Genomic DNA, 72,089 nt, shown 5'->3' with positions numbered 1-72,089 from the left:
GTAGGGAGCCAGCCTATGCTTCCATTGTGGGTCCCTTGCCCTGTACTGGAGGGAGCATAGCACCCACATGTACATCCTGGAGTGCCTGTATGTCACTGTCAATCTATTGGGTGCAGCCTGAAAGAGTGAAACAGGAAACTCACCTGTGCCACATGATCCAGACTGTGCCCCATAGGAGGAATCAGCTTGTGACCAGGTAAAGCAGTGTTAAGAAATCATTAATTCAATGGGGCCTGGGACAAAGGATTACCTGCATTAATTCATACAATTGAGCACACATGAGGGGGTGAAAGCCTATTTCATAGGGAATAGAGGAAGAATTCTAATTCATATAAAATGGGGAATCCTTAACGCAACAAGCAAGCACAAGCACAAGAAGCAGTCTCCACTCAGGCTCAGATAAGACTGAGAGTACCCTGCACTTCACATTCACCTCTGGTTGAGTTTCTTGTTAGGTGGGGAAAGTCTGAAGGACACCATCAGTGTATTAAGAGCCAATTTGCAGATTGTGAAAGACGATTTTTGTGTTTTTGTATAGGTTGGTTTTTTTGCTCCTGGCACTCAAGGAGATCTCTGCCATATCACTACCTGGACACAATATAAGGACAGATACCTCAGGGATTAGATCTCAGAGTTAACACTTTGAAATATTAAATTTTACAGTGTACAATAAAAGATTACATGACAAACAAACAGGAAATAATGGTCCATTAAAAAAGCAAGATGAAATCCAGAAGCCATCAACAAAGAGAGAAGACTTTGGACTTACTGACAGAGACTTTAAAAAAAATGATTCTCAATATGCTCAAGGAGATAAAGAAAAACAGAGAAAGAACTAAAGGATATAAGAAAAACACTGAATGAACAATATGGGAATCTCAGTGAAGAGATAAAAATGTTTAAAGGAACCACACAGAATTATTAAAGTTGAAAACGATAATTGACATGAAAAATTCCTGAAAGGTGTTCAAGAGAAGATTTTAGCTGGCAGAAGAATCAGTGATCTCAAAGGTAAGACAATTAAAATGATTCAGGCTGAAAGATAAAGAAAAAAGAATTTAAAAATGTGAATGGGACCTAAGAGACCTCTTGGACACTGTGATGATTTGGAACTATAGGTACCCCAGAAAAACGTGTTCTTAAAGTTCATTTATTCCTGTGGGTGTGACTCCATTGTAAGTAGAACCTTTTGATGAGGATGCTTCATATAAGGTGTGACCCACCTCAATCAGGATGTGTCTTAATCCTATTATTGTACTTCTTCATAAAAGAATGAAATTCCGACAAAGAGAAAGCCACAGAAGGAGTAACCAGAAGCTGAAATCAATGAAACCCAGAAGAGAAGGGAGAGACCAGGAGATGCCAACACGTGCCTTGCCATGTTAAAAACTAAGGACGGGAGGCGGGGCAAGATGGCAGACTGGTGAGCTGTATGTTTTAGTTACTCCTCCAGGAAAGTAGGTAGAAAGCCAGGAACTGCGTGGACTGGACACCACAGAGCAATCTGACTTTGGGCATACTTCATACAACACTCATGAAAACGTGGAACTGCTGAGATCAGCGAAATCTGTAAGTTTTTGCGGCCAGGGGACCCGCACCCCTCCCTGCCAGGCTCAGTCCCGGGGGAGGAGGGGCTGTCAGCTCCGGGAAGGAGAAGGGAGAACTGCAGTGGCTGCCCTTATCAGAAACTCATTCCACTGATTCAAACTCCAACCATAGATAGACTGAGACCAGACACCAGAGAATCTGAGAGCAGCCAGCCCAGCAGAGAGGAGACAGACATAGAAAAAAAACAACACGAAAAACTCCAAAATAAAAGCGGAGGATTTTTGGAGTTCTGGTGAACACAGAAAGGGGAAGGGCCCTGAGGCGCATATGCAAATCCCGAAGAAAAGCTGATCTCTCTGCCCTGTGGACCTTCCTTAATGGCCCTGGTTGCTTTGTCTCTTAGCATTTCAATAACCCATTAGATCTCTGAAGAGGGCCCATTTTTTTTTTTTTTTAATCCTTTTTTCTTTTTCTAAAACAATTACTCTAAGAAGCCCAATACAGAAAGCTTCAAAGACTTGCTATTTGGGCAGGTCAAGTCAAGAGCAGAACTAGGAGAGCTCTGAGACAAAATGCAATAATCCAGTGGCTGAGAAAATTCACTAAACACCACAACTTCCCAAGAAAAGGGGGGTGTCCGCTCACAGCCATCATCCTGGTGGACAGGAAACACTCCTGCCCATCGCCAGCCCCATAGCCCAGAACTGCCCCAGACAACCCAGTGTGACGGAAGTGCTTCAAATAACAGGCACACACCACAAAACTGGGCGTGGACATTAGCCTTCCCTGCAACCTCAGCTGATTGTCCCAGAGTTGGGAAGGTAGAGCAGTGTGAATTAACAAAGCCCCATTCAGCCATCATTTCAGCAGACTGGGAGCCTCCCTACACAGCCCAGCAGCCCAGAACTGCCCTTGGGGGACGGCACTCACCTGTGACATAGCACAGCCATCCCTCAACAGAGGACCCGGGGTGCACGGCCTGGAAGAGGGGCCCACTTGCAAGTCTCAGGAGCCATACGCCAATACCAAGGACTTGTGGGTCAGTGGCAGAGACAAACTGTGGCAGGACTGAACTGAAGGATTAGACTATTGCAGCAGCTTTAAAACTCTAGGATCACCAGGGAGATTTGATTGTTAGAGCCACCCCCCTCCCTGACTGCCCAGAAAAACGCCCCATATACAGGGCAGGCAACACCAACTACACACGCAAGCTTGGTACACCAATTGGACCCCACAAGACTCACTCCCCCACTCACCAAAAAGGCTAAGCAGGGGAGAACTGGCTTGTGGAGAACAGGTGGTTTGTGGACGCCACCTGCTGGTTAGTTAGAGAAAGTGTACTCCACGAAGCTGTAGATCTGATAAATTAGAGATAAGGACTTCAATTGGTCTACAAATCCAAAAAGAACCCTATCAAGTTCAGCAAATGCCACGAGGCCAAAAACAACAGAAAATTATAAAGCATATGAAAAAACCAGACGATATGGATAACCCAAGCCCAAGCACCCAAATCAAAAGACCAGAAGAGACACAGCACCTAGAGCAGCTACTCAAAGAACTAAAGATGAACAATGAGACCATAGTACGGGAGATAAAGGAAATCAAGAAGACCCTAGAAGAGCATAAAGAAGACATTGCAAGACTAAATAAAAAAATGGATGATTTTATGGAAATTAAAGAAACTGTTGACCAAATTAAAAAGATTCTGGACACTCATAGTACAAGACTAGAGGAAGTTGAACAACGAATCAGTGACCTCAAAGATGACAGAATGGAAAATGAAAGCATAAAAGAAAGAATGGGGAAAAAAATTGCAAAAATCGAAACGGACCTCAGGGATATGATAGATAATATGAAACGTCCAAATATAAGACTCATTGGTGTCCCAGAAGGGGCAGAAAAGGGTAAAGGTCTAGGAAGAGTATTCAAAGAAATTGTTGGGGAAAACTTCCCAAATCTTCTAAACAACATAAATACACAAATCATAAATGCTCAGCGAACTCCAAATAGAATAAATCCAAATAAACCCACTCCGAGACATATACTGATCACACTATCAAACACAGAAGAGAAGGAGCAAGTTCTGAAAGCAGCAAGAGAAAAGCAATTCACCACATACAAAAGAAACAGCATAAGACTAAGTAGTGACTACTCAGCAGCCACCATGGAGGCAAGGAGGCAGTGGCATGATATATTTAAAATTCTGAGTGAGAAAAATTTCCAGCCAAGAATACTTTATCCAGCAAAGCTCTCCTTCAAATTCGAGGGAGAGTTTAATTTTTCACAGACAAACAAATGCTGAGAGAATTTGCTAACAAGAGACCTGCCCTACTGGAGATACTCAAGGGAGCCCTACAGACAGAGAAACAAAGAAAGGACAGAGAGACTTGGAGAAAGGTTCAGTGCTAAAGAGATTCGGTATGGGTACAATAAAGGATATTAATAGACAGAGGGGAAAAATATGACAAACATAAACCAAAGGATAAGATGGCTGATTCAAGAAATGCCTTCACGGTTATAACATTGAATGTAAATGGATTAAACTCCCCAATTAAAAGATATAGATTCGCAGAATGGATTAAAAAAAATGAACCATCAATATGTTGCATACAAGAGACTCATCTTAGACACAGGGACACAAAGAAACTGAAAGTGAAAGGATGGAAAAAAATATTTCATGCAAGCTACAGCCAAAAGAAAGCAGGTGTAGCAATATTAATCTCAGATAAAATAGACTTCAAATGCAGGGATGTTTTGAGAGACAAAGAAGGCCACTACGTACTAATAAAAGGGGCAATTCAGCAAGAAGAAATAACAATCGTAAATGTCTATGCACCCAATCAAGGTGCCACAAAATACATGAGAGAAACGCTGGCAAAACTAAAGGAAGCAATTGATGTTTCCACAATAATTGTGGGAGACTTCAACACATCACTCTCTCCTATAGATAGATCAACCAGACAGAAGACCAAGAAGGAAATTGAAAACCTAAACAATCTGATAAATGAATTAGATTTAACAGACATATACAGGACATTACATCCCAAATCACCAGGATACACATACTTTTCTAGTGCTCATGGAACTTTCTCCAGAATAGATCATATGCTGGGACATAAAACAAGCCTCAATAAATTTAAAAAGATTGAAATTATTCAAAGCACATTCTCTGACCACAATGGAATACAATTAGAAGTCAATAACCATCAAAGACTTAGAAAATTCACAAATACCTGGAGGTTAAACAACACACTTCTAAACAATCAATGGGTTAAAGAAGAAATAGCAAGAGAAATTGCTAAATATATAGAGACGAATGAAAATGAGAACACAACATACCAAAACCTATGGGATGCAGCAAAAGCAGTGCTAAGGGGGAAATTTATAGCACTAAACGCATATATTAAAAAGGAAGAAAGAGCCAAAATCAAAGAACTAATGGATCAACTGCAGAAGCTAGAAAATGAACAGCAAACCAATCCTAAACCAAGTACAAGAAAAGAAATAACAAGGATTAAAGCCAAAATAAATGACATAGAGAACAAAAAAACAATAGAGAGGATAAATATCACCAAAAGTTGGTTCTTTGAGAAGATCAACAAGATTGACAAGCCCCTAGCTAGACTGACAAAATCAAAAAGAGAGAAGACACATATAAACAAAATAATGAATGAAAAAGGTGACATAACTGCAGATCCTGAAGAAATTAAAAAAATTATAAGAGGATACTATGAACAACTGTATGGCAACAAACTGGATAATGTAGAGGAAATGGACAATTTCCTGGAAACATATGAACAACCTAGACTGACCAGAGAAGAAATAGAAGACCTCAACCAACCCATCACAAGCAAAGAGATCCAATCAGTCATCAAAAATCTTCCCACAAATAAATGCCCAGGGCCAGATGGCTTCACAGGGGAATTCTACCAAACTTTCCAGAAAGAACTGACACCAATCTTACTCAAACTCTTTCAAAACATTGAAGAAAATGGAACACTACCTAACTCATTTTATGAAGCTAACATCAATCTAATACCAAACCAGGCAAAGATGTTACAAAAAAAGGAAAACTACCGGCCAATCTCCCTAATGAATATAGATGCAAAAATCCTCAACAAAATACTTGCAAATCGAATCCAAAGACACATTAAAAAAATCATACACCATGACCAAGTGGGGTTCATTCCAGGCATGCAAGGATGGTTCAACATAAGAAAATCAATCAATGTATTACAACACATTAACAAGTCAAAAGGGAAAAATCAATTGATCATCTCAATAGATGCTGAAAAAGCATTTGACAAAATCCAACATCCCTTTTTGATAAAAACACTTCAAAAGGTAGGAATTGAAGGAGACTTCCTCAACATGATAAAGAGCATATATGAAAAACCCACAGCCAGCATAGTACTCAATGGAGAGAGACTGAAAGCCTTCCCTCTAAGATCAGGAACAAGACAAGGATGCCCGCTATCACCACTGTCATTCAACATTGTGCTGGAAGTGCTAGCCAGGGCAATCCGGCAAGACAAAGAAATAAAAGGCATCCAAATTGGAAAAGAAGAAGTAAAACTGTCATTGTTTGCAGATGATATGATCTTATATCTAGAAAACCCTGAGAAATCGACGATACAGCTACTAGAGCTAATAAATTTAGCAAAGTAGCGGGATACAAGATTAATGCACATAAGTCAGTAATGTTTCTATATGCTAGAAATGAACAAACTGAAGAGACACTCAAGAAAAAGATACCATTTTCAATAGCAACTAAAAAAATCAAGTACCTAGGAATAAACTTAACCAAAGATGTAAAAGACCTATACAAATAAAACTACATAACTCTACTAAAAGAAATAGAAGGGGACCTTAAAAGATGGAAAAATATTCCATGTTCATGGATAGGAAGGCTAAATGTCATTAAGACATCAATTCTACCCAAACTCATCTACAGATTCAATGCAATCCCAATCAAAATTCCAACAACCTACTTTGCAGACTTGGAAAAGCTAGTTATCAAATTTATTTGGAAAGGGAAGATGCCTCGAATTGCTAAAGACACTCTAAAAAAGAAAAACGAAGTGGGAGGACTTACACTCCCTGACTTTGAAGCTTATTATAAAGCCACAGTTGCCAAAACAGCATGGTACCGGCACAAAGATAGACATATAGATCAATGGAATCGAATTGAGAACTCGGAGATAGACCCTCAGATCTATGGCCGACTGATCTTTGATAAGGCCCCCAAAGTCACTGAACTGAGTCATAATGGTCTTTTCAACAAATGGGGCTGGGAGAGTTGGATATCCATATCCAAAAGAATGAAAGAGGACCCCTACCTCACCCCCTACACAAAAATTAACTCAAAATGGACCAAAGATCTCAATATAAAAGAAAGTACCATAAAACTCCTAGAAGATAATGTAGGAAAACATCTTCAAGACCTTGTATTAGGCGGCCACTTCCTAGACTTTACACCCAAAGCACAAGCAACAAAAGAAAAAATAGATAAATGGGAACTCCTCAAGCTTAGAAGTTTCTGCACCTCAAAGGAATTTCTCAAAAAGGTAAAGAGGCAGCCAACTCAATGGGAAAAAATTTTTGGAAACCATGTATCTGACAAAAGACTGATATCTTGCATATATAAAGAAATCCTACAACTCAACGACAATAGTACAGTCGGCCCAATTATAAAATGGGCAAAAGATATGAAAAGACAGTTCTCTGAAGAGGAAATACAAATGGCCAAGAAACACATGAAAAAATGTTCAGCTTCACTAGCTATTAGAGAGATGCAAATTAAGACCACAATGAGATACCATCTAACACCGGTTAGAATGGCTGCCATTAAACAAACAGGAAACTACAAATGCTGGAGGGGATGTGGAGAAATTGGAACTCTTATTCACTGTTGGTGGAACTGTATAATGGTTCAGCCACTCTGGAAGTCAGTCTGGCAGTTCCTTAGAAAACTAGATATAGAGTTACCATTCGACCCAGCGATTGCACTTCTCGGTATATACCCGGAAGATCAGAAAGCAGTGACACGAACAGATATCTGCACTCCAATGTTCATAGCAGCATTATTCACAATTGCCAAAAGATGGAAACAACCCAAATGTCCTTCAACAGATGAGTGGATAAATAAAATGTGGTATATACACACGATGGAATACTACGCGGCAGTAAGAAGGAACGATCTCGTCAAACATATCACAACATGGATGAACCTTGAAGACATAATGCTAAGCGAAATAAGCCAGGCACAAAAAGAGAAATATTATATGCTACCACTAATGTGAACTTTGAAAAATATAAAACAAATGGCTTATAATGTAGAATGTAGGGGAACTAGCAATAGTGAGCAATTAAGGAAGGGGGAACAATAATCCAAGAAAAACAGATAAGCTATTTAACGTTCTGGGGATGCCCAGGAATGACTATGGTCTGTTAATTTCTGATGGATATAGTAGGAGCAAGTTCACAGAAATGTTGCTATATTAGGTAACTTTCTTGGGGTAAAGTAGGAACATGTTGGAAGTTAAGCAGTTATCTTAGGTTAGTTGTGTTTTTCTTACTCCCTTGTTATGGTCTCTTTAAAATGTTCTTTTATTGTATGTTTGTTTTCTTTTTAACTTTTTTTTCATACAGTTGATTTAAAAAAGAAGGGAAAGTTAAAAAAAAAAAAACACGGAAAAAAAAAGATGCAGTGCCCCCTTGAGGAGCCTGTGGAGAATGCAGGGGTATTCGCCTACCCCACCTCCATGGTTGCTAACATGACCACAGACATAGGGGACTGGTGGTTTGATGGGTTGAGCCCTCTACCACAGGTTTTACCCTTGGGAAGACGGTTGCTGCAAAGGAGAGTCTAGGCCTCCCTATGGTTGTGCCTAAGAGCCTCCTCCCGAATGCCTCTTTGTTGCTCAGATGTGGCCCTGTCTCTCTAGCTAAGCCAACTTGAAAGGTGAAATCACTGCCCTCCCCCCTACGTGGGATCAGACACCCAGGGGAGTGAATCTCCCTGGCAACGTGGAATATGACTCCCGGGGAGGAATGTAGACCTGGCATCGTGGGACGGAGAACATGTTCTTGACCAAAAGGGGGATGTGAAAGGAAATGAAATAAGCTTCAGTGGCAGAGAGAATCCAAAAGGAGCCGAGAGGTCACTCTGGTGGGCACTCTTACGCACACTTTAGACAACCCTTTTTAGGTTCTAAAGAATTGGGGTAGCTGGTGGTGGATACCTGAAACTATCAAACTACAACCCAGAACCCATGAATCTCGAAGACAGTTGTATAAAAATGTAGCTTATGAGGGGTGACAAGGGGATTGGGAAAGCCATAAGGACCACACTCCACTTTGTCTAGTTTATGGATGGATGAGTAGAAAAATAGGGGAAGAAAACAAACAGACAAAGGTACCCAGTGTTCTTTTGTACTTCAATTGCTCTTTTTCACTCTAATTATTATTCTTGTTATTCTTGTGTGTGTGCTAATGAAGGTGGCAGGGATTGATTTAGGTGATGAATGTACAACTATGTAATGGTACTGTAAACAATCGAAAGTACGATTTGTTTTGTATGACTGCGTGGTATATGAATATATCTCAATAAAATGAAGATTAAAAAAAAAAAAAAAGACATAATGCTGAGCAAAATAAGCCAGGCACAAAAGGAGACATATTGTATGTTACCACTAATGTGAATTCTGTGAAAAATGTACAATGTTTTATACTGTAGAATGTAGGGGACCTAGAGATACCAATTAGTGGAGGGGGAATGATAATCTAATAAGAACAGATAAACTATGGAGGGTAATCTCAATGTTATGGGAATGCTCAGGAATGATTATGGTTTGTAAACTTTCTTGGATATAGTAAGATCATGATGGAAGCCATAGAGTTATTTTAGGTTTTTTTTTCTCTTATTCCTTTGTTTTCTTAGGGGTTGTTAATTTTCTTGGGGTATGGTAGGAACATGTTGGAAGCAATGTAGTTATTTTAGATTATTTGTTTTTCTTACTCCTCTGTTTGGACATGGTTTATTAATTTTCTTGGGGTATGGTAGGAACATATTGGAAGCAAAGTAATTATTTTAGGTTATTTGTTTTCCTTAATCCATTGCTTTGTTTGAAATGTTGTGGGGTTTTTTTGGTTGTTGTTTGCCTGTTTGTTTTTAATTTTTTGATAAACAAAGTTAAAAAATTGAAAAAAAATCAGTAGAAAAATGGGAGTAAAAACTAAATGACAAATAGGGTGGGATGGGGGGATGGTTTGGGTATTCTCTTTTCACTTTTATTTTTTATTCTTATTCTGATTCTTTCTGATGTAAGGAAAATGTTCAGAAATAGATTGAGGTGATGAACGCATAACTATATGATCATACTGTGAACAGTTGATTGTATACCATGGATGACTGCATGGTTTGTGAATATATTTCAATAAAACTGAATTTTAAAAAAACAAACAAACAAAAAAACAAAACAAAAAAACTAAGGACGAAGATTGCTGGCAGCCAGCCCCAGAATGCCACAATCTTCAGAGAGAAAGCATCTCTGATGATGTTGCATTAATGATGCCTTGATTTGGACATTTCCCTGCCCTCAAAACCATGAGTGAATAAATTCCCATTGTTTAAGCCAGAACATTTCATGGTTTTTGCTTGAGCATCCCATGAAACTAAAACAGACACCATCATGCATACAAATATACAATTACAGAGTACCCAGCAGGAGAAGAAAGAAAGAAGAGGGCAGAAGTAATATTCAAAGAAATAATGGCAGAAAACTTCCCAAATTTAATGAAAGGCATATATATGCACATTCAAGAAGCCCAAACAAACCCCTAAAAGGATAAACTCAAAGATAACCATTCCAAGACACATACTATTTAAAGAGTCAAATGTCAAGGACACGGAGAGAGATCTGTAAGACAAAAGGAACATGTTATATACAAGGTGGCCAATAAGATTAAGTTCTGATTTCTTACCAGAAATGACAGAGGCAATAAGGCACTGGGTTGAAATATTTAAAGTGCTGAAAGAAAAAAAATGCCAACTAAGAACGTTTTTTAATTGTGAAATTTAACACACACACACACACACACACACACACACACACACACATATCAGTGATAACTTTCAAAGTATCACAAGTTGTTAGAGAGCAAATTTCAAGGATGTCATGGGTCACATTTTCACAATTTCAGCCATTTCCATTATTGTAAAATAAAACATACATAGAGAAAGTTGTCAATTCTCAATGCACAGCTCAACAAGCAGTTATACACGTAATTTCAAAAGTTGTTATGGGTTAGAGTTTCACCATCTCTGTCCCTTCCCTATTATGCAATTCAAGGTATATACACAAAGGTGAAAGCCATCAAGGCACAATTCAATGAGCAGCTATAGAGCAAATCCCAAAGAATGCTCTAGGCTTCAGTCCCACCATGTCATTTACCTCCTTCTAGCCATACCAACACCACAGCATCCAAAAATACATATATAATTATATAAAGTTTCGGTATTCATAGACCTTTGTTAAATCTTATCTTGTTTGTTGCTACTCCTTCCTCTCAACCTTTTTCTCCCTCTTCAGGGGTGACTAGGCTGTGAACACCCTAACTTGTTCATATTAAAAGGGGTGTCTACAGTATGGGGAAAGGGCTGCATCTGATTGTTGATCTTAAAGAGGCTGTTGCCTCTAGGTTTTAGGACTTGTTTGGTATAGGAACACTCTGGTGGATTTAAGTTTTTGAAGGATAAGATGTAGTGAGTGAATCTTTTATAGAATCTCAGGTAGGGACCTTGGTATTTGGGAATTACTTTTGGTAAGGGCATGGCATATTGTGGCTATTTAGGATGTTTAGCTGGAGCTTGCATAAGAGAAACATCCAGGATAGACTCTTTTTTTTTTTATTAAATTCAGTTTTATTGAAATACATTCACACACCATACAGTCATCCATGGTATACAATCCACTGTCCACAGTATGATAACATAGCTATGCATTCATCACCACAATCTATCTCTGAACATTTTCCTTACATCAGAAAGAACCAGAACAAGAATAAAAAATAAAAGTGAAAAAAGAACACCCAAATCATATCCCCCATCCCACCCCATCTGTCCTTTAGTTTTTATCCCCATTTTTCTACTCATCCATACACTAGATAAAGGGGGTGTGATACACAGGGTCTTCACAATCACACTGTCACCCCCTGTAATCTACATTATTATATAATTGTCTTCAGGAGTCCAGACTGCTGGGTTGGAGTTTGGTAGTTTCAGGTACTTACTTCTAGCTATTCCAATACATTAAAACCTAAGACGTGTTATCTATATAGTGCATAAGAATGTCCACCAGAGTGACCTCTCAACTCCATTTGAAATCTCTCAGCCACTGAAACTATTCTGTCTCATTTTACATCCCCCTTTTGGTCAAGAAGATACTCTCAGTCTCACGATGCCGGGTCCACATTCATCCCCTGGAGTCATATTCTGCATTGCCAGGGAGATTTACAACCCTGGGAGTCGGGTCCTATGTAGAGGGGAGGGCAGCGAGTTCACCTGTCGAGATGGCTCAGTTAGTGAGAGAGAGGGCCACATCTGAGCAACAAAGAGGTACTCAGGGGGAGACTCTTAGGCACAATTATATGCAAGTTTAGCCTCTCCTTTGCAGTAACGAGCTTCATAAGGGCATGTCCCATGATCAAGGTCTTAGCACATCAAACCTCCAGTCCCATGTTTGTGACAACATCAACACCGGTCCAGGTGAGGAAGTCCAACACATCCACACCTCCCCCAGATCCTCGGGGCTGGGGAGGGGGAGGCTGTAAATATATTTTTTATTATCTGCCCAAATTACTGTGGGATGTGTCACTATTTCACTCCAGCCTATACTAACCTACCGTATCTCACTTCCTATTCAATGTTCCATGCAATTGTGGTGTTTGAACAAATCGACTGTAGAGTTGTACCATTTAGAAAATTTAGATCCTGTACCAAATAGGTATCTCTTCCCCTTGGTCTCATATGGAAGTTGAAGTTTTAAAACACAGTCAGTTTCAACCTTTACCCTTTGGCCTGGCTTGCCCTGGTCTTAACCAGACCTGCTTCATTCATATCACTAATTGAAGTCTGGGCTCTTTTTCAGCTTTTTTTTTTTTTTCACAGTGGCTGTATGCACTAATACTGACATTCATATCTGCCGAGCTCTAGCTCTGAGTTTCAGGTGTCTCAGAGATACGCATTGTTCCAGAGACCAATCAGGTTATACGCTAAGGGATCAGCATCTCAAAGTTTAGAGATAGGCCTTACAATTCAGGGATAGAGTTAACTGCTGTAAGAGCTTACAATCTAGGGACTATTACAATAATTATGTCCATGTTAGGCTATGTTCTATGATTCAATTCTGAGTTTACACATTGTAGTTACTCCATATTGGTGAGGCATTAAAGTGTTTGCCTTTATTTCTGGTGTACTTCACTCAAATACTGTGTACAGGATCCATTCACCTCGTTGTGTGTCTCACAGCTTCACTCCTTCTTGTAGTTGCTCAATGTTCCACTGTATGTGTACACCACAGTACACCATTCCATTCTTCAGTCAATGTACCCTTAGGTCATCTGCACCCTTTGCAAATCATGATTACTGCCTCCATGAACACCAGTTTGCAAATGTTCATTCATGTCTCTGCTCTCAGATCTTCAAATGACATACCCCATAATGAGGTTGCAGGACCTTTTGGTCCCCACATACTTAACTTTTTGTGGAACAACCATACTGACCTTCAGAAAGGCTACACCATTCTTCCTGTTCATCAACAGTAGATAGGTACATTCCTCTCACCATGTTTTCTCCAACACTTTTACTCCTATATATAATTTTCCTACAATTTTATAGAGTTATATTCACATACCATACATTTATCCACAGTGTACAATCAGTTGTTCATGGTATCATCATAAAGTTGTACATTTATCACCACAATCAGCACTTGAACATATTGATTACAACAAGAAAAAATTTGTTTTTAGCAATAAGAATAAAAGTGATAAAAAGAAAAATAACATGTCATACAATACAATATACTAGTAAGGACAGCAAATAACACCACTGCCAAGAATCCCATATTCCTTCCCTATATACCCCTCTCATATACATTTAGCATTGGCATATTGCCTTTGCTACATTTAATGGAGGTATATTACAATGTCAGGATAGACTCTTGACTCTATTTGGAATCTCTCAGCCATTGTGACTTCAGCTAGTTACCTTTTTGCCCCTTTTGGCCAAGTAGGCATTTCAATTCCTCACTGCCAGGCCCAGGATCACTCCTGGAAGTCATGTTCCATGTTGCTAAGGAGATTCATTTCCCTGGGAGTCATGTTGCTCATTGGGGGAAGGTTATTTTCTGAATTAGGTTTAGAGAAAGTCCACATCTGAGAAACAAAAGAGGTTCCCTAGAGGTGCCTCTTAGGCATAATTATAGAAAGGCTCAGCCTCCTATTTACAACCCTAAATGTCATAACAGCAAGCCTCAAGTTGAAGGCATTAGTAGTGGGTTCCTAACTTCACTTAATCTATATTCTATCCCAAGATAAATGGTCAGTTTCTTACATTATTTTCACTTTGCTGTACAATCTTCATCACTCTCAACTTTAAACAATTATCATAACATAATACATCCCAGAGCTCTTTTATCCCTCATATTAGTGTCGAGTTGGTAAGATATTCCTATTAAATATAGTCTTTTAATATGTAATGGGTAGTTTTTCCATACCACTCTGTTGTTAACCCTCTGCACCAGTGTCATACCTTATAAGTATATTATACTAACACTTACTTAGGTTTCTGATGTTACTCTGTGGTTTACATGCCTTTAAACAACCATTTACAAACATGTTCACCTTCAATGCATCACTGATACCTATAATCCTATTAACAAACCATAGTCACACCTGACCATTCCCATACCATTAAAAGCACCCTCATTGTCATATCTGTACAGATTATATTATGGTTCCCCCTTCACTAGCTTCTGACTATCTCTAGGTCCCCTATATTCTGCATTAAAAGACACTGAGTTTACACTTTATAGAGTTCACATTAGTGGTAACATACAATATCTCTCCTTTTGTGTCTGGCTTGTTTCACTCAGCATTATGTCTTCAAGTTTCATCCATGTTGTCATATGTTTCAGGACCTCATTCCTTATTACTGCAGCATAGTATTCCATTGTATGTACCTACCACATTTTTTTATCCACTTATCTGTTGAAGGACACTTGGATTGTTTCCAACTCTCGGCAATTGTGAACAAAGCCACTATGAACACTTGTGGCAAATATCTGTTTGTGTCACTGTTTTCAGATCTTTTGGATATATACCAAGAAGTGCAATTGCTGGATTGTAGAGTAACTTGATATCTAGTTTTCTGAGGAACCACCAAAGTGTCTTCCAGAATGGCTGTACCATTATACAGTCCCACCAGCAATGAATAAAAGTTCCAGTTTGCCCACATCCTCTTCCACATTTTTAGTTTCCTATTTGTTTAATGCCAGTCATTCTTGGTGTGAGATGATATCCTATTGTGATCTTGATTTGCATCTCCCTAATGGCTAGTGAAGATGAACATTTTTTCATGTTTTTTAGCCATTTGCATTTCTTCTTCAGAAAAATGTCTTTTCATATCTTTTACCAATTTTATAAATGGGCTGTGTGCCAGTTTGAATGTTATATGTGCCCCCCAAAAAGCCATATTCTTTGATGCAATCTTGTGGTGGCAGATGTATTGGTGTTGACAAGATTGGAATCCTTTGAGTATGTCCATGGTAATGTGCCCCACCCAACTGTGGGTGATAACTATGGATAATTTCCATGGAGGTGTGGTCCCACCCAATCAGCATGGGCCTTGATTGTTTACTAGAGCACTATATAAGCTAAGACAGGAGTGAGCTTGCTATAGCCAAGAGGGACACTTTGAATAATGCACAGAAGCTGAGAGTAGCTGCAGATGAGAGACAGTTTGAAGATGGCTGTTGAAAGCAAACTCTTGCTCTGGAGAAACTAAGAGAGGACAAATGCCCCAAGAGCAACTGAGAGTGACATTCTGAAGAGGAGCTGTGGCCTAGAGAGGAATATCCTGGGAGAAAACTATTTTGAAACAAGAACTTGAGCAGATGCCAGCTACATACCTTCCCAGCTAACTGAGGCTTTTTGGATGCAATTGGCCAACCTCCAGTGAAGGTGCCTTTTGTTGATGGACACTTTATAACCTTAAGACTGTAACTGTGTAACCAAATAAACTCCCTTTTATAAAAAGCCAGTCCATTTCTAGTGTTTTGTGAAAAGGCAGCATTAGAAAACTGGAACAGGCTGTACTATTGTCATTGAGTTGTAGGATTTCTTTATATATGCATGTTGTCAGTCTCTTATCAAATACATGGTTTGCAAATACTTTCTCCCATTGAGTTGGCTGCCTCTTTACTTTTTTTGACAAATTCCTTTGAGGTACAGAAGCTTTTAATTTTGAGGAGTTCCCATTTATCTAATTTTTCTTTTGTTGCTTGTGCTTTGGGTGTAAGGTCTAAGAAGTGACCTCCTAATACTAGGTCATGAAGATGTTTCCCTACATTATCTTCTAGGAGTTTTATGGTACTGTCTCTTATATTGAGGTCTCTGACACATATTGAGTTAATTTTTGTATAGGGTGTGAGGTAGGGGCTCTCTATCTTTCTTTTGGATATGGATATCCAGTTCTCCTAGCCCCATTTGTTGAAGAGGCCATTATGTCACAATTTAGTGGATTTTGTGGCCTTATAAAAAATCAGTTGACAATAGATCTGGGGGTCTATTTCTAAATTCTCAATTCAATTCCATTGACCAGTAGTCTATCTTTGTGCCAATATCATGATATTTTGAGAAGTGTGGCTTTATAATAAGTTTCAAAGTCAGGAAGTATAAGTCCTCTGTATTGGGGTTCTCTAGGGAAACAGAATCAATGAGAGATATCTAAATGTCTCATGCAACTGTGGGTATGTATGAGTCCAAATTCCATAGGGCAGGCAGCAAACTGACAACTCCAATGAAGATATTCGATGAACTCAGGAAATGAACTGACAACTTTGATGAGCTCCTCAGGAAATGTTTTGCTGGACAACTGAATAAGAAGAATAAGGTCCTCTATCTGTCCCACTTAAAAGTCTGCAACTGATTGGGTTAAATCCAGCTGACTTCATTCTCTCATTGTAGAAGACATACCCTTCACTGATGTCAGCAGTCACAGCTGCAGCCAAGTGACTGATGATTTAACAAACCACCATTCTGGTTTATTAAGCAGCCACAAATGTCCGTGCAGTAACAGGACAGTGCTTGTTTGACCAGATACCTGGGTACCATCACCTGGCCAAGTTGACATATGAACCTAACCATCACATCCTCACACTTATTTTTTTAGAATGTTTTTAGCAATTCAAGGCATCTTTCCCTTCCAAATAAATTTCACAACTAGCTTTTCCAAGTCTGAAAAGAAGGTTGTTGGAATTTTAATTGGAATTGCATTGAATCTGTAGATCAGTTTGTGTAGGATTGACATCTTAATGATGTTTAGCCTTCCTACCCATGAACATGGAATATCTTTCCATCTCTTTAGGTCCCCTTTTATTTATTTTAGTAAAGCTATGTAATCTTCTGTGTAGAGGTCTTTTACATCCTTGGTTAAGTTTATTCCTAACTTGATTTTTTTAGTTGCTATTGAGAATGGAATCTTTTTCTTGAATGTCTTTTCAATTAGGTCATTTCTAGTATATAGGAACGTTACTGACTTATGTGCATTAATCTTGTATCCTGCCAATTTGCAGAATTTGTTTATTAGCTCAGGTAACTGTGTCATTGATTTCTCAGGGTTTTCCAAATATAAGATCATACCATCTGCAAATAATGACAGTTTTACTTCTTCCTTTCCAGTTAGGATGCCTTTTATTTCTTTGTCTTGCTGGATTGCTCTGGTTAGCACTTCTAGCACAATGTTGAATAACAGTGGTGACAGCAGGCATCCATGTCTCATTCCTGATCTTAGGGGGAAGGCTGTCAGTCTCTCACCATTGAGTATAATACTGGCATTGAGTATAATGCTGGCTGTGGGTTTCTCATATATGTCTTTTATTGTATTGAGGAAGTTTCCATCATTTCCTACCTTTGGGAGTGTTTTTATCATAAAAGGATGCTGAATTTTCTCAAATGCTTTTTCAGCATCTATTGAGATGATCATTTGATCTTCCCCTTTTGATTTGTTAATGTGTTATATATATTGATTGATTTTCTTATGTTGAATCACACTTGCATGCCTGGGATGAACCCCACTTGTTCCTGGTGTATGATTTTTTAATGTGTCTTTGGATTCTGTTTGCAAGTATTTTGCTGAGAATTTTTGCATTTATATTCATTAAGGAGATTGGCCTGTAGTTTTCTTTTCTTGTAGCATCTTTATCTGGTTTTTGTATTAGAGTGATGTTGGCTTCATAAAATGAGTTAGATACTGTTTCCTTTTCTTCAATTTTTTGAAAGTTTAATTTGGAATGGTGTCAGTTCATTTTAGAAAGTTTAGTAGAAATTCCCTGTGAAGCCTTCTGACCCTGGGGTTTTATTTGTAGGAAACTTTTTGATGACTGATTGGATTTCTTTGCTTGTTATTGGTTTGTTGAGGTCTTCTATTTCTTCTCTGGTCAGTATAGGTTGTTCATGTGTTTCCAGGAAATTACCCATTTCCTCTAAATTCTCTAGTTTGTTGGCATAGAGTTATTCATAGTACCCTCATGTTTTTTTTTTTTTTTTTTTAATTTCTTCAGGATCCATGGTAATGTCCTCCTTCTCATTTATTATTTTGTTTATTTGGGTCTTCTCTCTTTTTGACTTTGTCAGTCTAGCTAATGGTTTGTCAATCTTGTTGGTCTTCTCAAAGAACAAACTTTTGGTTTTATTTACTCTCTCTATTGTTGTTTTTGTTGTTGTTGACCATATCATTTATTTCTCCTTTAATCCTTGTTATTTCTTTTCTTCTACTTGCTTTAGGACTAGTTTACTGATCATTTCCTAGCTTCTTCAGTTGTTTGATTTTAACTCTTTCTTCCTTCTTAATGTATGCATTTAGAGCTATAAATTCCCCCCTCAATATTGCCTTCACTGCATCTCATAAGTTTTAATATGTTGTGCTCTTGTTTTCACTTATATCTAGATATTTAGAAATTTCTCTTGCAATTTCTTTTTTGACCCATTGATTATTTAGGAGTGTGTCATTTAAACTCCAGATATTTGTTTTAGATCTTGGATGGTTATTGACTTCTAGTTGCATTCCATTGTGGTTAGAGAATGTGCTTTGAATAATTCCATCATTTTAAATTTATTGAGGCTTGTTTTATGCCCCAGAATATGAGCTATCTTGGAAAAAGTTCCATGAGCAGTAAAGAAGAACGTATATCTTGGAAATTTGGGATGTAATGCTCTAGATATGCCTATTAAGTCTAATTCATTTATCACATTGTTTAGGATATCAGTTTCCTTATTGGTCCTCTGTATTGTTGATCTGTCTATGGAAGAGAGTAGTGTATTTGAGTCTCCCACAATTATTGTAAAAACATCTATTGCTTTCTTCAGTTTTGTCAATGTTTGTCTCATGTACTTTGGAGCACCTTGATTGGTTGCATACACAGTTATGATTGTTATTTCTTCTTGATGACTTGTCCCTTTTATTAGTATATAGTGTCCTTCTTTGTCTATGACATCCTTGCATTTAAAGTCTATTTTATCTGAAATTAGTATTGCTACCTGTTCCAGTTTGCTAATGTGACCATTATGCAAAATATCAGAAATGGATAGGCTTTCATAAAGGGAATTTATTTGGTTACAAAGTTATAGTCCTAAGGCCATAATAGCATTGAAACTAAAGCATCAACAATAGTGCATCTTCACTGAAGAAAAGCAATGGCATCTGGAAAACTGTCAGCTGGGAATGCACATGGCTGGCATCTGCTCTGGGGTTCTGGTTTCAAAATAGCTTTCTCCCAGGAGGTTTCTCTCTAAGCATCTGGGGGTGTTCTCTTAGTTTCTCCCAGGCAAACTCTGGGCTAGCAAAAGTCTGCTTTCAACAGCCATCTCCAAAATGTCTCTCTCAACTGTAGCACTTAACACCTGTCTGAGCTCTTTTAGGGCTCCAGTAAACTAATCAAGACCCATGCTGAATGGGTGGGGCACACTTCCATGGAAATATTCTAATCAAAATTATCACCTACAGTTGGATGAGCCACATCTACTGGAAACAAACTAATCCAAATATCCCACAAGATTGGATTAAAGAATATGGCTTTTCTTGGGGTACATAATATATACAAACCAGCACACTAAGCCTTCTTTATTTTGGTTGTAGCTTGCGTGGAATACTTTTTTTACAACCTTTCACTTTCAATTTCTTTGTGTTGCTGGTCTAAGATGAGTCTCTTGTAAACAACATATTGATGGTTCATATTTTTAATCCATTCTGCCAATCTGTATCTTTTAATTGGGGAGTTTAATCCATTTATATTCAATGTTATTACTGTGAAGGTAGTTCTTGAATCAGCCATCTTATCCTTTGGTTTTTATTTGTCAGATGTATTTTACCCACTTCTCTCTTTATTTCCTTTAAGTAACCCTTATTAAACTTCTCAGTTCTGTGCCCTTCTCCAGACCTCTCTTTCCTTTCTTTTTGCTCAGCTGGTGACATCCCTTTGGTATTTCTTGTAGGGCAGGTGTCTTGTTAACAAATTCTTTCAGCATTTGTTTGTGAAAATTTTAAGCTCTTCCTCAATTTTGAAGCAGAGCTTTGCTGGATAAAGAATACTTGGCTGGCAATTTTTCCCTTTCAGAACTTTAAATATTTCATAGCACTGCTTTCTTGCTCCATGGTGCCTGCTGAGTAGTCAGTACTTTGTCTTATGTTGTTTCCCTTGTACATGGTGAATCACTTCTCTCTTTCTGCTTTCAGAACTTTCTCCTTTTCTTCAGCATTTGACAATCTGGTCAGGGTATGTCTCAGAGTTTGCTTATTTAGATTTATTCTGTTGGAAGTTCACTGGGCATCTTTGATTTTCATATTTATGTCATTTAGAAGGGTTGGGAAGTTTTCCCTAAAAATGTCTTTGAATACTCTTCCTAGTCCTTTACTTTTCTCTTCCCCTTCAGGAACACCAATTATTCTTATGTTTATGCACTTCTGTTGTCCATCATTTCCCTGAGATACATTTCAAATTTTTTGATTTTTTTCACATTTGTTCTTTTGTGCTTTCAATTTCCATCACTGTATCTTTGAGATTACTAATTCATTCCTCTACCTCTTCAAGTATGGTGTTATGAGTCTCAAGAATGTTTTTTAACTTGATCAACTGTATCTTACTTCCATAAGATCCACTATTTTTTATTTACTCTTACAAATTCTTCTTTATGCTCTTCTGTCTTCTTCATGTGCTTTATATCCTGAGCCATGATATTGATGTTTGTGTGTACTTCTTTGATTAATTGCTCCAATTTCTCATTTCTCCTCTGGCTTTTTAATATTTTGGGTTATCCACATTTTCTGGTTTCTTCATATGCTTTATAATTTTTCTGTTGTTTTTGACCTCATGGCATTTACTTATTTTGATAGGGTTCTTTAAGGATATGCAGGATTCTTTGAACATTTTTCTATAATTTGACAGAGCTACAGCTTGGTGGAGTGCACTTTCCCTGACCTACCAGCAGATGCTTCTCCTGGGCCACCTCTTAACGTTCAAGCCAGTTCTCCCCAACTTTGTCTATGCACTGAGTGGGGGTTCAAACCATGTGGAGGTCTAATCAGTGCAACAATTTTCCATGTGTACTGGGAACTGACACCCTTGTGAGTGGGGGGTGTGCCCTGTGCAGTTTACCAGGGAGTCTGCTCCAGGACACAGTGGTCCCAGCCATTCTGGGGCTGCAGGTGGAATACTCTGGAGCTGCAGAGCTGCACATCTCACCTTTCAGGTCAAATTCCCCACAGTCCCTCTCTGCCATGGGCCCATGAATCCCTGGGATTGGGGGAGGGCTCCTGGCACTCCCATGTGGCACCCTTGCCTCTGGGCTATGCACACCACAGGCTTCCATGGAGGAAGGTTGGACGCTATCACAAGTGTGTTGGATCCTGAATTCTCACAGGGTGACTTCCAGCCATGGGGCTTTGAAGGTTTGTCTCCCAGCTAGATGAAAGGATAGCTGCATGGGGCATGAGAATCTGCCATTTCTGCATTTGTCTTCCTGCTCCAATCTCTAGTGCCTAGCATGGGGGTCTTGGCTGTGGTTCTGTGAAAGGTTATCACCCATGCAAAGTAGTAAGGAGGGTGCCTGGAGAGTAGAAGGCTACTCTCACCACACCATCCACTGGCTCCAGACACCCATTCCCTGGCAGTGTTATGGGCTGAATACTCATCCATCTTGAATGCAGTCTTTCAGTTTCTCCAAGCACACATTCACCATGGAGGTGGAAGATCCTGCCCAGCTGGTAGAACCATGGAATTGCTGTTCTGGAGCACTTTCTGTCTTATATCTAGTGTTTTTCATGTCTCTGTCAATCTGCCATCTTGTGTATCCTCAACTAAGAATTTTATACCTGGCCGGAGTTTCTTTAGAAATTAAGTGAGACCTGGGGGGCAAGATGGTGGAATTGGGAGGTGTGGAATTTAGTTACTCCTCTAGGACAGTTGGTAAACAGCCAGGAACTGTATGAAACAACATTTTCAGGGTGTTCAGTGACCAATCATGCATGGTACGCTAGTCTGGAATGGATGGAATGGCTGAGATTGCAGCAGAACATGTAAGTTTTCCCAGCCAGGGGGCTGGTGCCCCTCATCCCCAGGCATGGTGGACTGTCTCCTAGCTGGCTTCTTGTGGGTGAAAGAAACAATCAGTATGGGGAGCAAGAAGGGGTGCTCAACCCAGCCTCAATTGCAGAATTAATTAACAACTCCAAAAGAGTTGAGGGCATTTGGGGTGCTGGAGAAGGGCTGGGCTCTGGGAAGGGGAGGGCACATAGAAATGGGCACCTATTCAGCAGCTCCCAAAAGAGTTGTTTTTTTTTTTTTTTTTTAACATTTTTTTCCTTTTCTCTTCTTGCTGACTCCTTATCATTTTACACTTCAATAGCGCCTTGTCAAGGGTGGAATTAAAGCTGTTGGAGGGTAAATATTCAGGTGAAAGAGATAAGAGCCTAAAGCAAGTATCTTTAAATACACTTATACTGAGACTGACAAAATTTGGGGGCTGGGGAAAGGGCTTAAAATGGATGACTTTTTTTTCTTTTTCTTTAAATAACTATTCTAAGTAGCTCTTTACAGAAAGCCTCAAATATTTGCAACTGGCCTCTGGACCCAGGCCATGGAGAGCTGAGATAGGTCTGAAGACAAAGCAATGAACCTAGTCAGGGAGACAATTCCCTAAAGGGCATAACTTCCTCAAGAAAAGGGAGGTATGGCTCAGCTCAAGTGGTGGCCCTCCTTCAAAAAAACTCAGACCCCAGGGGCTGGAAAACACAAACAAGCTTTGGTCAGCCACACCCATCATAGGGACAGAGACACCCTTGGTAGGGATGGAGCCTGCAGAGAATTAAAGACACTTGTGGCACTTCCTTACATTGGTGGGGAGCTGCAGGCTGACAAGCACCACCTGCTGGACAGGATAGGAAAAGAACAGAGTCTAGAGGCTACAGAGGACTGTCTCATTTTCAGGGAAATTCCATACACTCCCCGAGACCTGGACCTCCCTGGACTGGGAAAACCTGATTGGGGTCGACCATATCTGAGGAGACTGTCTCACAAAAATGTAACATATAGGCAGGGCAAGAAACAAAAAAACAAGAGGTGAAAAATTCTCATCAACTAAACAGAAGCTAAGTTAGAGGTCTACAATAAGTTGAACTGAACATGCAAGGATAGAGAACAAAGCCAACAAATGAGAAAACCCTAGGTAAAAGAGTGAAAACAAGCTCAAGAATAAACTATTTAAGAAAATCAGATGCTTAGACAGCTTAAAATAATAAGCTATACTAGGAAACATGAAAATATAGCCCAGCCATATTTAAGTTCCTTAGACTTAAAGCAAAGGATACTAGATAGTGGATCAAAGCAGCATAAAGAAATAAACTTCTGGCAAAGGTAGCCATACGGGTAATTATGAATGCCAGTGCTATTTGATTGTATTTTTTGGTTTCTAACCCACTTTTTACTTCTTACAGGTTCCAAAATGCAAATGCGTAAAAAATAATGCTAACTCTATGGCATTGGGCATAAAATGAATAAAGATATAATTTGTAACAAGTACAACCAAAAGATGGGGGAAGGAATGGTATGGGAACAGTGTATGTATATGCTATTGAAGTTAAGTTGGTATCAAATCAAACATGATTCTTATAGATCTATGATGTCAAATTTTAACCTCATGATAACCACAAGGAAAATATATGAAAAAAAATGTATCGGGATAGAAATGTGAAAGGACTCCAAATTGTGCAAAACACAAAAAATCACATAAATATGAAACAAGGCATTAATGGAAGAATTGAGGGACAAAAAGGTATGACTCACAAAGGCTAAATAGCAAAATATCAGAAGAAAGTTCTGCATTACCAGGAGTGACTTTAAGTGTAAATGGATGAAACTCTTCAAACAGCAGAAACTCATAGAATGGATAAAGAGGCATGACCCAAGTATATGCTGTTAACAAGAGATTCAGATTAAATTAAAAAACACAAGGTTGAAAATGAAAGGATGGAAGAAAATATACCATGCAAATTGTAAACAGAATAGAGCTAGGTAGCCGTATTAATATCAGATAAAATAGACTTTAAATCAAAAACTGTTAAAAAGGATGTGGAAGATCACTATATACTGAGAAAGGGGGCAATTTCACAAGAAGACACAACTGTATAAAGTCTCGATCAGTTCAAAAATATTGAAATTATACAACATATCTTCTCTGACCACAATGGAATGAGACTAGAAATCAATAACAGGGAAAATTGGAAAATTCACAAATATGTGGCAATTGAACAATGCACTCTTAAACAACCAATGTGTCAAAGAAGAAATCATGGGGGAAATTATAAAATATCTTGGGGTGAATGAAAATGAAAATACAACACACTAAAACTTATGGGATGCACTAAAGGCACAGCACCAGCTGACACCTTCATTTAGCCTCTTCGGGATCCTAAACAAAGAACCCAACCAATCCCACGTGGACCTCTGACCTAAAGAACTGTGAGATAATAAATGGGCATTGTTTTAAGCTGCTAAATTGTGGTGATTTGTTGTGCAACAATAGAAAAGTAATACAGGACATAAACACTTAAGTTGTTTGGACGTAACTACTTAGTAAACAGAATTTTTAGGTATTTCTTTGAACCAATGAGTGCCATAGATTACTGAGACATTAGGAGTGCCCTGAACTAAGAAAATTTGGGAACTCTCTTGTTGAGCTGAATCAGAGCATACCCTTGTGGCTAAAAATGGGGTCAATCCCACCTAAACTGAATGGCTGTTATCCAACTGGGGAGAATGGAGAGAAAGACCACAAACATATCAATAAAGAACAGAAAGAAACCAAAAACACAATAGCAGAACTGAAACTAATGGAGGAAATAAAAACAGAATGACATGATCAAAAGTAGAATGAGTGAACAGAAGTAAAAAAAATGAGTAAAAGAGAACTGAGACCAGGTAGTTAACATACGGACAATACCTTTTCCTGAAGGAGAGGCCATAATAAATGGATTGCAAACAGTAAGACACCTAATAGAAGAAAACTTCTGAACCCAGAAAGGCCCATGTTGGCAGCTGAAAGAACTCGTGTTGTGCAAGGAATCCAGTAATTTTGAATTGTAAGTATATAAATGTATATAAAAAGTATACACACAAACACATAAAGATCCAAGCAGAAAAGAAAGCAGAGTCAACAAAATATTTTAGTAAGTATAAAGAAAAATTACTATTAAGTATATAGGGAGAAAAATAAAACTGCTCTCAAAGGAATAAAGATCAGATTGGCCTCAATCATCAATTCAGCGACTGAACTCATTGTTACAGATTATATTGTGCCTCCCAAAAGATGTTGAAGTGCTAAATCCCAGTACCTTAAAATGTTAACTTATTTGGAAATAGGGCTGTTACAGATGGAATTAGGCAAGCTAAAATGATGTCATACTGCAGTACAATGGGCTCTTAAGTAAATGACTGGTGTATTTATACTAGGAACTTGGGACATAGAGAAACAGAGGAGAATGCCATGTGACAACTAAAGCAGATTGTCATGAATTGCTGGCAAGCCACTGCTGAAACTCAAAAGAGGCACAGAACCAATTCTTCCCCTCAGGCTTCATCAGACTCCTAGCCTCCAGAACTGAGACAATAATTTTAAGCCAGTTTGTGGTATATTGTTATAGCAACCCGACAAAACTAAGACATCTCTCCTGCCAGCCTTCATGACCATGCTCTCACTCACTCGGCATTCAGCTACATTGGCCTCCTTTTATGCCACGTTGTCTCCTACTTCAGAACCTTTGGACTTGCTCTTTCCCAGGCTGAGACAATTCTTCCACCCCTAACTGCTATTCCTTTGTTTATTTAACTCCTACTTTTCCTTCAGATCCCAGCTTAAAATTCACTTTTGAGGAAAAATTTTACCTCTCTGCCTAAAAAAAGTGTTATGTGGTGGCTATATACTAAATAGTATGCTGGTGAGAAACAAAGGAGATTAAAAAAGATCTTTAGTTAATCTAGTTTGCTATTTGTGGATCTCTAGTCCTTGTAATAGTGGCTTTTACTCCAAGTGAGATGGGAAGTCATTAGAGGGTAATGGGGAATGACCTACCTATTGTTTTAAGTCTTACTCTTGCTGAAATACCAAGAATAGGTTGTAGGGTTACAAAGGTGGAAGGGAGACCACTTAGGAACCACCAATAATCCAGTTACTGGTAGCCCAGATGAACATGGTCAGATTTAAGAGTATTTTGAAAGTAGAGCCAACAGGACTTGGATTTGATTTGTGTTGTGAAAGGAGTCAAGTATAATTACAAGTTTTGTTTTCAGTTTTTTTGGCCTGAGCCAAAAAAGGACATAGTCATGAGCTAAAATTGTAGACTGTGAGTAAAAGAAGTAGGTTTGAGGGAAGATCAGGATTTCAGTTTTGGACCTAAGTTTCAGATATTTATTTAGATATCTAATAAGGATATCAAATAGGTAGTTGGTTATATTGCAGAAATCCAGAGATAGGGAGAGGTCTGGGAATAAAGATAAACATTTATTTACACAGCATGAGAGTGTAAACAGGGAAGCAAACCAAGGACTGCAACCTGGGGCACTTTTAAAGTTGAGACTGGGGAGAATAAATTAGCAACAAGAACGAACAATGAAGCAGAAATGTGGTAACCTAACATGAAATGAAAGCATATCAAGGAAGAAGCAGCCAGGACAACCGGCGGGCTCTTCAATAAATATCATTACAAAAATAGAGAGACTGTATTTAATTAGAAGAGCTTAATAGCACATAACAGCTGGACAAAACGTATAGTCCTAAATTTGATACTGTTTTGGAAAAACCAGCTGTTAACAGATATTCTGGAGTCAACTGGGAATATCTGATTTTGGCTTGACTATTAGGCTAGATGATGAAAATATGCTGAAAAAGTGAAAATTGTTGACTTAGAAGCAGGTTTCAGAATAGTACTACAGTAAGACCTTATTTTTGATAAAAATATATATGTGTATGTACATATGGGGCACAGAAAAATAAAAAAGTATATACACTAAGGTAGTAATAGTGGCGATGTCTGGATAATAGGAATGTGAAGCTTTAAAATTTTAATATTTTAGCTTGCTGTGGTTTCTAATTTCCTAAATGCACATGTGCTGCTTTTATAATAATAAAATGTTCAAAATTTTATCTAAGGAGGCAAGGATCATGAAATTATATTCTGCTTGTAAGTAAATTAAGATGAGGACTGACAATTAACCATTGGATCTAGCAACATGTCAGTGGTGGCCTTGACAAAATGTTTTGGTGGAGAAGGGGGAACAAAATCTGACTAGAACAGTCTGTCAGCTCCTTAAAATATTAAAAATTAGAGTACCCAGCAACGACCAGCAATCACCCTCCTAGGTATACAACCCCCAAACTTGAAAACAAGGTTACACAAAAACTTGTATATGAATATCCATACATCATTAATCCTAGTAGTTAAAAAGTGGAAATAACCCCAAATATCCATAAGTGATGAATAAACAATGGAATATTATTCAGCAATAAAAAAAGAATGCAGTACTGATTTATGCTTTGGCACCATGGATGAACCATGAAAATTTTATGCTCAATCAAAGAAGCCAGTCCAAAACAAGTAACAAAAATATTTTATGATTCCACTTATATGGAATGCCCAGAATAGGCAAATCCATAGAGACATAAAGTATATTAGTGACTACCTAGAGCTGGAGGAAGAGGGGAATAAGGAGTGACTGCTAATTAGTACAGGGTTTGTTTTGGCAGGTGATAAAAATATTCTAAAATTAGATAGTATTGATGGTTGCACAAGTCTATGAACATAAAAACACTGAGCTGTACACATTAAAAGGGTGAATTTCATGGCATTTTGTGAATAAAATCTCAATAAACCTGTTATTTTTTAAAAAGTAAGAGAATCTAGTTAATCTCTGCATGTGTGTCACTCCCTTTCAGTTATTTTCTGATTTACTGTTTTCTATCTTGTTGCCAATGTTTTGACCTCTGAAATTATCTCTTACTTCCAGGAACTTGTTAAATCATTTTTTTATATTCATATCTTTCTCCCCCTTTTTAATCCCTATCCCTATACCACTACAAAACTCTCCCAAATCAAAGACTAACCAGATAAAAAAACATTTAACTCCATTAAGATGAACTACACTTTACAATTTTTAAAAAGTGCTAGACATGGCCACTGTTCAGATCTACTTCTCATGCTCTAAGTGTGTACACATTTTTTTAAAGAGGCATTTGCCTAGGAATAATGACAATGTATCACTTCAAGAAACAAGACATCATATAGATTGAATTCCAAAACCCACTTTGGATTATATGAAAACATTTTGCAAAAATTACAAAACAAGTGTTCCTCACCCTTAAGAAACGTTTGAACATTTAAATAACATTGCTGGAATACACTTCCTCTCATGAAATTAAAAAAAATACAATATATGGTGAGTAGAAGGAATCTTCATTTTGTGGGTAAAGAAACCAAGTGAGTACACATACAAGCTCACCGGTGAAGCTAAGTTTAGAGCTGATACCCTCTCTTGGATTTTAGAATTTCAACAGTACGCAATGCTTATCTATTTTTGAAGTAACACCTGAGCAATTCAGCTAAAGCTACAAACAGCAATAACATAAACCTTGCACATATATTTCAACTTAGACAATTCTAGTTAAAATAATAGAAAAATATAAAATGTTCCCTTCCAAAATAAGGTATCTCAGTCAAAGTTTCAGATACCCCATGTAGATTATTCACAAGAATCTCATGTGTATCAACCTTTTCTGTATCCCTTAAATAAAATTTTATAATCCACTGCTGAAAAACAAGTTTCATATTTAAAGACATTTTCAGAATGCACTTATAATTAACTTATTAATACAAAAGTATACGAAAAAAACAGTTTCACTGAAGTCTTCAGCTACATTTTATTATTTTTGGTGCATCTTCTTACGCATTTCTTCAAGAGCTGCTTCTTTCTCTCTCAGCACCTGCTTAAGTCTTCTTATTTTTTCATCCCGAGTGGTTTCTTCTAACTCTGGTGGTGTCATGGGGAAAACATCTTCAGTATAATAATTTTTATTAAAGGAATCACTTTGTTCAAAAGCTGCATTTGAACTCAACGTGCCTTTCTGCTGGTTGTCATGAGCACAGTGTTCTACCTCAGTTTTCTTTTCCTCTCTGGTTTTGTTGTGGCTTGTGAGAATGTTATGCTGTGACACATCTGATGTTGGTAAAATACTGCTAAGGAGTTGGGAGCTGGTGACATTAATTTCCCCATTTACGACCGTGTTAAAAGCACTCTCGGTTTTTCTCTTCTTTGTGTAATTCATCTTCTTAATGGCTTTTGCTTTTCTTTTCTTATCAAAACCCTGTTGCAATGTTGAGTAGGAGTCCAAAAGAAAAAAACAAAATATTAATGCAACATATATTCTGTGCTCTCAAATTTAACAAAGTTTGCAAGCACAAATAATTAGCAATTCAGTTTAATTAAAAAAATTTGAATTTAATTTTCCAACTAAAGCAGGAAAGACATGTTTACCAGTGTACTGTATTTAGTGATATTTACTGGGAATAAATTGCTTAATTCACATTTTCCAGCTCAAGTCAAGAAACTGAAGCAGTATTGACCTACCACCAAAATATAACATCACTTTTGTAGAGTATGAGAAATAAAATTTTTTCTTTTGTTTTGCAAGGTAGGCACATATGGAGGATTTTCACAGGGGAACTAACAACTGATTGGTCTCTGAAGTCCAAGATATTAAAACAATATAGTAATATATTCATAAGCAGAACGAGTAGGCAAAGTTAAAGGGAAGTTTCTTTTCATCATTATTGACCACACAAGCTACTTAAAATGTTTGTATTATGAATAATACTGTAATGAACAACTGCATGCTTTTATTTTCCTTACACTTGAATTATTTCCTTTGGATAGTCTTCAAAGTAGGATAACAAGCCATTTTCTTATAATTTTGTGATGGAAAAAAATAACCAGTAGGTAAACAGCACCTTTAATTAACTGGAGATGCATTTTACCTTTGCATATATGGTTCTTGTTAACACTGTTTTGGTGTAATACATATATTTCCACATCTGGTGAAAACCATCATTCATACTAATGTACAAGGCTAAAAAAATGAAATGAAGAAAATAAATATTTACATAATTTTGTAATAAATACAAAGGATACTTTAAAATCTGTTACCTGTTTTCTCTCTTCTTCCTGGACCATAAACCCTATCTCTTTATAAGTATCACTCTTCACCAAACTGCTAAAGGAATCATCAAGACCTTCTCCAGAGCCCAAATGGTCAGGAATTCGAGTAAGGTGCACTCTTAAATCTTTAGTAAGACCAAATATCTTTTTTAATTCAGCATCATTCTTCAGACATGGTGCTTTATTACTTCTTCCTTGATACTCTTTCTTGTCATATCTTTCTTGAGTACCTTTTTTTAATGTTGATGCCATCTCATTCTGGATCTGGAATTAGGAAAAGAAAACATACAAACAATCCTGCAAATTACTCAAGCTTTTTTATCAGACCAGCATCTAAGTGATTACTTCATCTTACATTAAGAAAACATCATGCTTTAAAATCCTAAAAGGTTGTATTGCATTACCCTTGTCTTACCACCCATAGTCTAAAAACTGAATTTAACAGTTAAATTCAAAAATTTTAAATGCTTCCCTGCAATTCCCATTTATTTCAATTTCTTGCACCAGAAAAGTAACAAATAGTTAATTCTCAAACAACTGAAAGGAGAACACAGACTAATAAAAAGCTAAAAATAATCTACATGACATTATTTGGAAATTGTGGCCTTCTGGAAAACTCTTATGCCTTCAATCAATCTTGTACTTAGCAATTACAATTCACCTCCTTACATCTCTGGAGTTCAATGAATTTTGTACTACAGGAGAGAAATTCTGACATTATTAAGCAAACCTCCAGGTAAGCAAGGAAAAAGTGAGTACAAATATTTAGTAAGCACAGACACATATATCTTAAGTAGATCAGAAAGGTAGCTATGTGGGTAACTGGCTGAGGAGTCAGAAAGGGCTAAAAATAAGAAACCTAATAAAAAACAAAAACAACAATCAAATGACTGAAAAGGCACTGACTAGCCCTGTTCCACCCTTTCCACCTTCTACCTAAAAAAACCACTGATTATCTCCCCACAACCAAAAGACAAAACAAAAACAAAAAACAGCCCTCTTGTTTGCATATCATTGATCTCTTCTTAACTAAAAGCTCTTAAATATGCTTGTGTATGTGGGTATATACATGTGTATGTGTATATATACATACACACAATTGCACTAAGCTTTGAATATACATTATTCTTTTCTAAATCTGCTTGCTCTGATTTTTTGTTTTATTACAGATTTGGCATGACAAGTGATTCAAGAGAAAGATACTGCTTTGAGTTTCCCAATTATACTCTTTCTCAAACATTTCCTCAGATCAAACCTTTGTCTTAATTAAGCATTCATGTGTGTATGTTATGTGCATGATGGGGTGGGGGTGAAGGGAAGAGGAAGTACCATAGATAACTAACTTTGAGAATTAAGAAAGAAAAATGTTCTATACAGATATTTAAAAAAAATACCCTGACATGGGAAAATTACCTTTGGTTCTTGGTCTCTGAATAAACACTGTTGTGAAGTAACAGTTGTTGCATCAAGAGAGGAACTTATTTGCTCTATGCTCTGGATGATATTTCCTTTTCTGGGGGCATTTTGTCCTGTACTAAATCCATCTGTTTCGACTGGCTTTGTGAATAAAGTCTTACTCTGTTTTAAGTAGTTAATGGATTGGTTCATATTATGTGGGTTTGGGGTAGAAAGTGATAGTTTCTCCAATTTTTTATTCTTCTCTGCCCTTAGATGGGCCATAGAAGCAAGTTGGGTGTTCGGAAGTGATTTTGTCTCCATCTGGGAAGATTTACTTTTTGCCAAAACAATATTTACAACCTTTCCAGATATTTCTGTGACTGGACTTGAACTCACTATCTGTGATGTGTCTTTTCTTGGAGGAATACCAGGGGAAACAGAATTCTGTTGGTCAATTTGTGAAGGCTGAATATCTGACCCCTTTTTAGCCAATAGATAGACTTTTCCATTAAACATGACCAAAGCATTATCTTTAATAGGCATACTTTTGGATTGTGTCCCACTAGGACTGACAGTACTCAATGGTGGCACATTTATAGTATTATCTCCCAAACTTTTCCTATCTACAAAAGTTTTTAAAATCTTTGAAGCCACATTATTTGAAGACTTAACAGGAACAAGAGATGGAGTGCAAGGCTGTAGATTTTCTTGAAAAATCCATTTCACTGGAGCAGCTGGAGAATGCTGGCCACTTTTTAATTGTGTCTCTGTAGCAGCATTCATTGGAATTTGTGTGGTATTTAATATCACTGGCTTTGCTACTTCTGTAACAGGTTTCGGATAGATATTTTGAAAGTTCTTGGTAACTATATTTTTCACTGTATTTACAGGAGATACATAAATAACGGTTGGTATTTGGGAGGCCTCAGCTGTTCCTGAGGTACTTGTGGCTGCAGTTGCAAGTATCTTTTGCTGAACTGAAGGAGGCAACGACGATGCTGGTACAGATTTCACTTCAGCATGGGCTGGAATCTGTAAATGATGCCCAGAAGGCAAAACTGGAGACTTCACAGTCATTGGAACACTCTGGGTATTTACTAAAATACAAGATGAATCATTTTGTGTTGAGGAGGGAGGAAGAGCAAATGTTTGCATGGTAAGTCCATCGATTTTCACACCATGACTCTGAATTTTAGAAACAGATGAGGTAAAATTTTCAGTTCCCACAGAAGTAACTCTAACTTTTTCTGCTGTATCTACTGTTCTTGTAAGAAAATACTTTGAAGAACTGGCTGGCTGAAAGACAGGCAACTGAACTGATGCACTTGTGGAAGAGCTGGAAATCTGAGTCTGAAAAGTAACATGAACTGGGCTTCCTGTTTTCCCTTTCAAAGCATCAGACATGATTGAAGATTGAACTAGTGGTATAAGATTTCCAGAGGAATTAGGAATTGGAAGTAATTGCAGAAGATTTTTTCCATCCGAGCCAATCGTCTGAACTACTTGGTACATGCAGCCTGAAACACTTAAAAGAACATTATAATATAAGTAAATAAATACAACATACTAAATGGTATATACATTTTATTTAAAAACAAATACTTGCAAATACTATTTTTAAAATATTTAAAAATTACAACAGAAGTATTTAATTTCTCATTTTGAGTTTTCCAAATGATTCTGAAGTAGAAGTTATTATTCAAAGATACAGTCGGCTTTGATTCAGATCTTCTCACATGATTAGGCAATGGTATGAGATATTAACATTTATTCTTAAATGAAAAGTTGACTTTTCTAAGGTTTATCCTGTATAAAATTATACCTACTAGAATATGCCCCTCTTAAATGTTAGCATCCACCTTTCTCCTTTTTCTTAAAAATTTCCTCGTCCTCCTCCTCTATTTTGAGTGACGAGAATTCTCATTTCACCTCCACTTATGCTTTCTACTCCCTCACTCTTTTTTCCCTTCTAATCTGTTCTGTCATCTTTCCATTTGATGACTCATGAATTCTACTGTCAGTCATTCTTCTTTGGCTTAAGACATCTTTTATGGTGATACTTCATAGTGCCACATTTTTGTATTTATAGACTAAACTGAGTTACTCATGTAGGAACCATTTTCTTTTTTGATTATTGACTGTTTCAGCACATCTGAGGTAAGATAAAGAGAAATGTATGATACTTACTTATATTTATTCTAATTGCCTATAAAGTCCATATATACAATAGCAACACCATTCAGCCGGTTTTCAATGAACGTAGAAAAGACTGGAAGTCAGTAATTTTTTTTTTTTTTAATCTAGCCAATTCCAATCCTACTTACGAGCTAATAGTACAGGTTGTCTGACTTTATGGGAAACCAATATATTCTAACCTGTTTGTAAAATCAATTATTTGGGGATTCCTTAAATGCAGATACCGCAAGTTGTTTTTACCTAAAACTCCTTTCAGTTCCTGGAAAATACTAAGCTGTCCTGGGACCCAGGATCATCATACATGCTCTCTCTCTACCTAGATGCTCTTCCCTGACCCAATTCTTCACATGGCTCTAGTCTCAGCATAAATGATATATCTCAGAAATATATTCTCTGACTACCTTAATTACCTCTGCCACTCCTTAGTAAATAATCTATAATATTGCACCTGTTCATTTGTTTCATGGTACATATCAAAAGTTATCACCATCTATTGTTTTTTTCCACTGGTCTATAAATTGCCTCTTACGCTAAACTCTGTGCAACATGAGTGCACAGTAATAGTCTTAATTAACTAAGATCAAATGAGGAAAAAAATTCAAGGGCAAAAAATAAATTAAGATTCTTGGCAATACAAAGCTGTATTTCAATACATATAGATATGTTTTTTTAAACTCACAGGAATTAATAAAAATCAATGCCAAAAATCCTATACATCCTAGCAGTGGTGGAACTCAGTTTTACCCTTTTCCAACCCAAATGACATCATAATATTATTAAAAAATTTTAAAACAGCCTTCTGGCCACTTGATAGCATTTCAAAATGTTATAATGACTTTTAATAAATTAAACATTAATCTCTAAAGAGAACATGAACACTAAGAAAAGTATAAAAAATTCTTGCTCTCACGGCTTAAAGAGGAAAAAAAAGCGCCCTCACCATCCCATGCCCCTGTCTCCTAAAGCACATATGAAATGGGATCAGAACTTATTCAACATTAATTAGACAAAAATTTATTGAGTGTCTGTTATGGTTCAGGTACCAGGCGGCTCAGTTTGGGGGTGGGGAGGGGTCAGTAAGCTACAGCCCATGCGGCAAATCTCACCTGCTGCCTGTTTTTGTGTGTCCCATGAGCTAAGAATGGTTTTTATATTTTAAATGACCAGGGGAAAAAACCAAAAGTCTATTTTGTGATGTGAAAATTATATAAAATTCAAATTTCAGTATCCATAAATAAAGTTTTACTAGAACACAGTCACACTCATGTCTACATATTGTAGGTGGATGCTTTCCTCTTACAATGGCAGAGTTGAGTAATTGCAGCAGAAGTCATATAGCTCACCGCCTAAAACATTTACTATCTGGCCCTTTACAGAAAAAGTTTGCTGGCAATTATAATTGAGATAAATGATATATTCAGATAAGTACAAAAATGATTGTTCCTTTTCTTAAAATATTCTCTTCCCAAGGCTTCCAGGATATGACATTCTCCTAATCTCCCCTAGAGACTTCTCAGTCTTCTTTGCCAACTCACCCTACTTGAATCAACCTTTAAATGCTGGCATTCACCAGAGCTTGGACTAAACTCTTCTCTTCCTACAATTACTGTTTCCCTAGAAGATTTCTTTTATATGCATGTCTTTAGTTACCACTTATATATTAACCATTCCAATATTTATATTTGTATTTCCTTTAAGATCCAAGCTTGTGTATCCAACTTCCCTCCTGACACTTCCACTCAGAATCTCAAAGGCACCAAAACTCAACATGGCCAGAAGATCTCTGCCCATCCCCACTTCCCAAATACTCCTTCTCTTCCAGTGTTTTCTTCTTTAGTAAATGGCATCACCATCTATATTAGATGGCTAATTCAAAGCAGGTAATCCCTGCTTTCTCACCTCCTATATTCAATCCATCACAAAATCCTATCAATACTACCTCCTAAATTCCCCCAATCTGTTCAATTCTTCCCCATCAACCCTTACCACTCTAATCCAACGAATATCATCTCTGGTTTAGACAGTTAAATAGCTTCATAACTGGTCTTCTTTCAGTCATATTCTCTCCCTTTCAACTCATTCAGCATGCTAGAGCCAGTCTTATCACTTCCCTGCTTAAAACATTTCAGTGGTTTCCCATTATTTTTAGAGCAGTAAAAGAAAATCAATATAAACTAAAGGTAAAGAGGGTATCAAGAAAATTGAGCAATTCTATTAAAGGTTTCTGAAAGGCCAAGTTGGATAAGGATTTAAAAGCATACACTGGAATTATTGGCATGTAGGTCATTTATGACTTTAATAAGAGCAGTCTGATGGAGAAAGAAGCCAGATTTCAGTTGCTGAGTGAACATGAAGAAGGGAAATGAGAATAGTAAGTATAAACAACTCTTTTATGAACCTGACTGTAAAGGGGGAAGAGAGACTGGCAAGTAGCCAGAGGGAGAAATTGGGTCTATAAGAGACCTTTCCTTTTTATTTTAAGACGATATGAACCAGAGGATATATAAATGCTCATGTGAACTAGTCAAGAAGAGACTGATAATAAAGAAGAAAAAGGGATAATCAATAATGTAAGGTTTGAGAAGGAAGAAGAAAATGGGATTCAGATGATAGGTACAGAGAATGAATCTTAAAGAAAGGTGGAGAAGCATCCTTCCATTGGAGCAGGAGGAGAGATTAGATGCATTTGCAGGTAGGTTCACAGCTTTGATGTCAGAAGGCTGAAGTAATTCTGATCTAACAGCTTTAATTTCTTCTATGAAAAAGGACATGGTAACATCTGCTAAAAATAAGAACAAAAATGAGGGAGCGATTTGAGGAACATAAAAGATTCAAAACAGTTTCTGTGAGAGAATAAGCTGACCACAGAAAACAGTAGTGTTGCCAGGCAGTGTTGATGGCCCAGGGAGAGGCAGTTTTTACGAATTGACTGTGCCCTTACAAGACTTTCCTTGCCCCACCAGGAACAGGCAAAGAGAAAGCAGATAGTTGAGTTCATATCCAGGGTTGGAGTAGCTTCAGATGAGTGCAAGAAAAACCACAGAGGATGAAAGGTATTGAAGGTATTGACAAAGGTTATTAAAATGATGAAACATACAATCTAAGGTGGGTGGAAAGGAAATCAAAACATAAATGGTTAAAGTGTAGGGAGAAAATGAAGAGATTATTTGACTGGAGGGCTGACTGGAGGGCCAGATAAAATTAAAGAACAGTCATGGTGGGAGTTCTTAAACAAGTAAGATAGAAATATGGAAAGTGGTGTTCAAAAAGCATGCTGCCTAAATGAATAAATCTATAGACGCAACAATTTCATCTGATAAAGTCTAAGGAATGACTACAGAAGTGGATGAGACAAATGAAGAAATGCTTATTGGAGAAAAACATCTTTATATGAAAGATCAGAGTAAGAAATAGGCTATCCACATGGATAGATGTTGAAGTCATGGAGGATTGGGGAGAAGATTATGAGCTATGTGCCAAGTCTGCAGTGACAGGAAGTTGGTAGATGGTAGCAACTAACACAGTTAGGAACTGATATGACAGAAAATTGTCTTGAAGACCACTCTTTTCTGCAGCCTTATTTTCTTTCCTATTATTCTACTAAAATCTCATTTGTAAAGCTTACCAAATATGTCCTCACAGTTTAATTTGTCTCTTCTATCCTCATCCCCTAGGTGCTCTCTGCTACAAGTGACACAGGTAGCTAATTACCTATCCATCTCAAACCTCTCCCCATTGTAGTTTGCACTCTGGATAATTTATGCTTTTTGTTCCCTTTCTTATACATATTCTGCATTTTAAGCATCCAAATGTGAGTATTCCCCCAAGTACTGCTCTTGATCGTTTTTCCCCTTCAAGACATTTTCTCTTAAAGATTGCACCCATTTTTACAGCTTCAATTATTTCCTCTATCTCTTTTGCAATGTTATATTTGCTTCCTTTCCCCTAATACTTACCTAAGTTCCATATCTGTGATGCCATACCAAATATTTTCACTTTTAATATCATCACTTTAAACTCAATAAGTTAAAATTACTCTGCACTGAAAACTAATATACACTATCCTAACAACCATAGTCATGTGGCAGCACTATTTTCCCAGTCACCCAGGTTTTAAATCATCCAGTCATCTCTGATTTATCTTTATCACTCTTCTTATTCATCTTTGATTCACCAACAACATATTCCTTACAAAAGGTAAACATTCAAAGAATGCATACTGAATGAATCACCAGTCTATAAAGTTTTCTTCCATTTTACAGATCTTATTTATCTTCTCTTTCTTCACCACTGCCATTTATTTCTATCATCCTAGACCACACCCTCCTCACCTTGTACCTCATCATCTCATTCCCATATTTTTCTTCGATATTTAAACTCGTTTCTCTGACTGCAGCCACCATGGACTATTACAGATATCTCCGGAAGATTAAAATATTGTTTTCATCCTGTTATCTCCTTGCTAGAAAGGTTTCAGTAATTCACCACTGCCAGTTTGGCTTAACATGAAACACAATATAGTCCTTACAATCTCTACAACAGTTCTATCCACAACTTTTCAACATAAAATCTGCTCTTGCCAGAGAGGTCTCCTTGCTATTCAAGAATACACCATGTACGTTTACTCTAAGAATGTAATTTTTTCTTCTCTAACAATTTAAAACATAATTACTTGTGATTCAGATCCCAACTGCTACATGAAATGTCTGCCAATAACTTAAACTCATTAATTTCTTTCAACTTGGAGTTCCTAAAGCACTCTCACTGGTGCCACTAATGCTAGGAGCTATATAATGTCATTTGCCTTTGTTCTATTAGCTAATTTTTTAAAAATGAGTAAAGTATTGTTTCTTCTGTGAGATGACATTTAAGGGAACAGACTTTATCATTTATTTTGAAATTATTCCTCCAGTACCCAGCAAAGCAGGCCCTCAAAACATATTATATAAAAATGATACAGCTCTTTGCAATCTCTGTTTCAAGTGAACTATCTCAATACCTTTTATTGTTTAGTCTCATTTTGTTTATTTATGTATTTTATTTGTTAGTAATATATGGCTAACATCAGAAGCTTCAGAAGAGCAAAACACGCCTTTGTAATTATTTGTGTAGGGGCAAGCACACATATTATTAGGTCCTTAATAACATTTTAATTGGCATAGTATTTAAACAAACTATAAAGACTTCTTATACTTTACATACTTCATTACAGGAGACTCTATATATTCTGTTTTACAAAAAATATTAATGCATACTGCACAAATTATATTCAAATTCAATCACTGGAGTTTTTCCTTTCTTTCCTTTCTCCACTTCCTCTCCAAAAAGGGATGAAAACTATAGCTTCTTCCATGTGACCATGAATTTCTTAAGAGTAGGTTACCCTATTCATACCATATTCTCTGCATCTAAAAGAGTACCTGGTACATAGCAGACACTCAATAAATGTTAAGTGAATTGAATACTACAAGCAATAATAAAAAACCATCCATGATTACCTGGCAACAAATGGAATGAATTCTAAAAATTAAACTGACATGAAGAATGCAAAGGAGGGAAGTGATAAATCAGGGTTAAATTCAAACTTCTTCAATCAGTACACATTTTTTCAATCTAGAAGATTTAAGAAAATAACTGTGATTTTATAAAGATTCTATTTTCTTCAAGATCATATTCTACTAGATAATGTCAGAACTAGAACTAGAACCAGATTCTGCATCCCATGTTCTGATTTGGTCACTTAAAAAGAATAATCAACATGGTAATCATTTTAAACCAGCTGGTGTTTGAATTCAGAAAATACACTGGAAAAATAAAACAGTTTAAGAATTAAAAACAGAAGAGAGGACTATATTGAAAGATCATAGGCTTCTAATGCTGGTTCTTCCAATTACTAGTTGATTTACTTTGGAAAATTTATTTGAAACCTTTGTTTCTTCATTTGTAAAATGGGGAAAATAAGGCTTGTTATGAGAAGTAAATAGTTGCCTGGAATCATGACAGGTTCCCAATATATGCTAGTTATCATCTTCATTAAAATATGCAACTGGTCTGCAAGAATAAGGAAATGATTAAGGTAGGTCTTCTGAAAATGTGAGAACTTTAACAAAAAGTTGTGAGAACATTAATAAAAAGGCATACGGTAATCATATACAACTTCTGACATTCTTTACTATTCTCTTTAATATGAATATAAGGCATTCACCTATTAGAATGATAAAAATTCTGCAGGTTAATCAAAATTTTGTAGATATTTTTTCAAAGTATATTTTTTCAACTGCTAGGAGGCCCTTTTCCATCTTATTATCTATAATATTATGTACATAAGAAAATAATAATATTTAGCATATAATATGCATATAATAGTTACGTTGTTATAATAGTTATTTTCTGAGAGACTACAAAGTATCATACACCATACACATTTACTCTAATCCTAATGAAAAACCCAATAAGGTGGGTATTACCCATTTCATAACTGAGAAAACAGAGGCTCAGAAATATTAAACAACTTATTCAGAATTATACACTCTAAAAAGCAATCCTATCTACTTTCTTATATTCAATTTAGCATAAGCCCCTGCTCCTATAACAGGGTCTAAAAAATTCAATTAATTAAACTGAGAGATTACTGAGATTAGTAGATTTCAGTAGCCTGTATGGTGTTTGCCTTTGTCTCTCTCTTACACACATGTGCACACTCATACAAATTACAAAAGTGAATATAAAACTTACACTGTACAAAATTAAATGTGCACTGAACTGACAAATAATATCTTCCTAATCAAACCAAGCCCCCTGCTAAGAATACAAATTTCTGTTCCCCATTTAAGAACAAAAGGGTAAGGGAGGATAGAAGCTCTCCTACGATCACATGATATCCTCAATCTTATTACTGTGGAATGCATTACCACAGGCTTTTATTATAATACCTCTAAAATACAATGTATTTTCAGCTCTGACCCTGCTTCTGACTTTTAAATTCCAATCTCTAATAGCTTTCTCAGTGTTTTCCCCATCTCAGTTAATTTATCAATCTTCACCCAAAAAACTGGCATAACTGATCCCTCCTCCCACCTCATCCTTCAGTACCAATTTCCTAACAAGGTCTGCGTATTTCTCCTTCGATATTTCTTTCAATCCAATCCAATCAGCTAGGTCAGAACCTCAATCTCTGAAGGGACAACTGAAATAGAATCCCTATATACCTGACTCCTCGCCTCAAAATCCACCTGGCCATCATTTACCTCAAATGCATATCTGACCATGTTAGTCCTTTTCTTAAAATCCTCTGAATAATCTCCAATGGATGAAGTCTAATCTCTTTAGCAGGGCAAACTAAACCCTCATGAGCTATCCATTTACCCCACTTGCAGTTTAGAATCAATCAGTAAATATCAATTGCTTATAATAAACCACACATACTGTTCTGTGCCTCTGTAGCTTACTTAGCAGTTTCAAACTTTCACCCAGGCATAACAGGCACCATCTTTGACTACATGGCTGATACTTGTATTTCCCAGAAACCTTTCCTACAACTCTCTTCCTCTATCTCCTCAGAAAATCACGTCCATAATGTTATTGTAAAATTTATTACATCACCTTTCCCCTTAGACTGTAAGGTTTTTCATGGGCACAAACTATGTCCCATTCCTTAGCAGTCTATCACATGATAGGCAATCAAACAAATTTTTGAACTGTACTGCTACTTTAGTTGTGGAACTGAGATATGAACCTAGGTCTCTGTAACTCCAAAGCTTACTTATTCCCATTCTTCCATTCAGACTCCTGGTTTACTCTCTGCTAATAAAGCCCCAATCTAGATAAACTAAAGGCATACTATCATAAATATCTTCCAGATGTTTCTTTTGTACTTTAAGTTCGGTTCTTTCATTTTATGTACCAAATAATTAGACATACTTAAAACAATAAATATTCTACATTTTATGTACCAATAATTAGAGATACTTTAAACAATAAATATGCTATATCACAATACTGAAAAACTTTATAAAGAAAAAGCAGTAACAAATTTTAAATATCTACAGAAAATATGAAAATCATTTGGTCATTTTAAGTTTATGATGAAAATAAATAATTTAGTAACATCAAAAACATTATTAGAATAAGAATGAAAACTACGGGTCCAACAAACTAAAGTGCTGATATTAATTATACTATTTACAAAATTGTATTTCAACATCACACAGATTGTTACTTTCAAAACAAGATGGAATAAATATGCAATCAATCACCAAAGTAAAAGTCAACTTCAAAAAGACATCTATGAAATCTCCCAAATATGAGATGTAAAACCTCAATGACTCAGGATGGAAACGGAAAACAAACACATGAAAAAACAATGCGTAAATTAATAAATGAAGTAGAAATGATATACAAATGCAATCCAAACATAGTTCCATTTGTAAAGAAATCCCAAATACAGATGGCTAAAATGACTAGAAACAGGATAAAAATGTTGAAGTAAACAATAAATACAGAAAGTTCATACTCTTTATCTTATTTCTGATACTGAAAAAGAGTGCAATCCAAACAAATTGTGTACAAATTAGGGAAAGTCAGTTTTCATCAAATATTCAGGCACTAAAACAAACTGGAAGTTAAACAGTCATTAAAAAGTAAGTCTACTTTTGCACATCAGGATAGGGCACTACCTCTTCCCTCCACCCCCAACTTCCACCACAAAACCAAGCAAACAACAAACAATATGCATACACAAAAGGTGCCCCCTCTTTTTATGATTTGAAATACAACGGTTCTTTCTCAGCAGTTCCTCTATACTGTTTTAACTTATGCTCTTATAATACTGTGCATACCTTCAAAGAACCACCATTATTTACATCTTTACTACAATAAGGTTTTAAATCTACTTAAACAGAAGCCTGCATTCTGGGTTAAAATTTGTACTAAAGTTGCACTCTTATAGCATATTAATAACTAACATTTAAACAGTACTTTACTATTTATACACTAAGTATTTTACATATATTCATTCTTTCAATCCATCAGATAATTCAGGTGTTATTTTTTACAGACTGGAAACGGAGACACAGAAGAAAGAGTAAATGCACTATCCATGGCCTCACAAAGAATAACTGGCAAAACTGTGGTTAAACCCGTGTAGTCCGATGTTCTTCACACACAAATCCTCTTCCACGACTTTCGCATCTTAATTTCCATGCTTTCTTCTTCACGTTTTCCTTTTCCAGAGACCCATTAACTTACCTTTTTTCTCACCACTAGCATTCACTAACCAGGAGAGGAGAACTTAACATATTCTACCTTAGCTTACATCCTATTCCCGCTTCGTTTCTCTTAATACAGACATTTTTTTTTTAAACTACTGAGCTACTGACAATCTATTTTCTAGGTTTAAAAATAAGTATGTCTTTCTAAGAATAAGAAGTACTAGACTCTCCTCGTGTCAAATACAGTTCCTCTACAGACATCCAACGAGAGACGACGCTCGCATTACACCTGCTCCAAATACGCTGTACTAAGGACTGATTTTATGGGAGAATTTCTCTATTTTTACTTCCTATAAAGCTATTATTTGAAAATTTTAAAGTTCTATTCCCTTGTTCTACACAACTTTTCTTCAAATTCTAATTCATACACTCTGAACAATTACACAAAAATATATCTTTATTTTCTTCCTCACAAATTCTATCAAAATACAACTATTTTCACTGAATGTCCCAAACTACCAGAGCCGTACTCGCTAATTTGCGCAAATAGCTGCGTTATTTTGCTGGGTGTGCGCGAGAGAATCTTCCAGAAGGTTTTGGTTACTCGAGAGCGTCGGCCATGTTGATTTTCCTCTCCCGTGGAGATCTACTCTTTCCACCTATGAAACTTGAGACGCCGGAATCCTGCCGAGTGAGGAAAGAGGCTGACTGCGTCAGGCTCTAAGGTTTTACGTTTCCAAGAGGAATGCGCTCTAAGGGCTAAAGTGCCGAATTGATGGGCACTTCCCGCGTGAGTGGCTCACTCTGCGGGCTCAAACGCATCTGAACTGCAGAACGACAGGAAACGACGGCCAAATCGACATCCTGCTAAGAGACGGGGCGAGGGGCGGGCGTGTGAAGAGAAGATTCGAAACTGGTACTCACCAATGCGAAGCGTTGCCTGAATTTTCCTCTGTGGGTTTCAGGAAGACCCTCTGTAGATTGTTAGACATTTTTGAGGGGTGGGAAGGGACAGTACATCCAGGAAAGGGGGGTTTATAGGGACGAGGTCTTTAAGGGAGCGAGTACCAGATCGAGAGACTGTTGGGCTAGATTTGCCCTAAGCAACTCTGAGGGATTCGACGCCGAAAAAAGAGCGACGGCGGGCTCTCAATAGGGCGTATCCTCAGACTTCGGGGAGAGGCGGTGCAGCCACCTCAGAAACCGGAAGACTGGAGGCGGGTGACGGCGCCGACCCAGCCCTTAGACTCTGAGAGACTCGGCCCAAAGTCTCCGCCCCGCAGCGTGACGACGTCGCTCCGAAGCGACCCGGTGCGGACGCGCGAGGCGTGGCCTTAATGGCACCGCCCCCAAGAGTGGCCGGTCAGTCGGTGTCGCCGGAGCTAGCGTAGCGCTGCTGACCCCGCCCACCGAAGTCACCAGCCGGAGCAAAGCTCAGCCTGGAGGCTTCCGCTATCGTCATGTCCGGTTGCCGAGATGAGTGGCTCGCTAAAGCCCCACCCTTATGACGCAATCCAATCGGAGGGGGTATTTGCTAGCTCTTCTTCCGGATCAAGTGACGAATCACAAAAGAAAGTTCTCCAAACACCTACGCATACGAAAATGTTTCCGGGGTCAACAGTGAATTTTCTGCTTCTGTTATCGGTAGCAGTGTGTTTTCGACTCGGGCTAGTGCTCTTCAGAATACGCCGGCGGACTTTTCTGGAGTGTCTTGCAGGCGTGGCATGAGAAATATTTAGACGTCTGCCTGTAGGCAGCACTGTATTGTTACTTTTCTGAGTGTTTCTTGTTCCTATCCTGTTCCCTGAAGTTTACCTCTAGATCTAACCTAACTCTTCCCTTCATCCCGTGTTCATGCCTCGGTCACAACTATCTTTGATTATCATACACTTTATTCCTTCATTCTATAAAAGTTTCATTGCCGATGTAAACTTATTTTTCGGTAACTTTATTTGTATCTCCAGAGAAAAGCTTTCTTGATTCCTGCAGGTGAATCACTTAGAGAAATGGGCTCAGTCTCTGGCTTAAGGGGCAGAAATTATAGTTCAACTGGGGCTAGAGGGAAGGTATGGTCAGCGTGGTCTAGAAGATCCAGTGTTATCTGGTATAGGCAATCTCTGTGTAAACTGTCTCACGCTGTTCAAATTTAGGATACTGTCAGCCAATTTAATGGTTAAGTTTGATCTGTAAGAATGCGGTTACTCATTCCCCAAACCCCTTAATAGCTAATGCCTATTAAAGAATTTCATGCCCTGATAGATTTAAAAGGAAGTGATACTTTGTAATTATTGTACAGTCTTTGTTAAGGGTTAACTTCAACTATACGGAATCCTGTTTCTATAACTGTTGTAAATCTTTCAATCAGTGAACATGCTCAAATATGTCCCATACTAAAGATAAGGCAATGATGAGATCTTTCTGCTATTGTGGTTCTGGTCATCCTCCTGTCAGTGAAAGAAAATTACTTGAAAGTGTTGATCATTCTTGTTTGATCTAATTTCTCACTTTTTATTCCTGACCTTTGGCAAGGTGACTTTTCCCAAACTTCCCATATCAATGAGATTCATTGTCAACAGGTGGGTTCCCTGGGAAGCACTTAAGATAGACTTTGGTATGCAGAAAGTTTATTACGGTTCAGTACCGTGGAAGGGAGTGTAAGGAAGCCATTTGGGGCAGAGGGAGAAGTTGGACTGTGATGTGTGTCTCAACAAAGTCCTTAGTCTATCCCACATGGATCCCTAAAACTGAGGTGGACTTTCAGAGTTTTCAAGATTGAGATGAGTTGGCTTGGCCCCGAGACCCCATAACAATCGGTTGATGGGTACAAGTTATGCCAAGGAAGGAGGCATGTCATTGGACAATGATGATCTCTTTAGTCATTTACTCACGGAGGCTGTTAGCTGAGGCATGTATGCTGGGACCATGCCCAGTATCTGGGGGAATAAGTCCTTCATTCCTGAAGGTAGATTTAGGACATGCATCATGATAACCACTGCACTTATTAAACCACTAATGCAGTTGTCAGTTGCAGTTGATGCTGTTTATCTCACACTCATTCAAAATCTTTACTCACCAGCACTAATTCCTCACACATTTTATTTATACTATTTTTCATTAGAGAAGTTGTGGGTTTACAGAAAAATCGTGCATAAAATACAGGACACCCTTATGCCACCCCACCACCAAAACCTTGGGGTGGAATATTTGTTACAATTGATGATAGCACATTTTTATAATTGTACTATTAATTAAAGTCCATGGTTTCACTTAAGTCTCACTGTGTATGTAGTTCCATGGATTCTTAAAAACTTTTATTCTGTTATCATACATACAATCCAACATTTCCCCTTTTAATCATATTCAGATATATAGTCCAGTGTGTTAATTAAGCTCACAAGGTTGTATAACCATCACCATCATCCATTACCTAAATAGTTGTATCATCTGAAATAGGAACTCTGTGCATTTTAAGCCTTAACTTTCCGTTCCCTTTTCCTACACCATTCTGTAGTAACCTATATTCTAGATTCTGACTATGAGTTTGCTTATTCTGATTATTTCATATCATTGAGATCATACAATATTTCTCCTTTTGTATCTGGCTTATTTCACGCAATGTGCTATCTTTAAAGTTCATCTGTGTTGTTGCATATATCAGGGCTTCATTCCTTTTCACAGCTGAGTAATATTCCATTATATGTGTATACCACATTTTATTTATCCATTCATTCGTTGATAGACAACCGGATTGCTTCCCTCTTTTGGCAATTGTGGTTAATACTTCTATGAACATTGGTTTACAAATATCTACTTGAGTCTTTGCTTTCAGTTCTTTGGGATATATACCTAGAAGTGGGATTGCTTGGTGTGATGGTTTGATGCTTTATGTACCCCAGAAAATCACATTCTTAAAGTTAATCCATTCCTGTGGGTGTAGAACTATTTTGGAAGGGGCTTTTTGATTAGGTTATTTCAGTTGAGGCATGCCCCAGGTGGGCCTTAATCCTCTTACTGAAGTCTTTTATAAAAGGATGAAATAGAGAGGAAACAGAATCTGAGAGAGAAGGACACACACAGAACACAGAGAGAAAGTGACAGAAACAGAGGTAACCACTGAATCCAGAAGCTGGAAGTAAGGAAACCCAAAAGACAAGGGAGATACCAGCAGATAGCACCATGTGCCTTGCCATTTACAGAGGAGTCCAGGAACACTGGCATCCCTTTCTTCAGGATGAAGGTAGTGTCTTGATGATGCCTTGCTTTGGACATTTTCACAGCCTCAGGACTGTAAGCTTGTAAGCTACTAAATCCCCATTTTTAAAAGGCAACCCATTTCTCTCTATTCCATCAGCAACTTTAGCAAACTAAAACAGATTTTGTACCAGAATACTGGGGTGCTGGGATTGCAAATAAAAATGCTGGAATGGCTTCATAAATAGGTAAGAGGAAGATTCTGAAAGAATTGTGAAGTGCATTATAGAAAACACCTAGATTGCTTTGAAGAGATTGTTGGTAGAAATATGGATGCTAAAGGTGCTTCTGATGGACCTTAGAAATGGATGTGTCATTGCCAACTGGAGGAAAGGTGAATCTTATTTTAAGGTGGCAGCAAATTTGGCAAAATTGAGTACTGATATGGGATGGTAGGCAGAATTTGAAAGTGATGAGCTTGGATATTTAGCTGAGGAGATTTCCAAACTACATGTGGAACGTGAAACTTATAGTAAAATGTGAGAGGAAATGGATAAGCTGATAACTGAACTCCTGGGTACAAAGAAACCAGAAATTGATGTTTTGGAAAATTCTGAGCTTCCAGGAAATGAGTCCCCAGAAAATAGTCTTCATGTGAGGATTTAACTGAACATAGAACCAGTCAGCCATATCAGTACAAGTCAGGATTGAAAATGCAGTTATCTGGCAAGGATTTGTGGAAGATCCTACTGTCTGATGGTTGAGACCTCTGCGTACTACATGTGAAACGAGTTTTTTTTTTTTTTTTTTTGCATGATCTGTATGAATGGAATGATGTAATCCTGGACTAAAAGGGACAGGTAAGGAACAGATGGAAGGAAAAATGACTTCAAAAGCAGAATTATGGAAACCAAGGTCCAGAGCAAAGACAACCTGGGCCAGGAGAGTAGACCAACCCATGTATATGGAAAGGGTGAGAATTTCCAAGAACTTGCAGAGGGTTGGCCTTCCACCCTGTTGTTCAGGAAAAGTGTTACCACTGCAGGGCTCTCAGGTCCCTGGAAGAATTTTAAAATATATTATGTATTCTAGATATTAAACACTTATCAGTCTTCAGAGAGGGTGGAGCACATTCCTTGGGAATTGAGGAGAGTCTGGACACCATCCCACTTTTCTGAGGGGGTTGAGCCTCTGCCCCAGAGATTTCAGAGTCTGGTCACCACCCTAATGCTTGAGGATGGTGGGACCTTGAGTCTGGCTATTACCCCAATGCTTGGGGATGTTGGAGCCCTCATCCCAGTGTTTGTAAAAGCAGGGCTGCTGTGAAAGCCTTTGGTGAGGGTGGGGCTGTTGCTCCATCATGCCCTAAGGACAAAATGTCATTCAACAGATGACACTCAGACCTTAAAATCTAATGGAGTAAGGCCTGCAGGGTTTTGGAATTGTTTGGGAACTGTAACCCATGTTTTCCTTACAATTTCTCTCTATGGCAATGGGAATGTTTACTCTGTGACTGTCCCTCCTTTGTATATTGGAAGCAGATAACTTGTTCTGAGTTTCACAGGTCCACAGCCAGAGGCTAATTTTTCCCCGAGAAAGACCACACCTATAACTGATTTTGATGAGACTATGTACTTAATATTGTTGCTGAAATGATTTAAGCCTTTTGAAATGTGGATGAAATTAATGCATTTTACAAATGGAAAGAACATGTCTTCTTGAGGTCCAGAGGGTAGAATGTAATGGTTTGAAGCTGTATGTACTCCAGAACATCATGTCCTTAAAGCTAACCCCTTCCTGTGGGATCCCACATATTGTAGGTGGGATCTTTTGGTTGGGTTATTTCAGTTGAGGTTGACCTTAAACTTTTTAATGGAGTCCTTTATAAGAGTATTAAATAGAAAGAACAGAAGCTGAACACAGAGAGAAAGTGACAGTAACAAAGAGGAAGCCACTGAAGCCAGAGCTGATTGTCATGATGTGTCTTGCCATCAGAGTACTGGATTGACAGCATCCTTTCTTCAGGAAGAGGGTATCATCTTTGTGATACCTTGATTTGGACATTTTCATGGCCTCAGAGCTGTAAGCTTGTAAGCTAATAAATCCCCATTGCTAAAAGCCAGCCCATTTCTGGTATATTGCATTTTGTCAGCTTTAGCAAATGAAAACACCAGGTCATATAGTAGTTCTACACTTTATAAGCTTTATGAGGAACCACCAAACTGTCTTCCACAACAGCTGTACAATTTTACGTTGCCACCAGCAATGAATGAGTGTTCCTCTTGCTCTGCATCCTTTTGAACATTTATTTTACTTTTTCTTTAAGCAGCAGTCATTCTTGTGGTATAAAATAGTATCTTATTGTGGTTTTGTTATGCGTTTCCCTAATGGCTAATGATGTTGAGCATCTCTCATGTGCTTTCTGGCCACTTGTATATCTTCTTTGGAAAAATGGCTATTCAACAAGGCTTTGCCATTTTTAAATTGGGTTGTTTGTCTTTTGGTTGCTTAGTTGAAGAATTTTTAAAATATATTTATGTATTCTAGATATTAAACACTTATCAGATATGTGGTTTCCAAATATTTTCTCCCATTGTGTAGGTTGTTATTTTACATTCATGATAAAGTCCTTTGAGGCACAAAAGTTTTTAATTTTCATAAGGTCCCATTTATCTGTTTTTTCTTTTGTTGCTTTGCTTTGGATGTGAAGTCTAAGAAACCATTGCCTAACACAAGGATCTGAAGATGCTGCCCTGTGTTTTCTTCTAGGAGTTTGACAGCTCTGGCTCTTATATTTAGGTACTTGGCCCATTTTGAGTTTATTTTTGTATAAGGTGTGAGGTAGGGAAATGTCCTTCCATTTATTTAGGTCTTCTTTGATTTCTTTTAGCAATGTTTTGAAGTTTTCTGTGTTCAAGTCCTTTACATATTTGGTTAGATTTATTCCTAGATATTTGATTCTTTTACATACTATTGTGAAAAGAATTCTTTTAATAATTCCTTCTTCCATTTATTCATTGCTTATGTATAGAATCATTACTGACTTTTGGGTGTTGATCTTGAATGCCACCACTTTGCTGAATTCATTTATTAGCTCTAGGAGCTTTCTTGTGTATTTTTCAGGATTGTCTTTATACAGGATCATATAAACTGCAAATAGGGAAAGTTTTACTTCTTCCTTTCCAACTTTGATGCATTTTATTTCTTTTTCTTGCCTAATTACTCTGGCAAGGACATCCACTATAATGATGAATAAGAGTGGTGACAGTAGGCACCCTTGTCTTGTTCCTGATGTTAAAGGGAAGGCTTTCAGTCTTTCACCATTAAGTGGTATGTTAACTGTGGGCTTTTTGTATATACCCTTTATCATGTTGAGGAAGTTTCCCTCTATTCCTAGTGTTCTAAGTGTTTTTATAATGAAAAGGTGTTATATTTTGTCAAATTCATTTTCTGCATTGAGATGATCATGTGGTTTTTCCCTTTCATTTTCCTAATATGGTTTATTACATTAATTGATTTTCCTATGTGAACCAACCTTGTCTATCAGGAATAAATTCCACCTGATAAGGGTGTAAAATTCTTTTGATATGCTGTTGAAGTCAGTTTGCAAGTATTTTGTTGAGGATTTTTGCATCTGTATTCATAAGAGATATTGCCCTGTAGTTTTCTGTTCTCATGGTATTTTTATCTGGCTTGGGTATGAAGGTGGTTGTCTTCATAGAAAGCATTAAGGAGTGTTCCCTACTCTAATTTTTTGAAATGTTTGAGCAGAATTGTTTTTAAGACTTCTTGGAATGTTTGGCAGAATTCCCATATGAAGCCTACTGGTCCTTGGCTTTTCTTTGTTAGGAGGTTTTTAATTACTGATTTAATCTCTTTACTAGTAATTGTTTTGTTGAGATTTTCTGTTTCTTCTTGAGTCAGTGTAAGTAGTTTGTGTGTTTCTAAGAATTTATCCATTTCATCTAGGTTGTCTAATTTATTAGCATACAGTTGTTCATGGTATCTTCTTATAGTCCTTTTTATTTCAGTGGAGTTGATAGTAATGTTCCACTTTTCATTTCTGATTTTCATTATTTATATCCTCTCTCATTTTTTGTTGTCAGTCTAGAAAAAGTTTTATTAATCTTTTCAAAAACCAACTTTTGGTTTTGTTTATTCTTGCTATTGTTTTGTTCTTATTATTGTTGTTTTCTATTTTACTTATATTCACTTTGATCTTTGTTATTTCCTTCCTTCTGCTTGCTTTGGATTTAGTTTGCTCTTCTTTTTCTAGTTCTTTCAGTTTTGAGATTAGGTCTCTGATTTGAAGTCTTTCTTCTTTTGTAATGTAAGCACTTAGAGCTATAAATTTCCCTCTCAGTACTGCTTTTGCTGTATCCTGTACATTCTGTTATGTTGTATTTTCCTTTTCACCTCAAGGTATTTCCTAATTTCACTTTTGATTTCCTCTTTAACCCATTGGTTGTTAACGAGTGTGTTGTTTAACTTTCATGTATGTAAATATTCCATTTCTCCCTCTGTTATTGATTTCTTGCTTCATTCTGTTGTGGTTGGGGAATATGCATTTTATGATTTCAATATTCTTTCAGTTTGCTAAAGCTGCTGAAATGCAATATACCAGAAATGGATTGATTTTCACAATGAGGGTTTATTAGTTCACAAATTTACAATTCTAAGACCATGAAAGTGTCCCAATTAAGGCAACAAGAGGGTGATACCTTGTTTGAAGAAAGGTTGATGGCATCTGGGGTTCCTCTGTCACATGGGTGGCTCTGCTGAATCTTCTCCCCTATGTTTAGCTTCTGGATTCAGTGGATTTCTCCAAAATGTCTCTGGGGCTTCTGTCTCAGCTCCTGTGGGATCTTGCTTGCTTCCCAAAGGGGCAAAATCTGGATTACATATCTTAGCTTCTCTTTTTGTATGTCCTTCTTTTTTCTCCTGGGTCATTTTCTGTCTAAGTATCTCTCTTAGCTTCTCCCAGGGGTAAACACTGGATTACATGTCTTAGCCTCTCTTAAACTTCTCTCTCTATGAGCTCTCTTAAAGGACGCCAGTAAAAGGTTAAGACCCACTTTGAATGGGTGAGGTCACATCTCCATGGAAACAAGCTAATCAAAAGTTCCCACCCACAATAGGTCTGCCACCAGAAGATTGGATTAAGAGAACATGGCTTTTCTGGGGTACATAACAGATTGAAACCAGCACAAGTATTTTGAGTTTATTGAGACTCGATTTGTGAAGCAACATATGGTCTATCCTGGAGAATGATTCATGTGTACTTGAGACTCTGTACTTTTTTGGGGGGTGGTGAATTGTTCTATATATGTCTGTTAGGTCTAGTTGGTTTAGCAAATCATTCAAGTCTTGTATTTCCTGATTGATCTTCTGACTAGATGCTCTATCCATTTTTGAGACTGGTGTATTAAAATCTCTTACTATTGAAGGGGAGATGGAAGTAGATGGTGGCATAGAGAGGAGTGGAAGCTAGTTTGTCCCCCTGTAACAACTAATAAACTACCAGGAACAACTAGTAAATAATCTGGAATAACTGCAGGGGGATAAACCTGACTTTTCACTCATCATACACCAACCTGAATTGGGAGGAATGCCCAAGATTGCAGCATAAAATCTGTAAATAAAAACTGCAGATCCAAGCTGGGAGCCCACTCCTCCCACAGCCCAAACTGCAAAGCCTCCCAGTGCTAGAGAGCAGCACTCTCCCAACAAGCAAATATAGCTCAGCTGAGCTCCGACTGGGGTTTTAATTAACAAACATTGGCTGCTTGATAAAAGATATGAGTCCCTAACAAGCAGAGGCTTTTGGTGACAACTGACCTTGGAGAGTCAGAGAGTGTCCACAGACTGACCCTGAAGGGGGGCTTTCTGTCCCTTTTCAGCTCAGTGGAGAAAGCCTCAGCCATTTTCAGTTCCCAGTGCTCTGACCAGACAAGGGTGAAGATAGCACAGGAAGAGTCTATTCAAATGTAAATGACCTCACCCTAGGGGTGTATTTTCCCTAAGAGGAAGAAGATGGTGCCAAGCTCTACTACCTGCCTTCCATTCAGAACCAGACCCCAGAGCCTGGGGGAAAACAGCCACTGGCACACCTCCTTACACCATTCTGGAGCTACAGGCTGACAGGCACCACCTCTGGGCAGAAAAGCACAGTGACTTGAAGCCTCACAGGGTGTACCAGTCTACTAAGACAAACCCTCAGGGAAACATGATGCTATTGCCTCCTGCTGAGACTTGAGCCTGTTCTGAACTGGGAAAACCTGATTGGGGTAACCAAGGAAATCAGATGCCTAGACAACAGAAAACTACAACCTACACTAAGAAAAATTAAGTTATGCCCAGTCAAAGGAACAAACTTACACTTCAACTGAGAGACAGGAATTTAAACAGCTAATACTAAATCAATTTAAAAAGTTTAGGGAAGATATCGCAAAAGAGATGAAGCATATAAAGAAAACACTGGGCGTACATAAGGAAAAAATTGAGAGTTTGAAAAAACAACTGGCAGAATCTATGAAAATGAAAGGCACAGCACAAGAGATGAAAGACACAATGGAAGCATAAAACAGCAGATCTCAAGAGGCAGAAGAAAACACTCAGGAACTGGAGAACAATGTACCTGAAAGCCTACACATAAAAGAACAGATAGAGAAAAGAATGGAAAAATACGAGCAATGTCTCTGGGAATGTAAGGACAAAATGAAATGCAGGAATGTATGTGTCATTGGTGTCCCAGAAAGAGAAAAGAAGGGAAAAGGGGCAGAAGCAATAATAGAGGAAATAATCAATGAAAATTCCCCATCTCTTGTGAAAGACATAAAATTACAGATCCAAGAAGAACAATGTGCCCCAAACAGAATAGATCTGAATAGACCTATGCCAAGACACTTAATAATCAGATTATCAAATGTCAAAGATAAAGAGAGAATCCTGAAAGCAGCAAAAGAAAAGTGATACATCACATACAAAGGAAGCTTGATAAGAATATATGTGGATTTCTCAATAGAAATCATGGAAGCAAGAAGGAAATGGGGTGATACATTTAAGATACTGAAAGAGAAAAACCACCAACCAAGAATCCTATATCTAGCAAAACTGCCCTTCAAATATGAAGGAGAATTTAAAATATTCTCTGACAAACAGACAATGACAGAGTTTGTGAACAAGATACCTGCTCTACAGGAAACACTAAAGGAATCACTGCAGACAGAAAGGAAAAGACAGGAGTGAGAGGTTTGGAAAACAATTTTGGGAGATAGTAGCACAGCAATGTTAGTACACTGAACAAAGATGACTGTGAGTATGGTTGAAGGAGAAAGATTAGGAGCATGTGGGACACCACATGGGACCCTACGTGGGATCAGACACCCAAGGGAGTGAATCTCCCTGGCAATGTGGAATATGACTCCCAGGGAGGAATACAGACCCAGCATCATGGGATGGAGAACATCTTGTTGACCAAAGGGTGGATGTGAAAGGAAATGAAATAAGCTTCAGTGACAGAGAGATTCCAAAAGGAGCCAAGAGGTCACTCTGGTGGGCACTCTTAAGCACAATTTAGACAACCCTTTTTAGATTCTAAAGAATTGGGGTTGCTGGTGGTATATACCTGAAACTATCAAACTACAACCCAGAACCCGTGAATCTCAAAGACAATTGTATAAAAATGTAGCTTATGAGGGGTGACAATGGGATTGGGAGAGCCAATAAGGATCGCACTCCCCTTTGTCTAGTTTATGAATGGATGAGTAGAAAAATGTGAGAAGGAAACAAACAAACAAACAGACAGACAAAGGTACCCAGTGTTCTTTTTTACTTTAATTGCTCTTTTTCACTTTAATTATTATTCTTGTTATTTTTGTGTGTGTGCTAATGAAGGTGCCAGGGATTGATTTAGGTGATGAATGTACAACTATGTAATGGTACTGTGAACAATCGAATGTATGATTTGTTTTGTATGACTGTGTGTTATGTGAATATATCTCAATAAAATGAAGATTTAAAAAAAAAGAATTATACAGAGAAAAATACAAGAAACTGCTAAAAGAAATCAAACAGCAACTAAAAAAAAATGGAAGACATGCCGTGTTTATGGATTAGAAAACTAAATATAGTCAAGATGTGAATTCGACCTAAACTGATTTATAATTCAATGCACATCAATTAAAATCCCAACAACTTACTTTGCTAAATATAAAAACAAATAAGCAAATTTATTTTGAATGGCAGGTTGCCTTGAATAGCCAAAAATATCTTGAGAAAGAGGAATGAAGTGGGAGGTCTGACACTACTCAAATTTGAAGAATACTATAAAGTGACAGTGGTCAAAACAGCATGGTACTAGCATAAAGATAGCTATACCCACCAATGGAATCAAATTAAGTGTTCAGAAGTAGACCTTTTCATCTATGGACAATTGATCTTTGATAACGAAGTGAAACCAAAGCAACTGGGAAAGAAGCTTCTTCAATAAATGGTGTTTGGAGAACTGGATATCCTTATCCAAAAGAATGAAAGAGGACACCTATCTCACACCTTATACAAAAATTAATTTGAAATGAATCAAAGACCTAAACATTAGTGTTAAGTTCATAAGACTTTTAGAAGAAAATGTAGGGCAATATTTTAAAGATCCTGTGATAGGAGATGGTTTCCTAGACATTACACCTAAAGCACAGGCAATCAAAGAAGAAATAGATAAATGGGATCTCCTAAAATTAAACACTTTTGTACATCAAAGGACTTTGTCAGGAAAGTAAAAAGGCAACTTAGGCAATGGGAGAAAATATTTGTAAATTATATATCAGAAAAGGGTTTAATATCCAAAATATATAAAGGGATCCTACAACTCAACAACAGAAAAACAAACAGTGCAATTAAAAATTGGGCAAAAGGCATGGACAGACACTTTTCTGAAGAGGAAATACAAATGGCTCAAAAACATATGAAAAGATGCTCAACTTCACTGGCTATCAGGGAAACGCAAATCAAAACCACAATGAGATATCATCTCACGCCTACTAGAATGTCCATTATCTAAAAACAGAAAATTACAAGTGCTGGAGAGGATGTGGAGAAAGAGGCACATTTATTCCCTGTTGGTGGGAATGTAGAATGATTCAGCCATTCTGGAAGGCAGTGTGGGAAGCTAAATATAGAACTGACATATGATCCAGCAATTCCATTACTAGGTACATACTCAAAGGAACTGAAAGCTAAGATATGAACAGACATTTGTAAACTGAAGTTTATAGCAGCATTATTCATGATTGCCAAGAGATGGAAACAACCCAAATGTCCATCAACAGATGAGTGGTTAAACAAACAGTAGTATATACACATGATGGAATATTATGCAGCTGTAAGGCATAACAAAATCACGGAACGTACAATAATGTGGATGAAACTTGAGGATGTTATGTTGAGTGAAGTTAGCCAGAAACAAAAGGGCAAATACCATATGTTCGCACTAATATGAACTAACATTAATGAGCAAACATTGAGAGTTAAAAGCTGAGAACACAGGTTATCAGCAAATAGAAAGAGGGTAGAGATTAGGCTTTTGATGCTGAGGGACTATAGGATGTTCAGTAGGATTGATTGTATAGATCCAGAAACAGATAGCATAGTACCATGTGATGGTAGCACAATATTGTAAGTACACTGAACAAGGATGTCTGTTAATAAAGCTGAAAGAAGAGAGCTAGGAGATGTATGACACCAGAAGGAAAAATAGGCAATAACTACTGGGACTGTATAACTTAACCTAGAGTGTTAAAGGATTGTGACTAAAAGTACAAATATAAAAACTTTTTTTCATGTGGGGAAACAAATGAATGTCAACCTTTCAAGGTGCTGAAAAAGAGATGGTGTTCCGGTTTGCTAATGCTGCCAGAATGCAAAACACCAGAAATGGACTGATTTTTATAAAGGGGGTTTATGTGGTTACACAGTTACAGTCTTAAGGCCACAAAATGTCCAAGGTAACACATCAACAATCAGGTATCTTCACTGGAAGATGGCCAATGGTGTTCAGAAAACCTCTGTTAGCTGGGAAGGCTTGTGGCTGGTGTCTGCTCCAAGTTCTGCTTTCCAAATGGCTTACTCCCAGGATGTTCCTCTCTAGGCCACAGTTCCTCTTCAAAATGTCACTCTCAGTTGCTCTTGGGGCATTTGTCCTCTCTTAGCTTCTCTGGAGCAAGAGTCTGCTTTCAACAGCTGTCTTCAAGCTGTCTCTCATCTGCAGCTACTCTCTCAGGTCCTGTGCATTCTTCAAAGTGTCCCTTTTGGCTGTAGCAAGCTTGCTCCTTCTGTCTGAGCTTATATAGTACTCCAGTGAACTAATCAAGGCACACACTGAATGGGTGGGGCCATGCCTCCATGGAAATTATCTAATCAGAGTTATCACCTGCAGTTTGGTGGGTCACATCTCCATGGAAACACTCAAAGAATTACAATCTAATCAACACTAATATGTCTGCTCATGCAAGATTGCATCAAAGATAATGGCATTTTGGGGGACATAATACATTCAGACAGGCACAGATGATATTGGGGAAAAATATAATCAAAGCAAACTGGAGTCCATTGTTAACAGTAACATTGTAATATGCTTCCATTAAATGTAAAAAAGTAATAAATCAAAGCTAAATGTCTATGTGGGGGGGATATAAGGGAGGGATGTGGGATTCTGGGTAGTGGCGTTGTTGTCTGACCTTATTATTATATTGTATGGTATTTTAATTTTTTTATCTTTTTTATTATTCTTTTCAAAAAGTTTTTTTGGGAGTAATGAATATTGTCCAAGTGCTGATTGTGGTGATGAATGCACAAGTATATGATGATACTGTGAACAATTGATGGTATATTGTGAATGATTTTATGGTATATGAATATATCTCTATAAAATTGCAGGAAAAAATATAAACGGAGGGATACAAGAGATGCAGAAAATATGGAGAGAGAGATGTAACTATTTACTGTGGGTGGGGAAGTAGAATGGTGTAGCCTATTTGGAGGACAGTGTGCTGGTTCCACAAGAAGCTAAGCATATGGGTGCATAAGACCCTGCAACCTCATTATGGGGTATGTACTTGGAAGATCTGAGAGCAGGGACGTGAATGGACATTTGCACACTGGTGTTTATGGTGGCCATATTTATGAATTGCAATGGATGGACGAGGCCTAAGAGTACATCAACTGATGAACAGAATGTGTGAACAGTGGTGTATGCATACAATGGAATATAGTGCAGCTGCAAGAAGGAATGAAGCTGTGAGACACACAGCTAAGTGAATGGATCTTGAGGACATCATTTAGAGTGAAATACACCAGAAATGAAAAAATAAACATAATGCCTCACCAATATGGACTAACTATACTATGTAAACACTGAGGATTGAATCTTAGAGCACAGCTTATCAGGGGAATGCTTATTTTAGTGGTCCCTGGATTGTAAGCTCTTATAGTAGTCACATCTATTCCTGAATTGTAATGTGTTCTAGTTTGCTAATGCTGCAGAATGCAAAACACCAGAGATGGATAGGCTTTTATAAAATGGGGGTTTATTTCGCTACACAGTTACAGTCTTAAGGCCACAAAGCATCCAAGGTAACACATCAGCAATCAGGTACCTTCACCGGAGGATGGCCAATGGTGTCCGGAAAACCTCTGCTAGCTAGGAAGGCAGGTGGCATCTGCTCCAAAGCTCTGGCCTCAAAATGGCTTTCTCCCAGGACGTTCCTCTCTAGCAAGCTTGCTGCTCTTCAAAACATTACTCACAGCTGCACTCCATTTCCTCTCTTTGAGTCAGCTCATTTATATAGCTCCACTGATCAAGGCCCACCCTGAATGGGCGGGGCCATGCCTCCATGGGAACACCTCATCAAAATCATCACCCACAGCCGGGTGGGGCACATTCCAAGCAAATCTAACCAGCACCAAAACGTCCACCCCACAAGACCACAAAGACAATGGCATTTGGGGGACACAATACATTCAAACCGGCACATAATGTCTATCTCCAAATTCTGAGATGCTGAACTCTTTGTGTATACTGGTCAGTCTCAGAACTTTGGGTACCTGTGTGACACTTGAAATTCAGAGCTAGTGCTTGGCAGCTGTGAATGTCAGTATTGCCTCATACAACAACTGTTAAAAAAAGCTGTAAAAGGGTTGAGACTTCAATTAGAGTTGTGAATGAAGAGGATCTGGTTAGGACTAAGGCAAATCTGTGTTTTAAAACTTCAAGTTCTATGTGAGACCAAGGCAAGAGATGTTTATTCGGTGCAGGATCTATATTTTCTGCAGCACACTAAATAATTTAACTTTTATGGTCAGTTTATTCAAAGACCATATTTACATGGAAATTTGAATAGGAAGTGAGATCTAGTAGGTTTGTACAGGTTAGTGTGAAATCCTGATACATCCCAAAGTAATTTTGGCAGAGAATAAAAATACATTTGTGGGCTCTCTAAGGAACTGGGGAAAAATGCAGAAATGTTGGACTTCCCCACCTGGGTTATTACTGATATTCTCACAAACTTTGAGAACTAACAATTTAGTAGGATGAGCCCTCAATCTTGGGGCTTGCCCTTATGAAGCTTGTTAGTACAAAAGACAGTGTAAGCCTACTTATAATTGTGCCTAAGAGTCTCCCCCAGAGAACCTCCTTGTTGCTCAGATGTGACCCTCTCTCTCTTTCTAAGCCCACTTGGCAGGTGGACTCACTGCCCTCTCCCCTATATGGGACATGACTCCCAGGAGTGGAAATCTCCTTGGCAACATGGGACGTAACTCCTGGGGATGAGCCTGGACCTGGTATTGTGGGATTGAGAAAATATTCCTGACCAAAAGTGGGGAGCAAAATGAAACAAAATAAAGTTTCAGTGGCTGAGAGATTTCAAAAGGAGTAGAGACATCACTCTGGAGGGCATTCTTATGTGCTGTACAGATATCCCTCTTTAGTTTTTAGTGTATTGGAACAGCTAGAAGGAAATACCTGAAACTGTTGAACTGCAACCCAGTAGCCTTAATTCTTGAAGGCAATTGCATAACTATGTAGCTTACGTGGTGTGACTGTGTGATTGTGAAAACCTTGTGGCTCACACTCCTTTTATCCAGTGTATGGAGAGTTGAGTAGAAAAACTGTATGACAGAGAGGCGGGGCAAGATGGCAGACTGGTGAGCTGTATGTTTTAGTTACTCCTCCAGGAAAGTAGGTAAAAAGCCAGGAACTGCGTGGACTGGACACCACAGAGCAATCTGTCTTTGGGCATACTTCATACAACACTCATGAAAACGTGGAACTGCTGAGATCAGCGAAATCTGTAAGTTTTTGCGGCCAGGGGACCCACGCCCCTCCCTGCCAGGCTCAGTCCCGGGGGAGGAGGGGCTGTCAGCTCCAGGAAGGAGAAGGGAGAATTGCAGTGGCTGCTCTTATCGGAAACTCATTCTACTGATTCAAACTCCAACCATAGATAGACTGAGACCAGACACCAGAGACTCTGAGAGCAGCCAGCCCAGCAGAGAGGAGACAGGCATAGAAAAAAAACAACACGAAAAACTCCAAAATAAAAGCAGAGGATTTTTGGAGTTCTGGTGAACACAGAAAGGGGAAGGGCGGAGATCAGGCCTTGAGGAGCATATGCAAATCCCGAAGCAAGGCTGATCTCTCTGCCCTGTGCACCTTTCCTTAATGGCCCTGGTTGCTTTGTCTATTAGCATTTCAATAACCCATTAGATCTCTGAGGAGGGCCGTTTTTTTTTTTTTTTTTTTAAATCCTTTTTGCTTTTTCTAAAACAATTACTCTAAGAAGCTCAATACAGAAAGCTTCAAAGAATTGAAATTTGGGCACGTCAAGTCAAGAGCAGAACTAAGAGAGCTCTGAGACAAAAGGCAATAATCCAGTGGCTGAGAAAATTCACTAAACAACACAACTTCCCAAGAAAAGGGGGGTGTCCGCTCACAGCCACCATCCTGGTGGACAGGAAACACTCCTGCCCATCGCCAGCCCCATAGCCCAGAGCTGCCCCAGACAACCCAGTGTGACGGAAGTGCTTCAAATAACAGGCACACACCACAAAACTGGGCGTGGACATTAGCCTTCCCTGCAACCGCAGCTGAATGTCCCAGAGCTGGGAAGGGGGAGCAGTGTGAATTAACAGAGCCCCATTCAGCCATCATTTGAGCAGACTGGGAGCCTCCCAACACAGCCCAGCAGCCCAGAACTGCCCTGGGGGGGACGGCACTCACCTGTGACATAGCACAGTCATCCCTCAACAGAGGACCCGGGGTGCACAGCCTGGAAGAGGGGCCCACTTGCAAGCCTCAGGAGCCATACGCCAATACCAAAGACTTGTGGGTCAGTGGCAGAGACAAACTGTGGCAGGACTGAACTGAAGGATTAGACTATTGCAGTAGCTTTAAAACTCTAGGATCATCAGGGAGATTTGATTGTTAGGGCCACCCCCCCCTCCCCGACTGCCCAGAAACACGCCCCACATACAGGGCAGGCAACACCAACTACACACGCAAGCTTGGTACACCAATTGGGCCCCACAAGACTCACTCCCCCACTCACCAAAAAGGCTAAGCAGGGGAGATCTGGCTTGTGGAGAACAGGTGGCTCGTGGACGCCACCTGCTGGTTAGTTAGAGAAAGTGTACTCCACGAAGCTGTAGATCTGATAAATTAGAGATAAGGACTTCAACTGGTCTACAAACCCTAAAAGAACCCTATCAAGTTCAGCAAATGCCACGAGGCCAAAAACAACAGAAAATTATAAAGCATATGAAAACACCAGACGATATGGATAACCCAAGCCCAAGCACCCAAATCAAAAGACCAGAAGAGACACACCTAGAGCAGCTACTCAAAGAACTAAAGATGAACAATGAGACCATAGTACGGGATATGAAGGAAATCAAGAAGACCCTAGAAGAGCATAAAGAAGACATTGCAAGACTAAATAAAAAAATGGATGATCTTATGGAAATTAAAGAAACTGTTGACCAAATTAAAAAGATTCTGGACACTCATAGTACAAGACTAGAGGAAGTTGAACAACGAATCAGTGACCTGGAAGATGACAGAATGGAAAATGAAAGCATAAAAGAAAGAATGGGGAAAAAAATTGAAAAACTCTAAATGGACCTCAGGGATATGATAGATAATATGAAACGTCCGAATATAAGACTCATTGGTGTCCCAGAAGGGGAAGAAAAGGGTAAAGGTCTAGGAAGAGTATTCAAAGAAATTGTTGGGGAAAACTTCCCAAATCTTCTAAACAACATAAATACACAAATCATAAATGCTCAGCGAACTCCAAATAGAATAAATCCAAAAAACCCCACTCCGAGACATATACTGATCACACTGTCAAACATAGAAGAGAAGGAGCAAGTTCTGAAAGCAGCAAGAGAAAAGCAATTCACCACATACAAAGGAAACAGCATAAGACTAAGTAGTGACTACTCAGCAGCCACCATGGAGGCGAGAAGGCAGTGGCACGATATATTTAAAATTCTGAGTGAGAGGAATTTCCAGCCAAGAATACTTTATCCAGCAAAGCTCTCCTTCAAATTTGAGGGAGAGCTTAAATTTTTCACAGACAAAGAAATGCTGAGAGAATTTGCTAACAAGAGACCTGCCCTACTGGAGATACTAAAGGGAGCCCTACAGACAGAGAAACAAAGACAGGACAGAGAGACTTGGAGAAAGGTTCAGTACTAAAGAGATTCGGTATGGGTACAATAAAGGATATTAATAGAGAGAGGGAAAAATATGGCAAACATAATCCAAAGGATAAGATGGCCGATTCAAGAAATGCCTTCACGGTTTTCACGTTGAATGTAAATGCATTAAACTCCCCAATTAAAAGATATAGATTCGCAGAATGGATCAAAAAAAATGAACCATCAATATGTTGCATACAAGAGACTCATCTTAGACACAGGGACACAAAGAAACTGAAAGTGAAAGGATGGAAAAAAATATTTCATGCAAGCTACAGCCAAAAGAAAGCAGGTGTAGCAATATTAATCTCAGATAAAATAGACTTCAAATGCAGGGATGTTTTGAGAGACAAAGAAGGCCACTACATACTAATAAAAGGGGCAATTCAGCAAGAAGAAATAACAATCGTAAATGTCTATGAACCCAATCAAGGTGCCACAAAATACATGAGAGAAACATTGGCAAAACTAAAGGAAGCAATTGATGTTTCCACAATAATTGTGGGAGACTTCAACACATCACTCTCTCCTATAGATAGATCAACCAGACAGAAGACCAATAAGGAAATTGAAAACCTAAACAATCTGATTAATGAATTAGATTTAACAGACATCTACAGGACATTACATCCCAAATCACCAGGATACACATACTTTTCTAGTGCTCACGGAACTTTCTCCAGAATAGATCATATGCTGGGACATAAAACAAGCCTCAATAAATTTAAAAAGATTGAAATTATTCAAAGCACATTCTCTGACCACAATGGAATACAATTAGAAGTCAATAACCATCAGAGACTTAGAAAATTCACAAATACCTGGAGGTTAAACAACACACTCCTAAACAATCAGTGGGTTAAAGAAGAAATAGCAAGAGAAATTGCTAAATATATAGAGACGAATGAAAATGAGAACACAACATACCAAAACCTATGGGATGCAGCAAAAGCAGTGCTAAGGGGGAAATTTATAGCACTAAACGCATATATTAAAAAGGAAGAAAGAGCCAAAATCAAAGAACTAATGGATCAACTGAAGAAGCTAGAAAATGAACAGCAAACCAATCCTAAACCAAGTACAAGAAAAGAAATAACAAGGATTAAAGCAGAAATAAATGACATAGAGAACAAAAAAACAATAGAAAGGATAAATATCACCAAAAGTTGGTTCTTTGAGAAGATCAACAAGATTGACAAGCCCCTAGCTAGACTGACAAAATCAAAAAGAGAGAAGACCCATATAAACAAAATAATGAATGAAAAAGGTGACATAACTGCAGATCCTGAAGAAATTAAAAAAATTATAAGAGGATATTATGAACAACTGTATGGCAACAAACTGGATAATGTAGAAGAAATGGACAATTTCCTGGAAACATATGAACAACCTAGACTGACCAGAGAAGAAATAGAAGACCTCAACCAACCCATCACAAGCAAAGAGATCCAATCAGTCATCAAAAATCTTCACACAAATAAATGCCCAGGGCCAGATGGCTTCACAGGGGAATTCTACCAAACTTTCCAGAAAGAACTGACACCAATCTTACTCAAACTCTTTCAAAACATTGAAAAAAACTGGAACACTACCTAACTCATTTTATGAAGCTAACATCAATCTAATACCCAAACCAGGCAAAGATGCTACAAAAAAGGAAAACTACCGGCCAATCTCCCTAATGAATATAGATGCAAAAATCCTCAACAAAATACTTGCATATCGAATCCAAAGACACATTAAAAAAATCATACACCATGACCAAGTGGGGTTCATTCCAGGCATGCAAGGATGGTTCAACATAAGAAAAACAATCAATGTATTACAACACATTAAAAACTCGAAAGGGAAAAATCAATTGATCATCTCAATAGATGCTGAAAAAGCATTTGACAAAATCCAACATCCCTTTTTGATAAAAACACTTCAAAAGGTAGGAATTGAAGGAAACTTCCTCAACATGATAAAGAGCATATATGAAAAACCCACAGCCAGCATAGTACTCAATGGTGAGAGACTGAAAGCCTTCCCTCTAAGATCAAGAACAAGACAAGGATGCCCGCTGTCACCACTGTTATTCAACATTGTGCTGGAAGTGCTAGCCAGGGCAATCCGGCAAGACAAAGAAATAAAAGGCATCCAAATTGGAAAAGAAGAAGTAAAACTATCATTGTTTGCAGATGATATGATCTTATATCTAGAAAACCCTGAGACATCAACGATACACCTACTAGAGCTAATAAACAAATTTAGCAAAGTAGCGGGATGCAAGATTAATGCACATAAGTCAGTAATGTTTCTATATGCTAGAAATGAACAAAGTGAAGAGACACTCAAGAAAAAGATACCATTTTCAATAGCAACTAAAAAAATCAAGTACCTAGGAATCAACTTAACCAAAGATGTAAAAGACCTATACAAAGAAAACTACATAACTCTACTAAAAGAAATAGAAGGGGACCTTAAAAGATGGAAAAATATTCCATGTTCATGGATAGGAAGGCTAAATGTCATTAAGATGTCAATTCTACCCAAACTCATCTACAGATTCAATGCAATCCCAATCAAAATTCCAACAACCTACTTTGCAGACTTGGAAAAGCTAGTTATCAAATTTATTTGGAAAGGGAAGATGCCTCGAATTGCTAAAGACACTCTAAAAAAGAAAAACGAAGTGGGAGGACTTACACTCCCTGACTTTGAAGCTTACTATAAAGCCACAGTTGCCAAAACAGCATGGTACTGGCACAAAGATAGACATATAGATCAATGGAATCGAATTGAGAATTCAGAGATAGACCCTCAGATCTATGGCCGACTGATCTTTGATAAGGCCCCTAAAGTCACCGAACTGAGCCATAATGGTCTTTTCAACAAATGGGGCTGGGAGAGTTGGATATCCATATCCAAAAGAATGAAAGAGGACCCCTACCTCACCCCCTACACAAAAATTAACTCAAAATGGACCAAAGATCTCAATATAAAAGAAAGTACCATAAAACTCCTAGAAGATAATGTAGGAAAACATCTTCAAGACCTTGTATTAGGAGGCCACTTCCTAGACTTTACACCCAAAGCACAAGCAACAAAAGAGAAAATAGATAAATGGGAACTCCTCAAGCTTAGAAGTTTCTGCACCTCAAAGGAATTTCTCAAAAAGGTAAAGAGGCAGCCAACTCAATGGGAAAAAATTTTTGGAAACCATGTATCTGACAAAAGACTGATATCTTGCATATACAAAGAAATCCTACAACTCAATGACAATAGTACAGACAGCCCAATGATAAAATGGGCAAAAGTTATGAAAAGACAGTTCTCTGAAGAGGAAATACAAATGGCCAAGAAACACATGAAAAAATGTTCAGCTTCACTAGCTATTAGAGAGATGCAATTTAAGACCACAATGAGATACCATCTAACACCGGTTAGAATGGCTGCCATTAAACAAACAGGAAACTACAAATGCTGGAGGGGATGTGGAGAAATTGGAACTCTTATTCATTGTTGGTGGGACTGTATAATGGTTCAGCCACTCTGGAAGTCAGTCTGGCAGTTCCTTAGAAAACTAGATATAGAGCTACCATTCGATCCAGCGATTGCACTTCTCGGTATATACCCGGAAGATCGGAAAGCAGTGACACGAACAGATATCTGCACGCCAATGTTCATAGCAGCATTATTCACAATTGCCAAGAGATGGAAACAACCCAAATGTCCTTCAACAGATGAGTGGATAAATAAAATGTGGTATATACACACGATGGAATACTACGCGGCAGTAAGAAGGAACGATCTGGTGAAACATATGACAACATGGATGAACCTTGAAGACATAATGCTGAGCGAAATAAGCCAGGCACAAAAAGAGAAATATTATATGCTACCACTAATGTGAACTTTGAAAAATGTAAAACAAATGGTTTATAATGTAGAATGTAGGGGAACTAGCAGTAGAGAGCAATTAAGGAAGGGGGAACAATAATCCAAGAAGAACAGATAAGCTATTTAACGTTCTGGGGATGCCCAGAAATGACTATGGTCTGTTAATTTCTGATGGATGTAGTAGGAACAAGTTCACTGAAATGTTGCTATATTATGTAACTTTCTTGGGGTAAAGTAGGAACATGTTGGAAGTTAAGCAGTTATCTTAGGTTAATTGTCTTTTTCTTACTCCCTTGCTATGGTCTCTTTGAAATGTTTTTTTATTGTATGTTTGTTTTCTTTTTAACTTTTTTTTCATACAGTTGATTTGAAAAAAGAAGGGAAAGTTAAAAAAAAAAAAAAAAAGAAAAAAGACAAACAAGGAAAAAAAAAAAAAGATGTAGTGCCCCCTTGAGGAGCCTGTGGAGAATGCAGGGGTATTCGCCTACCCCACCTCCATGGTTGCTAACATGACCACAGACATAGGGGACTGGTGGTTTGATGGGTTGAGCCCTCTACCATAAGTTTTACCCTTGGGAAGACGGTTGCTGCAAAGGAGAGGCTAGGCCTCCCTGTATTTGTGCCTAAGAGTCTCCTCCTGAATGCCTCTTTGTTGCTCAGATGTGGCCCTCTCTCTCTGGCTAAGCCAACTTGAAAGGTGAAATCACTGCCCTCCCCCCTACGTGGGATCAGACACCCAGGGAAGTGAATCTCCCTGGCAACGTGGAATATGACTCCCGGGGAGGAATGTAGACCCGGCATCGTGGGATAGAGAACATCTTCTTGACCAAAAGGGGGATGTGAAAGGAAATGAAATAAGCTTCAGTGGCAGAGAGATTCCAAAACGAGCCGAGAGATCACTCTGGTGGGCACTCTTACGCACACTTTAGACAACCTTTTTTAGGTTCTAAAGAATTGGGGTAGCTGGTGGTGGATACCTGAAACTATTAAACTACAACCCAGAACCCATGAATCTCGAAGACAGTTGTATAAAAATGTAGCTTATGAGGGGTGACAGTGGGATTGGGAATGCCATAAGGACGAAACTCCACTTTGTCTAGTTTATGGATGGATGTGTAGAAAAGTAGGGGAAGCAAACAAACAGACAAAGGTACCTAGTGTTCTTTTTTACTTCAATTGCTCTTTTTCACTCTAATTATTATTCTTGTTATTTGTGTGTGTGTGCTAATGAAGGTGTCAGGGATTGATTTAGGTGATGAATGTACAACTATGTAATGGTACTGTAAACAATCGAAAGTACAATTTGTTTTGTATGACTGCGTGGTATGTGAATATATCTCAATAAAATGATGATTAAAAAAAAAAAACTGTATGACAAATAAGGTGGGATCAAGGATGGGATGTTTTAGATGTTCTTTTTTACTTTTATTTTTATTTCTTTTGGAATACAGAAAATGTTCAAAAACTGATTGTAGCGATGAATGCACAACTGTATGATGGCATTGTGAATAATTGATTTTACACTGTGGATGATTGTATGGTATGTGAATATATCTCAATAAAGCCACATTTTAAAAATGCATATATATGGATGGTAAGAAGGAATATGAAAAATTTCAACATTATTAGAATTAGGGAAATGCAAATTTAGGAGATGATATACCATTCTACATCTATCAGAATGCTTCTATGAATTTTATTTTAAGCCCTGTTTGATTATATGTTACTTAGGGTAATTTAACTCATATGCACTCCATGTGATAACTGATAAATTTGACATTATTTTTTGATTTCATAGAAATTTTTTTGTTTTGATTGTCTATTTATAGTGTTTTAATATTTCTTAACAAAATCATTATTTTCTTTGGCTGCATTGAGTCTTTTTTTCTTCTTTATTTCTATTAATTTATAAATTATGTATTTTAATACTAATCTGCCGGTTAGCCTTTACATTCTAAGAGACATATTTAAATTTATAAATTTACCATAAATGTTGAATTAATTTTTATTTATAAATTGCATATCTGGCTTTACCATGAAAACATCTTTAGCATTCTTTCATTATCTTTCTACATGTGGCCTTGCTTTGAATTAAAGTTGAATTTTGAATTTAGGTCCAGGTGGAAGTAAGGTGCAACATGATGGGAGGTGGAGGCTACACTGCTTGAGAAAAGATAGTGTGTTTCTCACAGGTCCCAGAAAGAAAGGTGCCATGAGGGGTTGGCAGGAAATGAAATAGGCCCATGTGGCTCAACCAGCAGAAGAGGGACCCATGGGCCTGTGCCTTTATTTTGGTCCAAGGTGGAGGGTAGCAGATTTCACACAGGAGTCAAGGATTCATTAGTTTAAATCAAGTGTGAGAAAAGGGGAAGGCACTAGGAGTCTGAGGGCAATGGGGATGGTTGGCTTATCATTTTGGTCCAGCCATGGGTTTTGGGTGAGGAGTGTGAGTGTTTTTGGTATGATGTTTTTGGTGTTCTTTTTTACTTTTATTTCTTTTGGAATAAGGAAATAAGTGATGTGGGTGGTGGCTGCAGATGTGGGTGTGGGCTCTGGGGGAGTTTATGCCCAGGGCTGAAAAACTGCTTATTAACTAGCCCAAGGTCAGTGTTGAGGCAAGTGGCTCAACCAACATTAAATGTCAAGGCAGCACACAAATTTTTTTTGATAGATATAACAATGCATCCCTTGATGCCTCAACATCATTCCTTGGAGGACTGCAGCAGTTTAGTAGCTGATATATCTACTGCCAGAGGCATAGTATTATCAAGTCAGCACGTAAGACACTTGAGGATATTGGTTTTCAGAAAGGTCAATAAACAGTAAAACCAAGAACTGGAAGCCTTTGAGTAGCCATTTCCCCCGCCCTTCAGAAGATATCTAGGATGGAATGTCAGAGGTTTTTTAGGATCTGTGGTATCTGTTGAAAAACCTTGGTTATATTGTGAAACACCTTGATCTCTTGAACCCTCTTTTGTAAGTTAATTTTGACCAGCCCCTGAGTTATTAATATATATGCAGCAGGAAGTTCTTCTTATGGCACAGTCACCCTCCTTTTTGGCCAAGAGGTAGTCTAAGGATAGGTGGTTATCTAAGAATATCTGGGCTAGGGAATCTATTATTGTATTAACCCTTATTAGCATAGAGAGATGAAAGATTAGGGAAAGGAACTGAAAGCACACATGCAGGCTCTAGATGTTGGAAGATTGTCCCTGCTGTAGGATATTAACGATGCAACATTAAGGTTAACAGTAGGGGGTGACAGAGTGCAAGGCAGCTTTACAATGGTGGGAGTGGGTGTGCAACTCTTGGTGCTAAGCATCACATAAGGAAGAGGGGTACATGATGAGATAGTCTGTCATTTTAGCCAGGTAGTATTTTGATAGTTTTCCTTCTCATTTATCAAGGCAGATCTGGGTTTATTGACTGCCTTGATCATAGGAGTGGTTCTGGCTTATTGGGGTGACAGGAGCAGCAGTAAGTGACCCTAGTGATGGTCTTGGTTGGCATCATCTCCATTGCAAACTTGTGGGCTGGGGCAATATCGTCTGAGGCAAGGTAAACTCCAAAAGCAAATTCACGGGCTGAAGTAACATTGTCTGTGGTGAGGTGGTGGCTAATTTGTGGTGGGTTTCCCTCCCAAATAGTCATCCTTAAAAGATAGGCAATTTTGTCATGGGACTTTAAATACCATTGGACATTGGGCAGCTCTAGGTATGATATGTCTGTAGGTGTGCTGGTTTGAATGTGTTATGTCCCCCAGAAAAAGCCGTATTCTTTGATGTAATCTTGTGTGGGCAGATGTTATCAATGTTGATTAGATTGTAATTCTTTGAATGTTTCTGTGGAGATGTGCCCCACCCAGTTGTGGGTGATGACTCTGATTGGATAATTTCCATGGAGGTGTTGCTCTGCCCATTTGGGGTGGGTCTAAGTTGAGTCACTGGAGCCATATAAATGAGCTGATGGATAGGGAGAACTCAGTGCAGCTGTGAGTGATGTTTTGAAGAGGAGCTACAGCCAAGAGGGACACTTTGAAGAAAGCACAGGAGCTGCAGATAAGAGAGACACTTTGAAGACAGCCATTGAAAGCAGACTCTTGATCCATAGAAGCTGAGAGAGGACAAATACCCCAAGTGCAATTAAGAGTGACATTTTTGAGGAACTGTAGCCTAGAGAGGAATGTCCTGGGAGAAAGCCATTTTGAAACCAGAACTTTGGAGCAGATGCCAGCCACGTGCCTTCCCATCTAACAGAGGTTTTCTGGACACCATTGGCCATCCTCCAGTGAAGGTACTCGATTGTTGTTATATTACCTTGGACACTTTATGGCCTTAAGACTGTAACTGTGTAACCAAATAAACCCCCTTTTATAAAAGCCCATCCATCTCTGGTGTTTTGCATTCGGCAGCATTAGCAAACTAAAACAGTAGGTTTCCTTAGAATGGTTGTCGTCAAAAAGCATGCACCTAGTAAAGGCTTTAGCTATGTGTTCCTATGCAGTCCCCTGCACTTTCCTCCACAGGAGGAATATGTTTTATCTGCACTCATATGCCAACTGGGTGTTGATTTTTTTGTAAGCCCTCTTTGAAATCTAAGCTTTTGTCTTTGAATAGTATGCCTGGCAGGTTGGGGTGGAGGACAATTAGCCATGCAGACTTGATTTGATTATACTCATGAGGCCATTGGTGTTGTGTGAAAATCTTATTTAGGTATGCCTGGATCAAGAATCATTTATGAATTGGTGCCAGAGGACCCAGTTGGCTTGTACTATGTCTGGTGTTTGCCAGCCTGGATGTTATGCCTTGTATGGCAGGGTAAGAGGATGTTATTCTTTGATGTAATTGCTATTAACAGAAGTAAATTTTTTTTC

General features: G+C 38.1%; 1 protein-coding gene across 4 annotated transcripts; it reads right to left on the bottom strand.

Annotated features, from left to right (window-relative positions):
• Nucleotides 1-25,528: 25,528 nt before the first annotated feature.
• Nucleotides 25,529-44,780, bottom strand: LRIF1 (ligand dependent nuclear receptor interacting factor 1). 4 transcript variants are annotated; one of them, XR_005215278.1, is made up of 5 exons: nucleotides 44,315-44,780; nucleotides 32,001-33,510; nucleotides 30,576-30,851; nucleotides 30,407-30,498; nucleotides 29,606-29,736 (listed from the first exon to the last, which is right to left on the bottom strand). XR_005215278.1 is itself a non-coding variant. In XM_037826407.1 (4 exons), the coding sequence occupies exons 1-4, from the start codon at nucleotides 44,380-44,382 to the stop codon at nucleotides 29,296-29,298; spliced, it is 2,295 nt and encodes a 764-aa protein (XP_037682335.1). In that variant the 5' UTR covers nucleotides 44,383-44,778; the 3' UTR covers nucleotides 25,529-29,295. The 4 variants fall into 4 exon arrangements, 3 of the variants coding, with proteins under 3 accessions (XP_037682335.1, XP_037682336.1, XP_037682337.1); XM_037826407.1 differs by lacking the exon at nucleotides 30,407-30,498 and having other exon boundaries at nucleotides 25,529-29,736; nucleotides 44,315-44,778; XM_037826408.1 differs by lacking the exon at nucleotides 30,407-30,498 and having other exon boundaries at nucleotides 25,529-29,736; nucleotides 32,001-33,502; nucleotides 44,315-44,778.
• Nucleotides 44,781-72,089: the final 27,309 nt, after the last annotated feature.

The sequence above is a fragment of the Choloepus didactylus genome, chromosome 2 (assembly GCF_015220235.1).
Source record: "Choloepus didactylus isolate mChoDid1 chromosome 2, mChoDid1.pri, whole genome shotgun sequence".
NCBI classification, from domain to species: domain Eukaryota; kingdom Metazoa; phylum Chordata; class Mammalia; order Pilosa; family Megalonychidae; genus Choloepus; species Choloepus didactylus.
Note: the sequence above shows the minus strand (reverse complement) of the source record. Positions and strands in the feature narration are given on the sequence as shown.

What these genes read in the sequence shown, in the direction of transcription:
- LRIF1 (XM_037826407.1), bottom strand. Translation starts at nt 44,382, where the DNA reads ATGTCTAACAATCTACAGAGGGTCTTCCTGAAACCCACAGAGGAAAAT. An exon ending in TCAGGCAACGCTTCGCATTG is followed by an intron (nt 33,511 to 44,314) that starts GTGAGTACCAGT and finishes TGTTCTTTTAAG; the next exon opens with TGTTTCAGGCTGCATGTACC. An exon ending in TCAGAGACCAAGAACCAAAG is followed by an intron (nt 30,852 to 32,000) that starts GTAATTTTCCCA and finishes TCCTAATTCCAG; the next exon opens with ATCCAGAATGAGATGGCATC.